A 72,089-nucleotide genomic window follows, 5' to 3' on the forward strand; every position below is an offset into this window, starting at 1 on the left:
CATGCAGCAGTTTAACAGGACAGATTCCACTCAGAACAGGCCTCGCCATTGTCAGCCAAAAGACGCTGAGTGCACATGCTCAGTGTCATATCCAGAGGTTGTCTTTGGGAAATAGACGTATGAGTGCTGCCAGCATTGCTGCAGAGGTTGAAGGAGTGGGGGTCAGTCTGTCAGTGCTCAGACCATACACCACACACAGCATCAAATTGGTCTACGTGGCTGTTGCCCCAGAAGGAAGCCTCTTCTAAAGGTGATGCACAAGAAAGCCCGCAAACAGTTTGCTGAAGACAAGCAGACTAAGGACATGGATCAATGGTCCTGTGGTCTGATGAGTAGGGATGAGCCAAACACCCCCCCGTTCGGTTTGCACCAGAACCTTCGAACGGACCGTCCGTTCGCTCAAACATTTAGAACCCCATTGACGTCTATGGGACTTGACCGTTCAAATTCAAAAGTGCTCATTTTAAAGCCTAATGTGCAAGTTATTGTCGTAAAACGTCTTTGAGAACCCGGGTCTTGCCCCAGGGAACATGTATCAATGGAAAAAAACGTTTTAAAAACGGTCGTTTTTTCAGGAGCAGTGATTTTAATGATGCTTAAATAAATAAATAAAATTCCTTTAAATATCATACCTGCTGGGTGCCTATAGTATGCCTGTGAAGTGGCAGATGTTTAGAACTGTCCCTGCACAAAATCAGATTACTATAAGAAAAAAGTAATTTAAAACTGCTTGCGGCTTTAATGTAATGTCTGGTCCCTGCAATATGGATGAAAATCATTGAGAAAAATAGCACAGACACAGACAGTACACACACCACTTAGCTTTAGGTGCAAACTGCAGAGAACACAGGCAGTACACACCACATAGCTTTATGGTGCACACTGCAGAGGACACAGGAAATACACCACGTGAGAATACTGCAGCTAGCACAATCACCTGCCTGACAGTAAATTAGGAACAGCTGATCTACCTAAACTATACAGTGTATAAATATATATACAACACCTGGGATGCATATATATCCTCTACACACTGAAACTTTAACTGACTAGCCTGTCTGCCTGCCTGCTCTATCTACCTACTAAAAATGACACACTCTCTCTCTCTGTCTTCTCTCTTTTAACCACCGCAACACACTACACAAGGCCGACCTGCAGGCGGCCTTTTATAGTGTGGGGCGTGTACTAAACCCCCTGAGCCATAATTGGCCAAAGCCACCCTCCCAATTTGGACATTTTCACTTAGGCCTCGTATACACGTTAGGATCACCAGAGGAGAATGGTCTGAAGGACCGTTTATATCAGTCCAAACCGATCTAATGTAGGCCCCATAGGTTATATAACCTTCGGTCAAAAAAATGAGAACTTGCTTTAAAATTTAATGGATGGACGCCTAACCGATAGGTCAAAACCGATCGTTAGTATGCAAAAGCATTGGTTAAAAACCCACGCATGCTCAGAATCAAGTCAACGCATGCTTGGAAGCATTGCACTTCGTTTTTTTCAGCACGTTGTTGTGTTTTACGTCACTGCATTCTGACTCGATCGGTTAATTAACCGATGGTGTGTAGGCCCGACGGACCATCAGTCAGCTTCATCGGTTACTCACTTTTTTTGCCAGCGGTTTAGACATTAATGGCTGTGCATTGAGTTATTTTGAGGGGACAACAAATTTACACTGTTATACAAGCTGTACACTCACTACTCTACATTGTAGCAAAGTGTCATTTCTTCCATGTTGTTACATGAAAAGATAGAATAAAATATTTACAAAAATGTGAGGTGTGTACTCACTTTTGTGAGAAACTGTAAGTGCCTAAATGGGAATATGTAAAATGCTGCATGTGGAGATTAATGTATATTTGTTACTTTCTAAAGCATCACCTCATTTTTCCTCTGTTACAATCTGCGATATCTGACTGCTAGACTGACCTTGCCTGTCACAAGAACAACAAGATCCCAGAAAAAAACGAAGAAAATAACCCCCCAAATAGATATTTTTCTAAATTGTTTGTGCTCTCGGAGGGTGGGGGGAGCACTGGGGGACATTGAAAACTTTAAAGCATTTGGCTATTTAAACAAATCAATATAAGTGAACAGTTATAAAAGTATAGGTGTTTCAATAAATGTAAAGATTTGCTAATTTTCCAGAAAAGGTGAAGTTGTAGAATAGCTTATATGGAAGGTCCATATTCCATCAAATATAATAGACTGTCATCAGCTTCACTTTTAGGTTGCTCACACCCAGAAAATAATGTGACATTCTTATTAGAATGACCAGAGATTCAAAATTAAATCCAAGAGAGAAATTGTGTCCATGCCAAATCCTCTTTTGTAATTGAATATTATTGACATATATTCCATTAATGCAGATGCTGGCAACTAGTGAGTAGTAAAGCAGTTGTAACCATGTAGGAGATCAAGACTGGTGCTCCATACTTCCTAAGAGTTTCCCAATTACTAAGTTTTATTTGTTCTTTTTTAGTGACAGTACAAAACCTGAAGCCAAGACCATTATATGGCAACAAGTACTTGATGTTTTTTTATTTGTAATTCAAGCAGGGCTCATGTGAATATTAATTTCCTTTCGCCCCTCATCTCACATTTTTGCAAAAATATAATAAGAATGCTAACTGAAGCAGCTTTCTGCCTCATCTGTATGTAAGATACAGTGGTAATACTTTAAAGTCAACCAAAATCAAAAAAGAGAGGTGACCTCATGTTGCCTGGACCTATATATCTTATGACTTCTCTCAATAAACCCCTTTCCACACAGTCATTTTGCTGGATTTACCTACAAATATCTAGAGTTGGTCAGACAAGGGAAAAATATTAAGACAAATTAATCATTCTAAAATTGTGTGGCCTCCTGCTACCTCCGGTGACTCTTCTGCCCTAGGCATATGCCTACAAATGCCTTATCTAAAATACAGACCTATCTTCAAGACCTAGATGTCTCCCAGTCTTAAAGGACGTTATTACTAATTGTATTTCCACTTTAGTGGTGTATGCATCCAAGGATGAATTAACCTCCGAAGAAAAGGCTGGAAAATCAATTGTGTCTAAGACCTGCAGCAATGAGGCTTAAGAAGTAGTCACCTTGGATATGTACGAAGATTTGTAGAAAGCAGCGAAGGATTCATTAGTAGTCTTGGAGGAAGACACCGAACTACAATCTATTGTGAGCATACAAGGAACACTATATTTTGTTTTCTGTTTCAATCTTTTTATTCATTTTTAAGAAAACCTTATATAATAATACAAAAGAGTTCAAAATGGCACTGTCAATATAAACAGTAAACAAGAAGTTATCAATGATGGCATGTTTAAAGGGTAAGGAGTTAAGACAGGAATCTATGGAAGTCCATCAATGGGTACAAGGGAACGGCATCAAAGTGATCAACTATCAGGAGACCTGTATTGTGAAACATGTTTGGTTAGAGTCCAAAAAGAGGTCAAACAAGCAATGGTCCTTACATCAGTCCAACATTGTATGTTCGGCGGAGGGGTCAGGCAGGACTACACCCACCCACCTGACCAGGGACCACCAAAGAAGGCTATAGACATTATAATGGAACTATAGAAAATATAGTGACCACTATGTCATCTAACACTAGACTTATTTATCCAACCCTAAAAAAATATATACTTAGAGAAATCAAATGTATCAGTAACATAACCTTTAAGATATATTGTTAGTGTCACATATAAAACCTAGACAGAAACCCTAAAGTCGAGTCAAAAGGTCCGACTAGAGAATCTATATTGCACCCAAGTAACGAGACAGAAAGGAGCGAGTTAGGAAAAGGAAAGGAAAAGATTCAGAATCAGAAAAAAGAGCAAAGGGGCAAAGCCACATCTGTCCATGAGTCCAACCTGGCACCGATCCAATGTCAATCCTGAGTGTTCTTCATCTGTAGGTAAAAAAGCCAAAGGGTCCACACCTTTTCAAACAGGGGTTTGTCTCATAGGGCACTGACCATTTTTCTGTGGCTAGTTTTTGCTTACATTTTGTTTTCAATAAAAAACAGAGATGCCCCCCTCCCCCCACAGCGGCAGGATGACAGGACCCAGTCGCAAGTGCAACTGCAGCGACCCCTATAGTTCCGCCACTGTCCTCACTGGGCCCCACTTGGCTGCGGGCCCCATAGCACCCATGTGGGTTGCTATGGCAGTAGTTCCACCCCTGGTTCTGCCATGGTGTTCTGTCTGAGCAATCTCCAATAACGTTTCTTGTGGAGGATACCAGCAGTATGCTTTCCCCTCCCTTCAGAGACTGGGCCGTAGGGCAGTATTTCAACATGATTACGACCCCAAACACACCTCCATTATGACCACTGCCTTCCTAAAGAAGCTGAGGGTAAAGGTGGACTGGCCAAGCATGTCTCCAGACCTAAATCCTATTGAGGATCTGTGGGGCAGGTGCGCCTGGATGTGCACCTGGGATTCCCCTCTGTCAGACTGGATGTCCCGACTGGCCGCGGAGGCCTAAATCGCTTTCTGAAAGCTCACCAATTGTCACGTACCTGATGGGAGACTGAAGTGACAAGGTCGGCCTCTCTTGTATCTCTGGCCCTGGTACCGCTGGGGGTGAAGCAGAGGACACTGAGGGACAGGAGGAATACTAGTGCCTGCAGATGTAGACCCAGACAGCAGTAGCGGAAGATGCGAGCCGGGATGAGTAGGACGACGATCAGATCACAGAGAATAGCAGTAAACCGAGGATCAGCCGGGGGTTAAAGAGGCACTTCGATGGAGCAGTGATACTGGGACGTCAGATGATGTGAAGTTCCTTGAAAACTTGCAGCAGGAAGTCGCAGAGAGTCGCAGGACCGAAGTCGCAGACACGCGGAGGTTGCCAAGGCGCAACACAGGAAGCAGATGCAGGGTCATACAGATAGCCGGGTCAAGTGGTAGGCGGGCATTGAGGTACCAGTCAGCAGGCGGAAGCAGCATCAGATGGATTGCCAGGATCAGAAACCGGTAATCAGAGTATAAGCAGAGTCCAGGAATAGGGTCAAGGCAAGCCGCCAGGTTCAGCAACAGAAGACCAGCAGGATCACAGCAGGGTACAGAGTATCAGGTAATAGCTGAAGACCAGTCAGCAAGGGTCTGGGGTCAGGGCACTTCCTTAAATAGGCCGTCTGGCGCCTTTGGCGCTAGGGGTGCGCACCTGCGAGTGCACGCCGCCCATTGCGCGCATGCGCATTGGCACACCAAAGTATCTCAGAGCGCCCGTGTGCCCACGCACATGCGCATTGGTGCGCCTAAGCATCTTAGGGCACCCGTGTGCGAGCGCATGCGCCAGAGAGCGCCTCGGACGGAAGGTAACAGTTCTCTTACACCAAACCTGCAGGTAAAAGCAGAAGTCTATGGCTCAGTACAGGTAAGACGCATGTACATTGCGCTACACCTAAGGAACAGTTTAAAAGCAGCCCAGTAACCACTAACCACTGCAGAGCAGATATGCCCATATATACACTGTGATTTGAGTAACAAACTTACCTTTAATAACAGTCTTACGTTCAGGTATCACCAGCTGAGTGCATTTGGTATCACTCCGCCTATGACAGGAGGCAGCGCTTTACAGGAAGCATCGGCTCTTCTCTGCAGCCATTTGCTTCCTCTACCGCTGGCTTCATTCACAACACTGATGCTCTGGGATGGCAGGTCGGCAATCTGCAATCTGGGCTTGCCAACCAGCCATCCCAGAGCAGGAGGTCGCGGGCCACATCAGAGTGCTTTGGGGGAAAAAGAAAAATTTAATCACCCACAGTTCAGTCAGCTGCAGCCAACTTTCTAAACATTTATAGAATGAAAATAATATTGTCATGCTTCATATTTTTAATCGTATAGGAAAAGTGATTGTCACCGGCGCAAAAATAAGTTCTAAATAATACTATATTGACCTGCTGCAGTGCTGTATAAACCTTCTATGAGGTTTAGGTGAAAAAATTAAAAAGGTGTTGGTACTGCGCTGGTATAATAATGTGATTCCTGGCTCCTGCTGTACCTGTGGTCTCACTGGTTAAAATTACACTCCCCCTTGCGCTGTCCACATAGCCAGGAACGCACCCGTACGATAAGCTGGTCAGCGGCTGTCTAAAAGACTGACACTGCCAAAGACACCAGGTGCTGGTTTTAAAGCACCTCTCTTGTGAGTAGTTTTTTATTATGAATTTTAAATAAATATATTTTTAAACGTATTTCACCATGATGAGCCCCTTGGTTTCTTTGAGGCATTGAGGAACATCCTGAGAGGACTCACCAACTTTAACGGAATAAGTTTTTGAGGCACATTACCAGCTGGGGTCTGGTGAGTTTGCATTTCAGCAGTTGGTGGTGGTAGCACTTATCTTTGTCGGGTGGAAGAAGTGACAGCACCCTGTATGCATGAAATATAGCACCAGGATTTAAACTCAGCAACACTTTCTGTTTGGACTGGAATTTGTGAACTGGCGCTTACCCATAATTGGGGACGTGTTGCAGCATGAATGCACATGAATTGTGAAAAACACATTTTTGGCACCAACGCACCTTATTATTATTTTTATATATTAATAATATTATTCATTATTTATATGTTCGCACACTTGTGCATGTATATTCATAATAGTTTATAGACTCACTTATAGCACTTTGGAATATTGTTTCACAAGCACATCATTTGGGGTAGCCATATTTATTTATTTATTTATTTATTTATTTTTGATGGCACAGCATATGCACATAGCATCACGCTAGTACATATGTTCACAAGAGCTGTTTCTATAGTGACCCATCACGTACATCACTGTACTGGATCTAGCACTATATCACTATAGGGGTCAAATAGAAAAACATTTTTTTTTGGGTAAACTAAAAAAATAAATAAAAAATTTCTAAAAAATAATAAAATTTTTTTTTTTTTTATATCACATTATTATACCAGCGCAGTACCAACACCTTTTTAATATTTTTAATCGTGCTTACTCTATATTAGCATTGTGCATGAGATCTGTAGTGTCAGGGCTGGGGAGGGCATTGATGATGTGTGCACAATCTGGAATTCTGTTGCCCTCTGCTGACTGCTAGGTTGAAGGTCAAGGGTGGTAAACTATACTTGCCCACCATTAGAACATAAACTGCAATTAAACCTAAGGCATTTAATTAATTCTCTCAAGGATAATTAATATTATAATCTCAGTAGAATGAAGACGATCTGAACTTAAATCAAAAATGGATGGTAATTAGAGAGAAAGTATGTTACTTAAGAATAATTAAGTAATGTTTACTTTTTTGGGGTGTATTTAAAATTGTGGAAAATCTATTCTAATTGTGTAGGGGAATATTTGTTTATAATCAAATGTAATTAGTACATTATTAAAATTGTAATTATTTAAAGCATCACTGACTTGATTGTCTTACAAAACACATTTTTTGATATAGTAAAGTATCAAAAATGTGTTTTTGTTTTTTGTAGCTAGGACTGCATTCAAATCATTAAAATCTTTCACTTTTGTGACTGTTACTAGATAGATGTGGCCTATAAAATACTGATTTATATTTATTAGGCAGCACTGCCTTACTGTAGAAATTAGTGCCTCTTTCCATTCCAAGTATCAGTGCTGTGGCCCAGAGTTTACATCCACTGACCAGGCCCCTGTTCATACCTGGGCGATTTTTTGCTTGAAGTTTGTAGCTCTAAAAGCTCAACAAGCCAAATCCCATTCATTCAATGGCCACTGTTCACATCTGAGCCTTCTGTTACCTGAAGCAAAATGTACAAAAAATAAATTATGCAACCAAAAGACTTTCTGCATATATAAAAATACATCACCTGTGTGTAGTCACTCCACATCCAAATTAAACTTTTTTAACAAAAGAAAAAGAAAAAGAGGACTTTAAGGTGCCAAAGATAACTGCACAGCCTCAGTAAAATGACAATTGTTTATTCACATCATTATTGATTAAAAAAGAGGGGGCCAAATTCTCAAAAACCTGTGTAAATTTAGGATTATCTAACTTATGTCATTTAAGTTACGGCGCCCTAAGTTGGTGTCGTAAGTACCGTATTCTCAGCGCATTTGCGCACAAAATTGCGCCATCCTTAACCTAAGTTTCAATGCGTAAGGCGTGGTTATGGCAAGTGGGAATGAAGTGGGCGTGCCTCATTGTAATGAGCCGTGACCCCATGCAAATGAAGTGCCGGCCGTACTGCGCATGCGCGCACGAATCTGGACCTCACTGCGCATGTGCAGAACTTTGGTCATCGCAATCAGTGAGATAGGTAAAAGGCCAAGCGTACTTAGTTTGAAGATCGCCCTGTGTCTAAATAGCCCCAGTCAAACAGACTTCTATTGCAAAAGTATTTCCTTGTGTTCCCTTCCTAAAGCAAGTTGCTTCTGCTTTGAACGTTTGTCAGTGTTTGTTGGTAAGATTTGTTTGTGAGAAAAGTGTTTGTGGAGTTGGAGGGTATAGTTGGTGTTTGTTTTTGCTAATTTGTTCTTTGTTTTGATTGTTTGCCTGTTTGTTTTTGATAAGTGTTTCTTTTTTGGTGTGTGATTGTTTTTTGTTTTCCTTTTTTGCCTGTTTGTTTTTGAATTTATAGTAGCTGTCTGTATATATTTTTTTTTGCTTGTTTTTATTTTCTTTGTTGTGTGTGTGTATTGTTGTTTGTTTTTTGGGTGAGCTCCCTGTTGCTGGGTGTTGTCTGTCATGGCTCCCAAGCGCAGGAAGCTTAATTTTACCCTGGCAGAGAAGCATATACTTGCTCAGGGCGTCATTAAATATGGGCGATTTCTCCATGGCCCTGAGAGCCACAACACCACCCCGGCCAGGAGGAAGGAGATCCTTAAAACTATTACCGATCGGATCAATGCGGCGGGGGGGGGGGAGACCAGGACCATCGCTGGAGTAAAAAAAAAAAAAATTACTTGAGGAGCGTGTCCCGGAACAAGCTGGCAACGCTGCATGCCCATACCAGGGGCACTGGAGGAGGGGGACCCTGCCCAGTCAGGATGAGTGAGGAGGAATGGGCAGTGGCCCAGTGTTTCCACCCACAGCAGGTGGTGGGCCTGCCTGGCTTTGACAATGATCCTCTTATGAGGACAGGTAATTTTTTGGAATTTCTATCTGGTGATTAGCATGTGTGGGTGGGGGAAGGGAAGATGTGCCAAGTGTGTGGATCCAACAACCTGTGATTGTTTTGTGTCCTCCCCAGATGGCCAGGAGGTTGCAGCCCCATCAGCCCAGGAGGTGGCAGCCCCATCAGGGCAGGAGGTTGCTGGCCCATCAGGGCAGGAGGTGGCAGCCCCATCAGGGCAGGAGGTGGCAGCCCCATCAGGGCAGGAGGTGGCAGCCCCATCAGGGCAGGAGGTGGCAGCCCCATCAGGTCAGGAGGTTGCTGGCCCATCAGGGCAGGCTGCTGCACCACCCCCAAGACAGGCTGATGCAGAGTCCCAAGAAGGGCAGGATTCGCCATGGGAGGGGAGTGCCCACAACTCCCCTAATTTGGATGTTGAGTGGGAGGAGGATGAGGGGGAGGAAGATGACAATATTGTGATTGGGCAGCAAATCATGATGGGCCAAGATATGACCTTTGAGTCATCCCCTGAGGGAACCCCACAGGCGCCCAGCAGTCAGGCCACCATCATGGGTCGCCCCTTCCAACCCTCCTCCAACATGCAGCAGCACCCATGGCTCACTCCAACTCCTCCTCCAAGGCCACAAGCCTCAGGGGGAAGTAGGAGGCCGACCCCGGAAAACAGGGGGGGGGGTTGGTGCGTCTGCCGGTCAGTCTGTTGAGGGACAATGTCCGGCAGACCCGCAGTCTGTCTGCAATCCAAAAAACGATGACCAAGGTGGAGCGCAGCCTGGGTGCAATGAGGGAGTCACTGGGTGAGGTGGCCACCAACTCAGTGGGGGTCATCACGTGTTTGTGGGACCTGAAAAACGCAACAACAGGCGTGGCCCAGGAGGTGACTGCCCTCACCCAGGCTGTGCAGGCCAATACCCGGGCTGTGCAGGCCAATACGGCTGACATTACTTCCTGTCTGACAAGGATAGCCGTTGCCTTGGAGGGTAGGCCAGCAGGAGGACAGACACCAGGGGAGGCTCCTTCTTCCCCTGCACAGACCCCCCCCCCCCTGAAAATACTCCCTCCCCTGCACAGACCCCCCCCTGAAAATACTCCCTCCCCTGCACAGACCCCCCCCGTGAAGATCCCCCAGTCGGCCATGGCCGTCCCCGTGCCCGTGGCCGTGGGCAGCCCAGAAGGAGCACTCGGCAACATCCTTAATTTGCAGGGGTACTTTTGAATTTTTTTTTTTTTTTTTTTTTGCTACTGTACTTATGATTTGGTTTATGTGTGTGAATGATGTGTGAATGTGGGGAGGTGGCATTCCTGAAAACATAAGGGTGTCACCCTCAGTTTTGGTGGAGTATGGATCCCCAGGACCAGGGAGAAGTCATCCTAGGTTCCTGAATGGTGTATGAATGCACAGTGACATAATTGGAGCCGTGGCGGGGCGTTACTGCTCCCAAGTACCAAAGGGGGGGGGGGGTACTTGGATCTAATCCAATTCGATGTGCATGTGATGTGTCTGTGCTAGGGACCACAGTGACGTGCATTCATGCATTCTCATTGTGAGATAATTAATGTGCGTTTTGTAACAAAAAAAAAACCATTCTCATTGGCATATAAGTAATGTGCATTTTATGTGCAAAGAAAATATTTAAAGGTCACATAATCTCTGTGATTTATTCTGGGCAAAGCAAAAAAATAAAGATAATTAGGGTCCATTTACTGGGCAAAGATGCCTTCAGCCAGTTGTCTCCTTATTACCTGGCCCTCAGCAGTCCGGTTAGAGGGGTTTGGGGGGGGGGATTGCCTGGGTGGGGGGTTAGGTCAGGACATATATCAACATGCAGGCCCCTTCTCAAAGCAAAATTATGGAGGATGCAACATGCCCCAATAATTTGGCAGACAAAGTCTGGGGAATACAAGAGTGTACCCCCAGTCTTGTCAAGGCATCTAAATCTGGACTTGAGAAGGCCAAATGTCCGCTCTACTATTGCCCGGGTCTGGATGTGCACCTCGTTGAATTTCCGTTCTCCGGGTGTTTGGGGGTTCCTAAAGGGGGTCATCAGGTGGGGTCCCAACGCATATCCTGAGTCACCTGTAAGGGAAAAGACAGGAGGATATTAGTCATGCATGTGCCCCTTGTGATGTCTGCATCATGGGGGGGGCATACCTGACACCAATGTCACTCACCAATCAGCCAGCTGTCTCCATACACATTCTGCTCCAAGTCTTGGTAGATCTTGGTCTGCCGTAGGATGTAACTGTCGTGGCACGACCCTGGAAACTTGGCACAAACGTGCCAGATGAGGCCATGGGCATCTACGATCACCTGGACATTGATCGAATGCCAGCCTTTCCTGTTTCTGAACAGGTGTTCTGTTTCATGGGGGGCCTGTAGTGCCACATGGGTGCAGTCTATCGCCCCGATGGTCCTTGGGAAGCCAGCAATGTTATAGAAGTCTGTCATGGCTTGCACACGCTGCTCCTCCTGGGTGGGCATCACAAACTGGTTGCTCATGCGCCGCAGTATGGCAGGGACCACCTGATGGACACATTTGCTCATTGTTGACTGCACCATCCCAGCCACACCTCCAGATGCACGCTGGAATGAGCCACTGGCTAAAAAATGGAGGGTTGCCATCACTTTTTGTAGAGGTGTCAGGGCATGGGAGCGTCTGGTTGGGGTGATAAGATCCTACTGAAGAAGTTGGGTGATCTCCAGGATGGCCTCCCTATCAAACCGGTAGTTGCCAATCACCTCATAATCTGGCATTTGCCAAAGATCACGCCGTGGACGATAAACTTGCGCCTGTGCCCTCATCCTCCTCCTCTGTGCCCTCCTCCTCCTTTGTGCCTGTAAGGCAGCAAGTGCCGTCAGAATCATAGCTGGTCCTGGCATTTTTACACAAAGATCCTTCTCAACTATAGCTCTAAGCTCTAGTCACTACCTACAGCAAACCCTTCCACAGCATGTGTAAAATTAGGGCTGGTTTTATAATGTGGAAATTTAGTCAGAAAAACTAACAGGTGCGCACAGGGCGGAAAATACGGCACACACACTTAATTCTGAGAATCGCCCTAACTCCCTCATTTGCATCTTTGCCTATCAAAAACAGCGGCGAGCCTAGCGTAATTTGCGCCCGGGGATGCGCAGGTGTAACTAATTTAAGTACGGCTGAAAATACGGAAATGTTTGCTTAACTCGTTTTGAAGATCGTGCGCAAATATACGCGCCGTGTAAATTTAGAAAACTTGAGTTAAGTCTGCGTATCTCTTTTGAGAATTTGGCCCAGGATATCATAAAATCACATGTAGCACTACCCCCGAAGGAGCTGCTGGTTTAGATTTGGGCCTGCACTCTGCCTGTCAACCCCCCTAAATTTGGCTCTACCCCCCCTTGGCACAAATGGATAATAATGTGATTGTGAACCCTGAATGGTTATAAGGGTCCACAATGATATCACACAACCATGAATGTAATCAAATATTGTTACCTTGATGTTGTTCACCTGCCACACAGCTGCTACAGACAGAGTCCCACGCAAGGTATGGTTTAACTAGTGATTAAGGCCCAGATTCTTAAAGGGCTTACGACGGCGCAACGCCATGTATGCCTTCGTAAGTCCTAATCTGGGCCGTCATATCTATGCGACTGATTCTTAGAATCAGTTACGCATAGATAAGCATTAGATCCAACAGGCGTAAGGCTCTTACGCCGTCGGATCTCAAATGCATTTTTTTTTGGGCCGCTAGGTGTCGGCTCTGTTGTTTTCCCCGTCGAGTATGCAAATTAGCTAGATACGCGAATTCCCGAACGTACGCGCGGCCGACAGCAGTGAAGTTACGACGTTTACGTTAGGCTTGTCCCGGCATAAAGTTGCCCCTGGGTATATTAGGTGCAGCCAATGTTAAGTATGGCCGTCGTTCCCGCGTTGAAATTTGGAAATTTACGTTGTTTGCGTAAGTCGTCCGTGAATGGGGTTGGATACCATTTACGTTCACATCGAAACCAATGACGTCCTTGCGACGTCATTTGCAGCAATGCACCCTGGGATATTCTTCGGACGCGCATGCCCAGTACGTTCGGCGCGGGAACGCGCTTAATTTAACCACTTCCAGCCCAAGGACGTCATATGACGTCCTGGACTTTCAGTGGGGATATCTGAAAGATGTCTGCAGCCACAGGCATCATTCAGATATCCATCTCTTCAGCTGAATCCCTGCACCATAAGAATGATCATAGCGGTGGCGCGTGATCGTTCTTAGAGGCGGCGGGAGGGGACGCCCCCCCCTCCCACCACCATCCGGTGCTTCTCCGGGCTCTCCTTTGCCATCGGAGACCCGGAGAAACGATCCGCCGGCGTCTGATGGAAACCATAGAGTAGACTGGTGACCAGATGGTCACCAGTCATCTCTATGATCGTCGGAGGCCCAGGTGCGATGTTATGACGTCACGCCCGGGTCCTGGAATGTAAACACAGCCGCAACCGCGGCTGAAAGCATTCGATCTGTGAATTTTTTTTCACAATCTAATGCTTTCCAGCCTGGAGGAGAGATGTGGGGTCTTATTGACCCTGCATCTCTCCATAAAGAGTACCTGTCACAAACCATTCCTATTACAAGGGATGTTTACATTACTTGTAATAGGAATAAAAGTGATCAAAAAAAAAAAAATGTCAAAAAAAGTGTAAAAATAAATAAATTGAGTAAAAAAAAAAAGAAAATAATAAAAAAAAAAATTTAAACGCCCCTATCCCCGGTAGCTCGCGCCCAGAAGCGAACACACACGTAAGTCCCGCCCACATATGTAAACGCCGTTCAAATCACATATGTGAGGTATCGCCGCATGCGTTAGAGCGCCAGCAACAATTCTAGCACTAGACCTCCTCTGTAACTCTAAAGTTGTAACTTATAAAAAAAAAATAAGCAACGCCTATAGAGATTTTTAAGTACTGACATTTGGCGCCATTCCATGAGTGTGCGCAATTTTAAAGCGTGACATTTTAGGTATCTATTTACTTGGCGTAACTTCATCTTTCACATTATATAAAAAAATTGGGCTAACTTTACTTTTCTGCCCACAACAATAGGGTCCCTGTCTTTGGTACCACCATGCCCATAATGCTTTGTTCATGAATAGCCGGACCAAGCAAACTTTAATAATCTTAGCATGTAACAAACACCAGAGGGAGCCAACTTTTATTAAACACAAATTGTAGTCCGTTAATTTGCTTGCAATGGTAATACCTTGCTACACACAATATTGTCATATCAGTAATCCCTGAAAGAGCACTATTTCTGCTTGGCCCTAGCTATCAAGTATAGGTAATACATAAGTATGCATAAGATTACAACATCATATAACATATGGCCAAAATGCAGGATGATGATCATGGGTCTTAACCCCAGTGTAAAGACATAACCTTTGCTCTCCTAGCTTTTACCTTTAACTGGTATTGCAAAAGGAGAAACTCGGCACACTGTAAATTTGTCTAATGTTCAATATTGGCATGGCAAGGGAATTATTTTAACAACTGTGCATTATTCAAATGTAGTGCTACCCCCGCAGGAGCCACTTGTGGATATTTGGTTCTGTACTCTGTCGCTCAACCCCAAGATACATACAGGGGCGCCGGACTATGGATTCCAATGGCTGGGTTTGAAGCATGTGATTACAGCCAAAGGCTCTACTAGACTTCAAAAAAGGGTGGGCTCGGGGCACAGTTCCCTGCACCCCGATCCCACCCAGTTGCAGAGGTCTACTGATATGGGTTTTTCTCTGGCCGTTGCCGATATTTAGAAATTGCAGCGGCCGATGTCCGATATATGTTGCCAATATATTTATTTTTTTGGGCCGATATGTTAGGCCAATTTTTTTCCCCCTTCATCTCATAAAATCTATCAGTTGGACCCCTTCCACACTGGGGTGTTTTTCAGGCACTTTTGGGATAAAAATAGCACCTGTAAAGTGCCTGCAAAAAGGCTCCCCTGCAGTTTCAGTGTTAACGCCCGAATGGATCTTGCAGAATTTGCAGCGTCTATATTTTTCCTAGAACAAGAAATGTTGGATGACTTGCCGAGGGTATTTGCTGTACCAAAGACCAGTCTTTGTCTACTGGTGCCTACCCCTGTATAAAAACAAATATATCTAAGCTGCCTGAATATAAAAGCATCATTAAAATGAAAACTGCACTGTTTTCTCTAATATCCATCCAGCAGCAGCCTCCGGCACTGGGTATTATGGCTATTTGGATTTCTTTAAAGTGTATTATGTTGTGCACTTGTTCTTCTGTTCTGTAGCTTCCACAAGTCATTTCACTTAATTAAATAGACTAGCATGATGAAAAATACTTTGTTCTGCAAGGTTAGTATCTTCTCTTGTCGAGCATCTGGACGGTTCACGGCCTAGCTTTCTTACCAGACCTCGAATGACTTTCAAAAGCTTTTTATTTCACACTGCTATTATTTCTACCTGAAGACTTATAACTATATTTTTATGCCAATTAATCTCAGGCCTCTTGTTTTTATTATGAAGCTGTATATAATGAATGCATGCACATTGGTGGTTTAATAGATTCTATAAATTAGTTTCTGTTTATCGTCATGTCGACGGAACTGGGAGTTGTGAATATTAGTTATATGATACAGAAGAAAACTTCATTTTTTTGGTTGTTATTCTTTTTATACAGAGTATTACATAAGTGATGCCAAAGAATTCAAATCTTATTAAAAAAAATGGAAGTAGTTCTTAACATTGAGACCAATCACTAAATACAACCAATTAACATTTTTGTTAGTTTTGCTTGTAACAGAATAGCCAAAGGGCAACTTCACAGCATTCCATTCCTGAATTAAAAATGGTATTATATACTGTATGTCTTTTTTTTTCTTTTGCAGTCTTCTGGCCACTAGTCCACTGATGTCAGGGTCCTTACACTACATTCTTAGGGGCTTGAACTGTGCATTAATCCTGCCCTGTGATCGTAAGCCGCATAATGACGTACCTCTGTGTCCAATACAGCCTGTACATAACAATCTGGACTCACAAGAAGGATGTAATTCAACCGAGAAGACAGATCTGCTTTTTTTTTTTTTGCTGGGCTACAGTTTATAAAAAAAAAAGTGGACCCGGGCTTTAAAATATTTATTTTCAATGTTTGTCATATTGGTTGCTTATATTTACCAAGGACTCTGATCCCGCGTACACACGATCGGACATTCCGTCTTTTACTAACACGGAATCAACTAAAGCAGCCCCAAGGGTGGCGTCATCCGTATGGAACTTCCCCTTTATAGTGCCGTCGTATGCGTTGTACATCACCGCGCTTTGCTAGAGCATTTTTTAAAAACTATGGTGTGTGGGCAACATCGTTTTAATGATGAAGTTGGAAAAACGTTGTGACTGTTAGAATCATTAGGAGCAAAAAAAAAAAAAAAAGGAAAGAGTTTTCATACCGGGATGATTGTGGTTTCTCTGAGATTGCTGTGGGATTTTGTTAAGGTGAGAGTTGAGATTTGCACCTTTCTTCTTATGCCGTGTACACTTTCTTCTTATGCCGTGTTCTTATTTTTTACACTGAAAAAATGTAAACATCCCTTGTAATAGAAAAAAGCATGACAGGTCCTCTTAAATATGAGATCTGGGGGCCAAAAAGACCTCAGATCTCATATTTAGACTTAAATGCAAAAAAAAATAAAAAATATTGGAAATGTTGTCATTTGAAAAAATGACAACAAAAAAATGTGCCTTTAAGACGCATGGGCGGGACTGACGTTTTGACATCACTTCCACCCTGCTATGCTATGGGGACAGGTGGGGGCCATCTTGCCCTCACACGCATCCCCACACAGCAGGCTGAAGGACCCGATCGCCTCCGCCGCTACCGACGGCTCTGGTATGCGGTGGAGGGCGCCACTCCCGACCACGATAACGGTGATCTTGCGGCGAATCTTCCCCGGAGACCACCGTTATCTTTTACAGGACCGCTCACACTAAAGATGGATATCTCAGTTGTGGCAGCAGCTGCTGCCGTTACCGAGATATCCATCTTTAAAGTACCGACGTAAATGTACATGAGCGGGTCGTTAAGTGGTTAATCAGTAATAGTGCTAGGGTTGAGTTTACAGTCTAATTCCTAGGGAACAGTACAAACATTAAAGAATAAGTAAACTCATGTGCATAATTTGGACCTATAGGTAAGCCTATAGTAAGACTTACCTATAGGTACTGCAAATATCTCCTAAACAAACACAGTTTAGGAGATATTTATATTACATGCAGTTGATTACGTCAACGGCGCATGCGCTCCAAAGAAACAGCCACCCATGCTGGCCCTTCAGACATGTGTGCCTTGAATGACGGCTCCCTTGCGCATGCGCAGGAGTGACGTCATCGCAGCTCTAGCCTGTAATAGAGCCGGAGCCACAGACCTGGAAGCTGGATGGTTTCGTTTTCAGGTAAGTTTCACATAATGTGCTAGTATGTGATGCATACTAATACAATATGCCTTTACCTTGCATGTCCTAGAAAAAACAAAAAAACAAAACAACCAGCAGTTTACAATTGCTTTACAGTTGAGTTCAGGCAGTACAAAAGGAACCACAAAGCTCAGTCTCTGCTGCATATGTATAAGTAGCTTTTAAGGGGTAACTAAATGAGTATAATTAGGACACTCACAGGTCACTTTTTTAGGTACACCTTGCTATTCTCGGGTTGGACCCCCTTTTGCCTATAGAACTGCCTTAATTCTTCATGGCATATATTCAACAAGGTGTTGGAAACATTCCTCAGAGATTGTGGTCCATATTGACATGATGACATCACACATTTGCTACAGATTTGTCGGCTGCACATTTATGATGCAAATCTCCTACCCCACCGCAAAGGTTCTCTATTGGATGAGATCTGGTGACTGTGGAGGCCATTGGAGTGCAGTGACCTCATTGTCATGTTCAAGAAACCAGTGGTGAGATGATTTGAGCTTTGTGACATGGTGCAAAATCCTGCTGGAAGTAGTTATCAGAAGATGGGGACACTGTAGTCATAAAGGGATGGACATGATCAGCAACAATACTCAGGTGGGCCGTGGCATTTCAACAATGCTCAATTAGTTCTAAGGGGTCCAAAGTGTGCCATACAAATATCCCCCACACATGGTATCCACAAAACAAGATACGACGGCATCTGTGTTAGATCCGATAGGCATACGTCTTCGTACGCCGTCAGATCTTAGATGCATTTTTTCGGCGTCCGCTGGGTGGCGTTCCCGTCGTAATCCGCGTTAAGTATGCAAATTAGCTATTTCCGACGATCCGCGAACGTACGACCGGCCGGCGCATTTTTTTACGTCGTTTCCGTTCAGCTTTTTCCAGCGTATAGTTAAAGCTGCTATATGGTGGCGTACTCAATGTTAATTATGGCCGTCGTTCCCGCGTCAAATTTTGAAAATTTTACATCGTTTGCGTAAGTCGTCCGTGAATGGGGCTGGACGCCATTTACGTTCACGTTGAAAACAATGACGTCCTTGCGACATCATTTGGAGCAATGCACCCATGCGCAGTTCGTTCGGCGTGGGGACGCGCTTCATTTAAATGAAACACGCCCCCTACCTGCCCAATTTGAATTCCGCGCCCTTACGCCGCGAGATATACACTACGCCGCCGTAACTTACGACGCAAATTCGTTGAGGCTTCAAACCAAAGCCAAGTAAGTTACAGCGGCGCAGCATATCTTACATCTGCGCCGGGCGCAGTGTATGTATGTGGATCTGCCCCTAAGGCCTTGTACAGATGACTGGATCTATCCGCTGGGATTGATACGCGGATCAGTTCCAGCAGATAGATCCGGTCGTGTGTACGGCCTATCGGACATTTCCCGGCGGATAAAAATCCAGTCGACGGATTCCCAGCGGATAAAAATTTCTTAGCATGCTAAGAAATCTATCCGCTTGAATCCAGTCCAGCGGACTGATCCGTTCATCTGTACAGACTCACCGGATCAGTCCGTCCGCTCGCCTCCCTTGCATGCGTCGTAATGATTCGACGCATGCGTGGAAGTATTTACTTTCCAGCCGCGCAACACGTCACCGCGGATGTATTCCGCGCGGATTTCGATCTGATGGTGTGTACAGCCATCAGATCCAAATCCGCCAGAGGATTTATCCGCTGGAAACGGATATCCTCTCGTGTGTACGGGGCCTTAGACTACTCACCATAACCTGCCAAAGCATAAACTCCACTAGACCTCTGAAGGAATGCTGTGGTATGTGGCACTAAGCCATCTGTAGTGAATCCTTTAACCAGTTGGTAACCGCCCTATAGCCAAAATACGGCTACAGAGCGGTTCCTGTACTCTAGGAGGGCGTCAATGTACGTCCTCCCAGAGACTGCGTTGTGCGCGCCCGAGCGGGCGCGCACACGCGATCGCCGGTGCTCGCCGGGTCTACGGGACCCGCAGCAACAGCACTCGCGGTAAGGAGCCAATGGAAGCGGCTCCTTACCACGTGATCGCGCCGTCCAATGACGGCGCGATCACTTGTAAACAAACCGGCGTCATGTAATGACGCCGGTTCCTCCCTCTCCTCTCTGTACCGTTCGGTACAGTGTGAGAGGAGAGGGAGGGGGGGGGATCGGGCGGCAGCAGCAGCCGCCGCACTGTGGGCTGGATCTGTGACAATTGCAGTCACAGATCCAGCCATCCCTGCGCAATACTCTGCAGTAAAAAAAAAATAATGATGAGTGCAATACCCCACCCCATACTCTGCAATACCCCACCCCATACTCTGCAATACCCCACCCCATACTCTGCAATACCCACCCTGGGGGGGTGGGTATTGCAGAGTATGGGGTGGGGTATTGCAGAGTATGGGGTGGGGTATTGCAGAGTATGGGGTGGGGTATTGCAGAGTATGGGGTGGGGTATTGCAGAGTATTGCACTCATCATTTTTTTTATTTTACTCTGCAATACCCACCCACCCATACTCTGCAATACCCACCCACCCATACTCTGCAATACCCACCCCCCCATACTCTGCAATACCCCCCCCCCATACTCTGCAATCCCCCCCCCCATACTCTGCAATACCCCCCCCCCATACTCTGCAATACCCCCCCCCATACTCTGCAATACCCCCCCCATACTCTGCAATACCCCCCCATACTCTGCAATACCCCCCCCCATACTCTGCAATACCCCCCCCCATAATCTGCAATACCCCCCCATACTCTGCAATACCCCCCCAATACTCCGCAATACCCTCAATACTCCAATACCTTGCAATACGTCGCCTATGGGGATTTTTAAGTAGCAACGTTTGGCGCAATTTCACGAGCGTGTGCAATTTTGAAGGGTGACATGTTGGGTATCTATTTACTCGGCGTAACTTCATCTTTCATATTATGCAAAAACATTGGGCTAACTTTACTGGTTTTTTTTTTTTTTTAAGCACAAAACTGTTTTTTTTTTAAAAACACGCGTTCAAAAAATTGCTGCGAAAATACCGTGCAAGATAAAAAGTTGCAACAACCGCCATTGTATTCTCTAGGGTCTTTGAAAAAAAAGCATATATAATGTTTTGGGTTTCTATGTAATTTTTTTAGCAAATAAATGATGATTTTTACATGTAGGAGAGAAATGTCAGAATTGGCCTGGGTGCTCCAGAACGCCTGATGGTGCTCCCTGCATGTTGGGCCTCTCTATGTGGCCACGCTGTGTAAAAGTCGCAAACATGTGGTATCGCTATACTCGGGAGGAATAGCAGAATGTGTTTTGGGGTGTAATTTGTAGTATGCATATGCTGTGTGTGAGAAATAACCTGCTAATATGACAGAAACTAGATTTTTTTTTTTTTTTTTACAGAATTTTCAGTCTTTTTTCTTTTATAGCGCAAAAAATAAAAACCGCAGAGGTGATCAAATACCACCAAAAGAAAGCTCTATTTGTGGGAAAAAAAGGACAAAAATTTCAGATGGGTACAATGTTGTATGACTGAGTAATTGTCATTCAAATTGTGAGAGCACCGAAAGCTGAAAATTGGTCTGGTGATTAAGGGGGTTTTCGTGCCCAGTGGTCAAGTGGTTAAGACCTGTAATTTGCGAGGTGGGGCCTGCATTGATTGGATTTGTTTTTTCCGTACTTTCCACAGATGCTCGATTGGATTGAGATCTGGAGAATTTGGGGGCCAAATCAACACCTCAAACTCGTTGTGTTCCTCAAAACATTCTGAAATTTATCAGACCAGGTCACCTTGCTGATGCTCAAGGGCCTATTGTAGGCGCTTTTTATTGTTGACAAAGGTCAGCATGTGCCTCCATATACAACAAACTGTGATGCACTGTGTGTTCTGACACATTTCTGTCTGCACCAGCATATACTTTTTCAGTAATTTGAGCTACAGTATTTATTTTATTGGATCGGCCCACACAGGCCCAGTCTTTGCTCCCAGAGTGCATGAATGAGCCTTGGCCACTCACGAACCTGTTGCTGGTTTTCTTCCCTTGGACCACTTTTGGTAAGTCCTGACCACTGGAGACCTGGAACATCCCACAAGAGCTGAAGCTTATGTGATTAATCTAGCAGAGGGGTCTACAAACTGCAGCCCAGGGGCCAGATGTGGCCATTTGTGTGCCTTTATCTGGCCCCTGGGGCACTCTTCCTTCCTCTGACACCAAAGACAGAGTATTATTCATCTCACTGACAACAATATTGGGGTACTATTCCTTTCACTGACACCAACAATGTCACACTATTCCTCCCACTAATACCAACAATGGTTCACTCATCCTCCTACTGACACCAACAATGGGGCACTATTCCTTCCACTGACACCTACAGTGCCTTGAAAAAGTACCGTATTTATCTGCGTATAACACGCGCCGGTGTATAACACGCACCCCAATTTTAAGAGGGAATTTTTTGGAAAAACAATTTTTTTAAATAAACAACTTTGAAGAAATCTAAGGGTCAGTGCCCATGAATGTCCATCAAGCAGCCTGATCAATGTCCATCTGCAGCCTGATTAATGCATGAATGAAGCCTGATTATTGCCGTTTTATTTTATTATGCCGTTTTCATTTTCATTTGCATCCTCACCATCATCAGCCTGAACATTCACACATACCTCGGAGGGGAAGGAGGGGGACGAGTGCCCGCCAGAAATCACGAGCCGGCATCTCCTCTCCACTCGGCTCTCACACACATACCTCGGAGGGGAAGGTAGGGGATGAGCGCCCACCAGAAATCACTGAGCCATCATCTCCTCTCCACTCGGCTCTCACTCGGCTGTCACATCACACACGCACAGTCCTGCCTCCACCATCGACATTGGACCGTCTCTTGTGATAGACAGAACACTGGTCCAATGCTGGTGGTGGAGGCGGGACTGTGCGTGTGTGACGTGACAGCCGAGTGAGAGCAGAGAGGAGAGGAGATGACGGCTCAGTGATTTCCGGCGGGCGCTCGTCCCCCTCCTTCCCCTTCGAGGTATGCTATCGGCATATAACATGCACCCACGATTTCCCCCTGATTTTATGGGGAAAAAAGTGCGTGTTATACGCCGATAAATAAGGTATGTACAAAAGTGGCACATAATAGTGAAGTGGAAGGAAAATTATTAATGGTTTTCAATTTTTTTTACAAGTAAATATCTGTATGGTGTGCATTTTTATTCAGCCCCCTTTACTCTGATAACTAAACTAACTAAAATCGAATAAAACTAATTGCCTTCAGAAGACACCTAATTAGTAAGTAGAGTCCACCTGTGTGCAATTTCATCTTGGTAACAATACAGCTGTTCTGTGAAGACCTCAGAAGTTGTGGAGAATTTCAAAGCAGGGTTAGATTATGAAGAAATACCCCAAGCTTTAAACATCTCACAGAGCACTGTTCAATACCTTCATCCGAAAATGGAAAGAGTATGGCACAACTGGAAACCTACCAAGACATGGCCGTCCACCTAAACTGACAGGCCGGAAAAGAAGAGCATTAAAGCGGAGGTTCACCCTAAAACAATTATATACCATCCCATCCAGCATACTTGCGTCAGCAAGTTTTTTTGCTGTACTTACCGTTTAATCGTTCATTTTCTTTTCATCCTGCCGCGGGGAATAGGCGTTCCTATGAAGAGGCGTAGATGATTGACGTGCGGAAAAGGCGCGTCACGCGTTCCAAAAATAGCCGATCTGGGACACGGCGCTATACGGCGCCTGCGCACAGACTAGTTGCTGACTGCGCAGGCGCCGTATATAGCCAAGTCTCAAATCGGCTATTTTCGGAACGCGCCTTTTCCGCACGTCAATCATCTACACCTCTTCATAGGAACGCCTATTCCCCACGGGAGGATGAAAAGAAAATGAACGATTAAACAGTAAGTACAGCAACAAAAAAAAACGGCATACTGTAGTTGACGCAAGTATGCTGGATGGGATGGTATATAATTGTTTTAGGGTGAACCTCCGCTTTAATCAGAGAAGCAGCCAAGAGGCCCATGGTAACTCTGGAAGAGCTGCAGAGATCCACAGCTCAGGTGGGAGAATCTGTCCACAGGACAGCTATTAGTCGTGCTCTCCACATCTGGCCTTTATGGAAGAGGGGCAAGAAGAAAGTCATTGTTGAAAGAAAGCCATCAAAAGCCCTGTTTGCAGTTTGCGAGAAGCCATGTTGGGTACACAGCAAACATGTGGAAGAAGGTGTTCTGGTCAGATGAGAACAAAATTGAACTTTTTGGCCTAAAAGCAAAATGCATCATATTGTGGGGATGCTTTTCTTCAGCAGGGACAGGGAAGCTGGTCAGAGTTGATGGGAAGATGGATGGAGCCAAATACAGGGCAATCTTAGAAGAAAACCTGTTAGAGTCTGCAAAAGACTTGAGACTGGGGTGGAGGTTCACCTTCCATCAGGACAACAACCCTAAACATACAGCCAGAGCTACAATGGAATGGTTTAGATCAAAGCATGTTCATGTAATAGAATGGCCCAGTCAAAGTCCAGATCTAAATCCAATTGAGAATCTGTGCAAGACTTGAAAATTGCTGTTCACAGACACTCTGCATCCAATCTGACAGAATTTGAGATATTTTGCAAAGAAGAATGGGCAAAAATGTCCGTCTCTAGATGTGCAAAGCTGGTAGAGACACCCCCAAAAAGACTTGCAGCTGTAATTGCAGTGAAAGGAGGTTCTACAAAGTATTGACTCAGGGGGGCTGAATACACGCCACACTTTTCACATATTTGTAATACATTTTAAAAACCATTTATCATTTTCCTTCCACTTCACAATTATGTGCCAATTATGTGATATATACATACAGGGCTCAAGTCCTGCGGGAACACACTTTTTTCACAGCAGGAACTCGGTTCCCTTTGCAGGACTAGAGCAGCTGAGAGCAGCCGAGCCACCCGAGCCAATCCTTCACTAAGCGGCGATGCCCAGCTCGAGTCACTGTTGGGCAGGCGAACCTTAGTAATCCTTTATGTTACTGGCCTGTAAATGGATTCATCGGGTAGTGTGCAGGTATTCTGTCACTTCCTCGATGCCGCAATGTCTCCTGGGAGCTTTTGTCATTGTTCCCACAAGACATTGCGGAGGTCTGCTGCGAGTTATCGCGGGATTTAGAAAGAACTTGCTTAAAGATCGAAAAAAAAAACATGCGGTTTAGTAATTATGCATATGAGCGTATAATTTTTTTTTTGGTGGGGGAGTGGATCTTGGGTGGGAGTTCCCACACTTTTTTACCCAAGACTTGACCCCTGTATATATATATATATACACACACACACACACACACACACACACACACAGACACACACACACACACACACACACACAAATAGATATTAATCTGATGGAAAAATACATAAGTCCAGTGGTAGGACACATTTATTTTTGCTTAGAATAAGGTTGGTGGGGTCAGTAAGGTTTTTCTTGCAAAAAGTAGAGAAGGAAGGTGTATGGTGCTGCATCTCTTATAACAGTTAGTATTTTCAGTCAGGTCTTAAGAAGTGTAGAAGAAATGAGTAACCTTTGGTAGCTCTCTCAGGAGTGGTGGCTGAAGGTCAGCTCTCAAAGTGAAGTTCCACCCAAAAATGGAACTTCCACTTTTTGGAATCCTCCCCCCCTCCGGTGTCACATTTAGCACCTTTCAGGGGGGAGGAGGGAGCAGATACCTGTCTAATACAGGTATTTGCTCCCACTTCCTAGCATAGATCACCTAGATGATCAAGGTGACCTACGCCACTTCCAGCACCTATTCTGTCCTCCCCCGCTGTCTTCTGGGAGACACACATGTCCCAGAAGACAGCAGGGACCAGTGAGGAGGCACAGGGCGACTCGCGCATTTGCAGTAGGGAACCAGGAAGTGAAGCCGCAAGGCTTCACTTCCTGATTCCCTTATCGAAGATGGCGGCGGAAACAGCCGTTCCTCGAGCGTCAGATCGGGTTTGGCTGCCGACATCGCGGGCACCCTGGACAGGTGAGTATCCATATATTAAAAGTCAGCAGTTGCTGTATTTGTAGCTACTAGCTTTTAATAAAAAAAAAATTGTGGGACCTCCGCTTTAACTTGAGTAGGAGCTAGGTGCCCAAGGAGAAAAGTGTCAGAAGCTGAATATATAAAGTCTAGAGTGTACTTATTTAGAATCTTGTATCATAAAATATGAATACATTTTGGGTTTCAGAGGGTTCATCGGGGCTTCATAATGTTGAACAAAGTGTGTTTTGGACGTGAGCTTTTTTTCAGTGGATCTATTGTTGCTGGGGGAGGATATAATATTGCTGGTTGTATCTATTGTTGCTGGGGGGGTATCTACTGTTGAGGGAGGGGTCTATTTTTTCCTGCTGCTGGAGGGTCTATTATTGTTGGCTGCTAGGAGATCTATTGTTGCTGGAAGGGGTCTATTATTGCTGTAAGGATCTTTTCTTGCTGGCTGTAGGGATTCTATTTTACTGCTTTTCTTGTTATCATTAACAAATTCCATACAAATTACTTAGCACTACAAAATGATACTTGGTTCTGTATTCTCTCAACTGGGAGCTGGGTAGGGGTGGAAACAAGGGATGGCATTAGTAGGTGGGTAGGGGGCGGAGACAAGAGGTGACCTAGAATGGGGGCGTCCCTGCACGTATTCTCTCAGAAGAAAAAGCCTGTATGATTACTACAGATGCTAGCTGAGTAACTACACTCAATCTGAAGTGGCAAAGAAAAACCGAGGAGGGTCATATGATGGCAGAATCAGGTAAGTTACACTATTAGTTAAAGGGTTTGTAAAGGATAGCTTCCTTTACCTTAATGCAGTGCTGTTTTCATGTCCTCATTGTTCGTTTTTGCTCTCAAGTTGCTGTAATTCTTCTCTGATCTCCACACTTCCTGGTTGTCTGTTTCCTGATAACCAGGAGCTTTCTCTGTGGGCCAGATCCACATACATTTACACCTGCGCCGCGTATCAGAGATACGCTACGCCGCTGTACCTTACCTGGCATACTTTCAAATCCACAAAGAGTTACGGCGGCGTAGTGTATTTCTGGCGGCGGAATTCAAATCGGCGATCAGGGGGGCGGGTTTCATTTAAATGAAGCGCGTCCCCGCACCGAATGAACTGCGCATGCGTCATCCAGAAATTTCCCGCCGTGCTTTGCGCGAAATGACGTCGCAACAACGTCATTTTTTGAACTTAGACGTGAGTTACGTTCATCCCTATTCACGGACGACTTACGAAAAAAAAAAAAAAATTTTGACGCGGGAACGACGGCCAAACTTAACATGGCAAGTCTATCTATACGCCGCAAAATACCAGCTTTAACTATACGCCGGAAAAAGCCGACTACAGACGACGTTAGAAAATGCCATTACTAGTAAAAAAAAATATTAATAAAAATGCCATAAAACTACCCCCTATTTTGTAAACGCTTTAACTTTTGCGCAAACCAATCAATAAACGCTTATTGCGATTTTTTTAATGAAAAATATGTAGAAAAATACGTATCGGCCTAAACTGAAGAAAAAAAAATGTTTTTTTATATATTTTTGGGGGATATTTATTATAGCAAAAAGTAAAAAATATTCATTTTTTTTCAAAATTGTCGCTCTATTTTTGTTTATAGCGCAAAAACTAAAAACCGCAGAGGTGATCAAATACCACCAAAAGAAAGCTCTATCTGTGAGAAAAAAAGGACACCAATTTTATTTGGGAGCCACGTTGCACGACCGCGCAATTGTCAGTTAAAGGGACGCAGTGCCGAATCGCAAAAAGTGCTCTGGTCTTTTTTTGAGGGAATAGGTAGGAGGGGGTTGAAAGTAAGTACAAGGAGGTTAATGTAATAATGTTGTTCACATTTCTAATTTCTCTGAGAGCAGAATATAAAATAGTGGCTTCTATGTAATAGGGCCTGTAGGGCAATGGAATAAAACTACTATACCTATGGTGGGGTGGGCAAAGAACCACAAATTCCTTCTCTAGGAAAATGTTGGAGTTTGACTCTTAAAAAAACTCATCATTCCTTTATGGACAGCATACAGATTTCTCTTTATGCAAATAAGAACTCATAAACTCAGTTACAAAGATAGCTGAATAAAGTATCCTATAAAGTAAAACTTACAAAAAAATATATCGTATAATACTGAGAAATCAGCAGAGACTTGTAACATTCAGTCAGGCTGGTATTGGAAATGCCATTCAAGCATGAATCTGCTCCAATATTCTGCAACGTTTGTGCAGAATTTACACAAACACAATTTAAATTGTAATTTGATGGAAGTAAATTTTTTCTGAACTATAGAAACAAATGAAAGATTAGTTTCAATGGAATTAAATATTTAATGTTCCTGTGTTGCTGATACATTTTAATGGAAGATAGACATTTTGGTATTCAGCATGACAAACGAGCACATATGCACTGTTGGAAATGTATTAGAATTTTTAATTATTTAAATGTTGCACCAAACTTCTCAAATAGTGGAAATATGAATATTTAACTCATTAGTATATTAGGGGAAAACAGAATGCAGCAGGGAACACAGCAAAAGTCATCAGAATTCACAGCCCCACAGTCTGTTGTCTTGTGCAAGTATTTAGCATTAAAGGATAACTAAAGGAAAACTGCAAGAAGACCTTTTTGTAGTCTAAATCAGATGAGCAGCCTAGGGTGACAACCATACAGTGGAGGAGTGAACGTGGCCACCCAGGGACAGGAAGTGTAATTTGCAGTATCACCATGGGGGGAAAAATGAAAAAAAAAATAATAAAAAATCTACTAATGCAGCCAACTCATCTAATGACTGGTAAGCTGCAATATATTATATTTTGGGCTTTGGGTTTAGTTTTTCTGAATGTGGCTATATAACAAGGAATCTCAGGCATGGCCAGCACTTAAAGGATCACTAAAGGAATTTTTTTTTTAGCTAAATAGCTTCCTTTACCTTACTGCAGTACTGGTTTCATGTCCTCATTGTTCGTTTTTGCTTTGAAGTTGCTGTAATTCTGCTGTGATCTCCACACTTCCTGCTTGTCTGGCTCCTTATGAAAAAACTCATGGGAGCTTCTCACTGTGGTCTAAGCTGTGTGTCTAAAACTCCTCAGAACCAATCAGATTCATTTTAAAAACAAAACACTGCCCTGGATTTGTTTGTTTTTGTTCTGTGGGTCTCTTTACTTCACATAAACATGAAACCAGTTTAAAACCAAAAGTGAAACTAGAGGCACATTATATGATAGAATTTAATCTATTTTTAATCATTTTTAAAATGAATCAGTTAACTTTTATGTCTCTCTACCCTGTAAACAGTCATATCAGCAAAAAAATGTTTTTCCTTTAGTGACCCTTTAAGATAGTTTTTTTATACACAGCACTGTGCTTTTGCAATGTCATGTATCCCAATACACAGGGCCGATCTACCCTATAGGCTCACTATGCAAGCCGCTTAGGGCCCCGCAAAGCTGCAGGGGGCCCCCCAAATTACTAGAGGCCCCGCCTGGTGAGAAGTTATTTTTGGCCCCTCACCCTGCTTCTAAACTCGCTGGCTGCATGGGAGAAGAGGTAAGAATTCAGCACCACCACCTTCTCACTTTAATGTAAGATGTCAGTTCCGATAGCAGAATACCCCCTCCCCCTGCTTCTCAACTTTAATATTTAATGTGACATGTCACTGTCGGCAGTGTCCCCCCCCACTTCTCAACTTTAATGTGACATGTCATTTTGCTTAGGGCCCCAGGGAGGACAATACATATGGACAATAGCTGGGAAACCATGCCTGTTCCCGTGTTCCCCTCTGTAATCTAACCACGCTTATCATTACTTAAAGCGACCAAAGTACAATGACGGCGAATCAACCCAGGGGAGCCATCCTGCCGCAGTACAACTGCGGCAGCTGGTCCTTAAGTGGTTAAATAAAGTGTCTGAGTTTTTTTTTTCTTTATAAAGCTAAATACCCTCTTTGCCCAGCTCTGCTGTGTCGTCACATGTCCTCCCTCTGCTAGCCTGAATATATCACAGGATATATTCACAGGGGAATCTCAGCCCCCCCCACCAGGTTTATACATTTTTTAAAACACACACTGTACTTTATATCTTCCTAAAACAGAGAGGATACAAGTAATTTATATATTTGACTATACACCACTTTTATTTACAGCATTTTTTATTTCACCTGCCTAAAACTTTTCCCCAGTAGTGTACATCAAATAGAACACAAAAGTTACAGCCTCCAACTGTCTGTCTGTTTGCTTGGGAGAGCAAAGCATTCAGCAGATGTCTGTGAAGTATTTTTTGGTGTTGGATACAGTGTGCTGTAAACTGCCCTTTGCTGGGACTCTGCTTGGCTCTTTGACCTTGTTTTGGGACCCTTAGATCAGATGGGAATGGTAACCCTGTTGTGAAACAGGATTCTACTGGCGGTGAATCAAATCTTTGTTTGCACCAGAATGTTATGGACGGTTTTGTTTGCTTTATGCTGAAGAAAAGCAAGGACTGTTTTACTTTTACAAAGGGCTAAGGGCTAATTGATGATCCCCTAATTTTACAATAGGTAAACATGAAACTTTACCTACTGGCTTTACCTACTGGCTTTTTAATTTGACAAAAGGTAAACATGAAACTTTACCTACTGGCATGGGGTGTTCAGGACGGGGTAACACCTCTGGTGTATGGGCATGTCGTGCCTTTCTTAGGGAAGCTTGTTCACCTTTGGTCCCCACTTGTACTCAGCTCTCACCTGTGGCTCCTAGTAGCTGTAGCATGCACAGTGGCCACACCCTGGCAACAGCTTTGGCAGGCTGGCCAAATCAGGCTTAGAATAATTGTCCTGCCAGTGAAAGACAGAATTGCATTCAAAGCACTCTGCCTGACACATAAGTGCATCCATGGGAAGGCTCCAAGATATCTATGCGACAAGATCAAACCGCACAATTGCAACCGCATTCTGCGATCCACCGACCAAAATCTGGTCAAGGTTCCAAAAACCAAATACAAGTCCAAAGGAGAAAGAAGGTTTGCTTTCCAGGGCCCCAGGCTTTGGAATGCTTTACCAACCAGCATTCGGTTGGAGCAAAACCACCTGTCTTTCAGAAGGCAGATCAAAACCCTGCTTTTCTGATGGCATGAGACACAAACAACCAGCGCCCAGAGGCGATTCAGTTCGCATGTGCCGCGCTATATAAGTTTTTCATTCATTCATTCATTCATTCATTCATTCATTCATTCATTGACTTTTGGTGAGAAAGGGACTTGTCTGTCCCATGCATGTGAAGACAGACTCTGGCTTGAGTGAATGAGACCTACTAAATAGGACCAACCGTCCTGAAGGTGGTTACTGCAAGTAATGTGGTACGCTAAGAGCACTGAAAAAAAAAAAAAAAACAGGGCCATCGTCCATTCAACATTCAACTGACGCACCAAGCTTCAATAAAGTCACACATTGCAGAGAATGCGTTAATACAAGTGTGCTAAAAATGACACTGGTAGCAAGTTTTCTCACATAATTTGCCTTTCTGAAAGAACAGGCAGCCGTTGGCCGACTCATTACAGATGTGTTCTTTTCAGAAGTCCTGTGTGTCCTCCCTGTCTCTGGAGCCACGAGCTGCTGTCTCATTTCACACGTTTAATTCATGGTGATATTGCAGCCTCACGGCTCTTCATTTCAGTATCTTTATATTTCTGCCTGGGAAGGTTGATTCTTCTCAGCAATCTGAATATAGATACTCAGAACTAGACTTACATTTAAGTGGCATAGTTTTATAACCTTTGAAATAAGTTTGCATCAGAAAAGCACCCTAGAGCTTCCAGAGCTGCAATTTGATGATAGGTTACAAAACAAAAATAATAAGGTGGTTATACTGTATACATAAATAAGTCCAGACGAGGTTGGAGAATGCTTTACTTTCATAATAAACATCTTGTCGTAAAGGGGGAAACTTGTAGGGGTGCTCATAATTTCCATTTTTCAAGGTTGAAGGTTTTAGTGTCATTTGATGTCCATTTTTAAAAGATCAATTTACTAAACAGTAAATATTTCAGTAAGGAATCAGTTACACTTGCATTTTGTGGGTTGGGGTGTGAGGCAAGTGGTTGAGTTGTGTTTTTACCATTCCACTCCTTCTCCAGGGGTGTACACATGCCACAGCCGTGATGCTCCAAGGCAAAAACTATTCCCTCTGTCGGGTTTAGAAAGCAGTACTACCACCTAACATATTCAAGTGAATTGGGCCATACTGCAACTACCCCGCAACTGCAGTTGCAGCATGGTGATGTAGCATTTACAAGGTTAAAACAGGAGACATATTGCCTCGGAGAAGCAATCCACTGCAAAACAAGAATTGGTGCCGCATGTGTATATCTAGCTTTAGAGCTGGAGTCTGCTTCCTATGTGCCTCGAGATACCTTCTTTGCATACTTGCTGTTTTTCTGCCCAGTCATGAGTCTTCCTATTAGGACAGAGCTATTCACAGATGTCCTCATTACTGTTAACATTGAACAGGGTGATGCCTTGTTGGTCTCTGATTGTTTGGTTAGTAGGGATGCAGTAACTGAAAAGGGGACGGTAAACCTAAAAGACAGTCGGTGATGGCTTAGGCTTATACATGTAATAAGATGGTACATTTCTTAATAGTCACAGTAGATATGAATAGTACAATGCAATTAGGCCCCTACAGGTTCAAATGGCTGGTTTGGGAAAATACTTTTAGCAGTTGAGGGTGGATATAGGGACAGAAAGTGTAGTGAGAATAGGCACCCTACAGATAGTAGTTTAGGCAGAGGTTTCCTGAAATCAAGGACACACCAGGAAAGTTAAAGAAACCCAAAGCAAAAGAAAAGTTGAACAGGTTGATAAAGTGATCAGTGGGACCCCAATGGGGTTCAGGAAGAAGCGCTTGTTGAAGCATACCAGGAAAAAGATTTGGGATTGTCTAAGTAGAGCCCATAGCATAATGACAATGGGGTACAGTGTTTTCACATATGTAGGTTGAGTGGCTCTGGGGTGTCTGTTCTAAGCGGAGAAAAGGGGTTTTGCAGGTCTCTCCAGGATTGGGTCTTACTGGATTGGACTTTACTGGAAACCAGCATACTGGTTGTGTAGGTGTGCACAGTCCTTATAGTGAAGGAACTGTCTATGGTTCATGGATCCTTCTCTACATGCACACCATGTAAGAGCTGACACTGGGAGAGGACTGATCTGACCAGGCCATCGCCTGAGAAAGGTATTAAGGGATTGTGTGTAATTAGGTAGGAAACTGTGAAGCCCTAAGTTGAGCAGTTTGTTTGTCATAAGACTGAATGAGATAATGTGGTGAATCTGTACTCAGATATGCTCAGAGACTAAGGCCTTGTACACACGGTCGGACAAAACCGATGAGAATGGTCCGACGGACCGTTTTCATCGGTTCACCTCTGAAGTGGCTGTACGGCCTGATATGTGTACACACCGTCAGTCCAAAATCCGATCGGGTCAGAACACGGTGACGTCAAACACACGACATGCTGAATAAAACGAAGTTCAGTGCTTCCAAGCATGCGTCGACTTGATTCTGAGCATGTGTGGGTTTTGAACCAATGCTTTTCTGTACTAACCATCGGTTTGGTCCGATCGGGCAGCGGTCCATCGGTTCGGTTTTGAAGCATGTTTTAAAATTTTGGACTGAAGGAAAACAGACCGATAGCCTATATACACGGTCGGTTTGGTCCGATGAAAATGAACTTCGGTTCATTCTCATCGGACCAAACTGACCGTGTGTACGGGGCCTAAGGAGTCCGGATAACTAGGAGGCTTAAAAATGTATATTTTTACACTGTGGCGCTGAAAACACCTGCGAGCAGGCCCGGACTGGCCATAGGGCATACCGGGCATATGCCCGGTGGGCCGCGACGGCCCGCGGGCCGGTAGTGGCCCGCGAATGGCCCTTGGCGGCCCGCGAATGGCCCTCGGCGGCCCGCATGTCACTTCTACCCAGAGGTGTACCAAGGCCCTTGGGGCGGACTGGGCTGGGTTGCAAGAATGCATTTGCCCCCTGGGCTGCTCTAATGTCCTGCAAAAAGGCCACTGAGCTGGCCGAGTGCGCCACCTGCCACAAGTTGTGGATTGTCCACTGGCCACGTCACCTGCCATGTCACCTGGCCACGTCACCTGCCACAAGTTGTGGATTGTCCACTTGCCATGTCACCTGGCCACGTCACCTGCCACGTCACCTGGCCACATCACCTGCCACGTCACCTGGCCACATCACCTGCCACAAGTTGTGGATTGTCCACTGGCCACGTCACCTGCCACGTCAACTGGCCACGTCACCTGCCACAAGTTGTGGATTGTCCACTTGCCACGTCACCTGACCACGACACCTGCCACAAGTTGTGGATTGTCCATTTGCCACGTCACCTGCCACAAGTGGATTATGCACTTGCCAAATCACCTGGCCACGTCACCTGCCACAAGTTGTGGATTGTCCACTGGCCACGTCACCTGCCATGTCACCTGGCCACGTTACCTGCCACAAGTTGTGGATTGTCCACTTGCCATGTCACCTGGCCACGTCACCTGCCACGTCACCTGGCCACATCACCTGCCACATCACCTGGCCACGTCACCTGCCACAAGTTGTGGATTATCCACTGGCCACATCACCTGCCACGTCAACTGGCCACATCAATTTTCCACAAGTTGTGGATTGTCCACTGGCCACGTGACCTGGCCACGTCACCTGCCACATCACCTGGCCACGTCACCTACCACAAGTTGTGGATTTTCCACTTGCCACGTCACCTGCTTCAAGTTGTGTATTGTCCACTTGCCATGTCATCTGCCATGTCACCTGGCCATGCCACCTGCCACAAGTTGTGGGTTGTCCACTGGCCACGTCACCTGCCACAAGTTGTGGATTGTCCACTTGCCATGTCACCTGCCACGTCACCTGGCCACGTCACCTGCCACATCACCTGGCCACGTCACCTGCCACAAGTTGTGGAATGTCCACTGGCCACGTCACCTGCCACGTCAACTGGCCACGTCACCTGCCACAAGTTGTGGATTGTCCACTTGAAACATCACCTGCCTCAAGTTGTGTATTGTCCACTTGCCACGTCATCTGCCATGTCACCTGGCCACGCCACCTGCCACAAGTTGTGGATTGTCCACTGGCCACGTCACCTGCCACAAGTTGTGGATTGTCCACTTGCCACATCACCTGCCACGTCAACTGGCCACGTCACCTGCCACAAGTTGTGGATTGTCCACTTGAAACGTCACCTGCCTCAAGTTGTGTATTGTCCACTTGCCACGTCATCTGCCATGTCACCTGGCCACGCCACCTGCCACAAGTTGTGGATTGTCCACTGGCCACGTCACCTGGCCACGTCACCTGCCACAAGTTGTGGATTGTCCACTTGCCACGTCACCTGGCCACGTCACCTGCCACAAGTTGTGGATTGTCCACTTGTCACGTCACCTGCCACAAGTGGATTATGCACTTGCCAAATCACCTGGCCACGTCACCTGCCACAAGTTGTGGATTGTCCACTGGCCACGTCACCTGGCCACGTCACCTGCCATGTCACCTGGCCACGTTACCTGCCACAAGTTGTGGATTGTCCACTTGCCATGTCACCTGGCCACGTCACCTGCCACGTCACCTGGCCACATCACCTGCCACGTCACCTGGCCACATCACCTGCCACAAGTTGTGGATTATCCACTGGCCACGTCACCTGCCACGTCAACTGGCCACGTCAATTGCCACAAGTTGTGGATTGTCCACTGGCCACGTGACCTGGCCACGTCACCTGCCACATCACCTGGCCACGTCACCTACCACAAGTTGTGGATTTTCCACTTGCCACGTCACCTGCTTCAAGTTGTGTATTGTCCACTTGCCATGTCATCTGCCATGTCACCTGGCCACGCCACCTGCCACAAGTTGTGGGTTGTCCACTGGCCACGTCACCTGGCCACGTCACCTGCCACAAGTTGTGGATTGTCCACTTGCCATGTCACCTGGCCACGTCACCTGCCACGTCACCTGGCCACATCACCTGCCACATCACCTGGCCACGTCACCTGCCACAAGTTGTGGATTGTCCACTTGCCACGTCACCTGCCTCAAGTTGTGTATTGTCCACTTGCCATGTCACCTGGCCACGTCACCTGGCCATGTCACCTGCCACATCACCTGGCCACGTCACCTGCCACAAGTTGTGGAATGTCCACTGGCCACGTCACCTGCCACGTCAACTGGCCACGTCACCTGCCACAAGTTGTGGATTGTCCACTTGCCACGTCACCTGCCTCAAGTTGTGTATTGTCCACTTGCCACGTCATCTGCCACATCAACTGGTCATGTCACCTGCCACAAGTTGTGGATTGTCCACTTGCCACGTCACCTGACCACGACACCTGCCACAAGTTGTGGATTGTCCACTTGTCACGTCACCTGCCACAAGTGGATTATCCACTTGCCAAATCACCTGGCCACGTCACCTGCCACAAGTTGTGGATTGTCCACTGGCCACGTCCCCCTCTCTGCATATTAAGTGTTATATTACAGCAGCCTGTGACAGTTTCTTGCCCTCCTAGATGTTATGATGTGGGTTCACACTGGCAAGCTGCAGTTTAGCTGCAGTTCTGGCATGTTACCCTCCAGTCCCATAGACTTCTATTAGGTTGTACATTTTTGCTGCATGTCCTGAAAGTGCACAAAAAGTCCTGCATCTGTGGTGCAATTCCAAAAAATGCAGCAAAAACGCACAATTTCTAATTAGAAGTCTGAGGGACTGGGGCTATGGAAAACCTCCACAGTGGCGGCCTGTCCATTAAGGGCACACAGGCACTGCCCCCTCCATTATGCCACCCCCATATGTAAAATGGATAGATTCATGCCTGACCGGCCACTAAGATGGGGTAAGTGTCGGTCAGACAGCGAGTGGGTGGAGGGTGTGTCACAGTGGCTGCATTTGATGGGACAAAGTGGCTGCATTTGATGGGACAAAGTGGCTGCATTTGATGGGGCACAGTGGCTGCATTTGATGGGGCACAGTGGCTGCATTTGATGGGACAAAGTGGCTGCATTTGATGGACAAAGTGGCTGCATTTGATGGGGCACAGTGGCTGCATTTGATGGGGCACAGTGGCTGCATTTGATGGGACACAGTGGCTGCATTTGATGGGACACAGTGGCTGCATTTGATGGGGCACAGTGGCTGCATTTGATGGGGCACAGTGGCTGCATTTGATGGGGCACAGTGGCTGCATTTGATGGGACAAAGTGGCTGCATTTGATGGGGCACAGTGGCTGCATTTGATGGGACAAAGTGGCTGCATTTGATGGGACAAAGTGGCTGCATTTGATGGGGCACAGTGGCTGCATTTGATGGGGCACAGTGGCTGCATTTGATGGGGCACAGTGGCTGCATTTGATGGGGCACAGTGGCTGCATTTGATGGGGCACAGTGGCTGCATTTGATGGGACAAAGTGGCTGCATTTGATGGGGCACAGTGGCTGCATTTGATGGGACAAAGTGGCTGCATTTGATGGGACACAGTGACTGCATTTGATGGGGCACAGTGGCCGCATTTGATGGGACAAAGTGGCTGCATTTGATGGGGCACAGTGGCTGCATTTGATGGGACACAGTGGCTGCATTTGATGGGGCACAGTGGCTGCATTTGATGGGGCACAGTGGCTGCATTTGATGGGGCACAGTGGCTGCATTTGATGGGGCACAGTGGCTGCATTTGATGGGGCACAGTGGCTGCATTTGATGGGGCACAGTGGCTGCATTTGATGGGACAAAGTGGCTGCATTTGATGGGACAAAGTGACTGCATTTGATGGGGCACAGTGGCTGCATTTGATGGGACAAAGTGGCTACATTTGATGGGGCACAGTGGCTACATTTGATGGGGCACAGTGGCTGCATTTGATGGGGCACAGTGGCTGCATTTGATGGGACAAAGTGGCTGCATTTGATGGGGCACAGTGGCTGCATTTGATGGGGCACAGTGGCTGCATTTGATGGGGCACAGTGGCTGCATTTGATGTAGCACAGTGGCTGCATTTGATGGGGCACAGTGGCTGCATTTGATGGGGCACAACAGCTGCATTTGATGGGCACAGTGGCTGCATTTAATGGGGCACAGTGGCTGCATATAATGGGGCACAGTGGCTGCATTTGATGGGGCACAATGGCTGCATTTGATGGGGCACAGTGGCTGCATATAATGGGGCACAGTGGCTGCATTTGATGTTTTTGTTCAGTTTGATTGCTTCCCCCCAAAAAAATGTTGAGCACCAGTGTGAGCCAAAAGGCTTGCACTCACAGATACTCCACTGAAAAGTTATCAATTCTCATGTCACTTTTCAGAGGCATTTGACAGACAGTAAGGAGGTGATGCCTAATTTCCTCCCTGCCTGTTTTAACCTCAGCCAGTCCCTCCAGATATTTCACTTTGTACTCCACCTTATTTTCATTACTCTTTATAGGTATTAGATGTTCTCTCACCTTATTCTTTGCACATCTAATACATAATGAGAGTTCTGGAAATAAGGTGGAGTTCAAAGTGAATTTCTAAACCTAAGTTGAGAACCCCTTTCAGAAGATTTGAGGATATTATTAAACTCAGAGACTGGTGGACTTAGGCCATCATAGATTGAAAATCTGCCAGTTCAGCAGAAATTTCAACCTTTCAATGTGCAGACTGGTTATACAGACTCCGATCTATCAACTGACTTCAGTACAACAATGGGAAATGTCCAACGATTTCTCTCTATTCCAGCAATGTGGAGTGATTTCTCTCTCTGTGCCACAAATGTGGAGCAGTCTCTCTCTCTGTGCGGGCATCCCATCATTAACCCCCGCCGCGTATACCCCCCCCCCCCCCCCCCCGGGCTGCTCAGTCTAAAATGCCCGGGCCTATTTTTTGTCCCAGTCCGGGCCTGCCTGCGAGAGTAACTTTTTGGGTGTCTTTGAACCTTACCTTTGAACAAAAGTGGGCAGAAAGCCCTGACATGTACTTTACTGGCAGGACTGAAGGTCATGAAAGGTTCTACACTCAAGTGAACCTCCACAATTAATATAATGCAAAGATTTATAATTGTATCATGGGGAGGCTTCTACATTTGCCTAGACTAGGAATGTGGATACACTGGCAGTTTCCAAGTAGGCTGTACTGAATTGGAGTTCTTCATTTGAGCAGTGCAGACTCCATTTTAGACATTATCAAACTTGGAGCCAATGCATAAATAAATATTACTATTGACGGGGTATGCACGCGCGTTCTACATCGGGATTAAGTTCTGAAGTGCTTTATATGCCAAATATAATGCCTAGTCCCAGTGTGGACCTTGCAGACATTCAGTTAAACAGCAAAACATCTCTCATTCTTTTAAACAGATACATCTTCAGATGACAGTTTGTGTGTCTGAGAGGGGCGATGGACTCCAAAAGAGATAGTCTGTATTTCTGGACATTTGTACTGGAAATTTGCAGGTGTTGAGAGAAACTATCATTTGACAGCAGGAGAGGCCAAACTACAGATTGGAAAAATTGCATTTTTTTAATCAAAGCCTTAGTGGCTGACTGTCTTATTTTTAGGCCAGATGTCAAATGTTCCTCATTTATGTTCATGTTGAGGTAATTACTGATATGATTCCAAGAATAAGTAGATTGCGATAGCATTTCAGTATAGCAAAGCCATTTTTTTTAATTAAGGACACTGCAGTTATCATTTGTAAATGGAAATTCAATAACATACAGGGAAATGTACATTCTGAGAAGGTGTGACTTTTACAATTATGAATAGCCTTGATTATGTAGATATGGTATATCTGAAACTCTAAAAAGCCCAACAAATTATATTCATTTTATGGCTTATATAATATAGTTTAAAGTGAACCTAACCTAGCATAAAAAACTGCCTACAGTAACAACAACAATAAAGTGCAGGTACCTTGCAGTGTCTAAATGCCCCTTGGATTCTAAGCACAGGCTTACCTCTAAGGCCCCGTACACACGACCAAACATGTATGCTGAAACTGGTCCGCTGACCAGTTTCAGCATACATGTTCGGTCGTGTGTAGGCGCGAGCGGGCAGAATTCCAGCAAACATTTGCCCGCCGGGCCTTTTCCCAGCGGACAAATATTCCTGGACTTGTTTAAAATCCGCTGGAATCCTGCCCGCTCGGACATGTTCGGTCGTCTGTACAGACCTACCGTACATGTCCGAGCGCCCGCCATCCCTCGCATGCGTCGAATGACTTTGACGCATGCGTGGAAGCATTTAAAAGGCAGGCCCGCCCACGTCGCCGCGTCATCGTCGCGGCGACGGTGCGGACACGCCCTGCGTATTGTTTATGCGCGGACTTCTGTACGATGGTTAGTACAGCCATCGTACAGAAGTCCCCGGGCAGACATGTACAGTGAAAACAGTCCGACGGACCGGTTTCATCGTACATGTTTGCCCGTGTGTACCCGGCCTTAGACAGAGGCTGAATTTTATTTTGCTTACCGTATATACTCGAGTATAGGCCGACCCGAATATAAGCAGAGGCACCTAATTTTACCACAAAAAAATGGGAAAACTTATTGACTCTAGTATAAGCATAGGGTGTCCATCTGCATGCCTCTCTGTGCCTCACTTCGCCTCACTGTGCCCATGCCTCACTGTGCCCATGACTAGACTGACGTTTAATATGGGAGTCTATAGAAGGGGTGCCTGGCTTTGCCAATTCAGGCAACAAACTTTGCACACTTGTAGAGGAAGATGTGTGCCAAGTTTGGGGTTCAGGGGACCTACAGCCGGCCGGTACCGGGTCCCCAAAGTCCGGGAGATCAGGCGCAAAAAGGTGACTCGAGTATAAGCCAAGGGGGGCATTTTCAGCACAAAAAAAATATGTGCTGAAAAACTTGGCTTATACGGTATATTTTATTTATTACAGGTACTTTTATAGCACCGTAAATTTACACAGGGCTTTACACATATTGTGTACATTCACATCAGATGCTGCCCTTTAAGGGGCTTACAGTCTAAGGTCCCTAATTCATATTCATACCAGGCCAATTAACCTACCAGAATGTCTTTGGCGTGTGGGAGGAAACAAGAGTACACAGAGGAAACATACGCAAGCACAGGGAAAACCTGCAAACTCTGGCAAGATAGTGTCAGGGTTAGGATTCGAACCAGCGACCTGAGTGCCGCTAGGCAGAAATGCTAACCGCTCAGCCACTGTGCTGCACTTGCTTGAAATGTTTAAAAAAAACTTTTTTATTTTTAATATCTACCTTATTTTAGACATTGGGGCTCTGTGCTTCTGTATGCAATGCAGGTAGATGGTGGCTTTTCGGCGGGACCGGCAGTGTGAAAACAACACAGCCTCTGCCTCAGTACTGCCCAGTCCTGATGCAAGTAGTGGGCTGTCTTTTGGGCGGAATTTTGCAAAACTCAAATTGCCTTGATATGTGGATTTCAGTCTGGAGGAGGAGTGGACATTCCCAGGCAGGCTGTATTTTCATGCAATATAGCAAGTAGATTATGCGCAAAAAAGTTTATCAGAGCATTGTTATAGAAGGCAGCATAGTCAATCTGTAAAGTTGAAATCAGTAAAAAATTCCAGCTGTTTGGGGTGGTGATGGGGAATGTGCGGATATATTAGGATGGGAGTATGCACACAGGGCTGCCGTCAATAAGGAACAGAAACCATGTTCCAATCTAGCAAGCAAACAAGGAGAGAGGCGCCTCTGGGTGCAGTACTTAAAACAGTTTAAAAAATGAATTTAAAATTAAAATTAAAATTAAAAAAAGCAGCTTGAGAAAGGAATGCGGCAGCCCTGTCATTCGCGGCCAGCATTCAGAAACGCGTCGCTTTCCTGGTGACGTCATCCCTGCTCGTCCATCGGCACACACGGCTCACAGCGCCAGCAGAGGAATTCCCCTGCCCACCGCCGAAAATCACTGATTCCACCAGCGGCAGAAGGACAGATCCCCTGCATCCCAGAGCGCTGTACCCGGGACAAAGGGAAAAGACACCGCCAGATGATACCTACCTACCCTCCTAGAAAATTGACTCCACACGTTTTCGATTGACCACCAAAATGTGAGTGGCTTCTTTTTACTTGTGGTTTTTTTAATTTTAATTTTAATTTTAAATTCATTTTTTAAACTGTTTTAAGTACTGCACCCAGAGGCGCCTCTCTCCTTGTTTGTGTGTATTTTCATGCAGACCACCCTATGTAACACCCATATGTAATGCTGAGCTTCCATGATTGAAAGAATGGAAAGCCAATGAATGAAAGGGGTGGGCAGGGACAGCAAGGCTTGGGAGGAAAGGACTTGATTGTGGGTGGGGCTTAGGTGCCCTAGTGGGGACAAATGGAACTGCACTCACTAATACCTGGACTCCAGGCTGAGAGTTACGGTCATGTGACAACTTTGCAGTGAGCTACAACTACACCGGTTAACTCTTTGTAATTAGTGGATGACTTCATTACACTGATGACACTGCTCTTCCTTAGAGCACACCACTCCCAGTTGTGCAGCATTTAGAGACCGCTGAGCCTGTACTGGACCCCACCAATCCTGCAGTTCATGTCACCTCTCTCCCAGTGGTTGCTATGGGATACAGGAAATGTTCTCTCTCCAACCTCCACACTCGCTCTCTCTCCCGAGGCTCCTCTGCATTTATGTTCTCCCATGTTTTTAGACTGGGTCCCTAGGCACTCTGTGTCACAGGTTCAGTCCTAAAGAGTGGGAAACTGACCGCTAGTGGAGATGCCAAGCACTTCACTCCCTCCACTACCAGAGTGACGGTCACCTCTGCCATGTCACCCATATCCTGGCTGATTGCATGTGACAGATAGAAATAACACATTAACTTCCTTTGGGTAGTACTCTGTGTGTTAGACCCATGCTCTGTATCTTCCTCTAACTCAGTCCCCTTGCTGTGGGCAAGTCCTGTTCTTTTGATACGCTGTGCATGCATCCCTTAAAGTGGTCGTAAACCCTTTACAACCACTTTAACCTACAGGTAAGCCTAGATTAAGGCTTACCTGTAGGTGCTTGAAATATCTCCTAAACCTCCAAGTTTTAGGAGATATTTCCAAAAATCATGGGCGCCGATGTCTATGGCACATGCACCGTAGACAACAGCGCAGGTGCACTTTAGCAACGGTGATCGTGACGTTCCTAATGGAGGCCGTGCCATGACTGACGTCTCCTGTGCGCATTGCGGCTCCAGGCCAATCACAGCCGGGAGAGATGTCGGCGACCGAGCGGTGAACGTGGACAGCTGCGGGGGCTTCGATCTGAGGTGAGTATTACATAATAAGCTAGTATGCTATGCATACTAGCTCATTATGCCTTTGTCTTGCAGGTTTTTAAAAGTGGGTTTTACAAGTGGGTTAACTTCCTCTTTAAGAGATTTCAGACCAAACAAAGCAAGTAAACAAACAATATCCTTTACTGAGGTAGTTGCTGATAACAGTAAAGTTCTCAATAAACATTCTTAAAGGGGTTGTAAAGGTTCATGTTTTTTCACCTTAATGCGTTCTAGCATTAAGCGGAGGTTCACTCTCCAGCAGGACAACGACCCTAAACATACAGCCAGAGCTACAATGGAATGATCTAGAACAAAGCATATTCATGTGTTATAATGGTCCTGTCAAAGTCCAGACCTGAATCCAATTGAGAAGGGAAGTGGAGTGTTCGGCCTATCACAGAACAGCAGAAAGAGGGGCGCGGCTTTTGAAAAATGGACGGACGCGGTCTGCATGTCACGGATAAGGTAAGCAGTGACACACTGAGGCATGTTATTGGGCACAGTGAGGCATGTTGTGGCACACAGTGAGGCATGTAGTGGGGCACAGTTAAGCATGTAATTGGGCACAGTGAGGCATGTAGTGGCGCACAGTGAGGCATGTAATTGGCTACAGTGAGGCATGAAATTGGGCACAGTGAGGCATGTAATTGGCTACAGTGAGGCATGTAATTGGGCACAGTGATGCATGTAATTGGGCACAGTGATGCATGTAATGGTGCACAGTCTGGCATGTAATGGCACAGTGAGGTGAGGCGAGGCATGACTAGTAGGAAGGGGGTCGTCTTATACAGTGAGTATATCCCAAAACCAAAATTTTAGCTGGAAAATTAGGGGGTCGTCTTATACGCCCAGTCGTCTTATACGCCGGCAAATACGGTATGTTTTTGGTTGTAACATGACAAAATGTGGAAAATTTGAAGGGGTGTGAATACTTTTTCAAGGCACTGTACCTTTAGGTAAAAGCAAAAGATGGAAGTATACTTCCACTTTAACCACAGCCCAAAATGGGTCCATCCAAGAACACTCCAACACCAGGGAAGATGCTTAACATTATAATATTAGAAAAAGGTATATAATAACCACTTATTCCGTACTTAGTTGTCATAATGTACAGTGCATTTTACTAGACATATAGCAGTAACTATCACCAGATCGAACAGTTTAGATGGAATTTAGGTATACCCACTATATACAACATCCCTGATTGCTTTTTGGTTATTGTGAGATCCTTGTTAGATAGTTCTTGTTATATGACTAGCAGAGCACACAAGCTAAGGTGGAGGATGTCAGAACATTTCACAGATAAGAAATATCTGACATTTCTTTTAAGTTAATTGTAAGAAAAGTTAATTGAATCAAGTTATCAGCGATAAGGCTTTTTTTTTTTTTTTGTTTTTGTTTTTTTTTTTTTTTTTTTAAAGCAGCCCCTACAGGTGAGATGGGGTGCAGACTGCAGGAACCCTTCTGGAACGTGACAGGCACTTACTTGAACACTTTAAAGCCTAAATTTAGCTAAAATCAAAAACATATAAATCAGCACAAGGGTCATATCTAACAGACAGAATGATATGTCTTTTGTGCTGATTCTTCTTTTTTGAAAAAAACGTCCTTTGTCCTATCCCCACCCCTACTGCTGTAAACTTCCAGCAGGGGTTAAATCAACTAAAGAGACGCCAGGAGCTTTCATTAGGAGGGATCAACTATGGACACCCTTTCCTGCCTGATCTTCCATTCATAGAAGGTATACTACAGCTTCTTTGTATGACACAGGATCTATAAAAAAAAAGGGGGCAGAGCTTTTACTCATCCACCCATCGTCCCTTCAAAGATCTCTGTACTTTTTGTGATTTTTGTGATTGGATGAGGGGGAGATTGTGATGTCCTTTGACATTCCTTTCCACCTCATACGCTCAAAAAACATATTTTATTAATTGGAAAACAAATCAAGATATTCCCTGAATGGCAGCAGGTACAAGTGACCCCCTAAATTCAGTGTGCAGAGGTGAAGCAGCTTGAGCAGCACTTGGAAGATTGGGGCTATCAATGTATGAAGCGTGGTCTACTACAGTGATGTTCAGCCTCCCCAGTGGTCCTTTGGATATCAGATATGGATACTTACATTTAGGGCCAGTACGGGGGGGGGGGGGGAAGGGTCAGCTGTCCTGGGTGCAGTGGTCTCATGTGAAGAGGGGAGGGGCCTGCATGGTGAGTTCCCACCCCTACAGGCTGACAGGAGCAGCAACAGCAGTATCACTACTTGTGTCAGTTCAGGACTGAAAGTGGTAAGGAGAGAAGGCCACAGCAGTTTGACGCAAAACCCCACAGTCTCTCCTCTGGCCTTGCACCCAGCATCTCTGGCATGCCTCTTCCAGATATCCACTGTGCCTCACTCACCAAACTTCTTCTGCCCTGAGTCCTTGATGAAGAATTTACCTGGACATGCGTACCAACTGATTCTCCAGCTCCTCTGTTCCAGGACACCTCTCCATGGCCATGTAAGGAGATCCAGGACACCTCTCCATGACCGTGTAAGGACACCTCCCAGCTACCGATCTCTTTCGCCACGGCGCCCACCCCCCCAGATGGGGGTGGGCCTCCTGCTGCAGTTTAACACTTCATTCGTCACTTCACCCAGCTGACAACTCCCCCCCCCAGTGGGCTGGACCTGAGTTTATATAGGAGGCCTGCCCCCTGCCAATTCCAGTTGGGGATTGGTCAGGACTCCTCACATTAACTCTCTGTCACTCAAGTCCCCAGCCCTACCACTCTTCCAGAACATTCTCCCTGCAAGCAGGGGAGGCGCCCAAGAACTAAAGGACAGGTGGTCACACCCACTGCTACACTAACCATTCCCTGCCCCCCAGACCAAAACAAACAGGCCTAGCATGCAGTATAGGTCTGCCTAAATTTACCTGCCTGGCAGCTATCACCCAAAACCTTACCTCTAACACCTACCTAGTAGAGGGCGCTACATTAATAAGAGTGATTTCATAATATCTATCAGCTGCTTCTTTCCCTGAATTTAAGTATATATATAGAGGGATGTGGTCACTGAGAGGGGCACTGTTAATAATTTTTGCAGGGCGCATAAAGGCCTAAGGGTGGCCCTGGGAAGGGCCATACATGTAGTATAATATAGAGAGACATATTGAAGCTGACTGTGTGGGGTGAAAGAGAAAGTAAAATCAGAATAACTTGATTTTTCTTTACATAATTCAACCCCACAGATACATAAAACCTCCAATGATGGGCCAAGTCAAGCCAGTGCACCACCACAGCAAATATTTCATCAGTTATTTAAATCTAGGAATGAATGAAGCAAAACATTTTCTTTCATTTTCTGTGCAATTGTGGCAAGGTTGTGGTAGCTAGTGTTCTGTTTAAGGTCCTTAAAGGAGTTGTAAATAAAAAAAAAATCAAATCAATCATATAATGTGCCTGTAGTTTCTAGTTTCGTTTTTGTATGTTGTTTCCTGCATCTCTGCTGTACAGAGCCACAGAGCCATAGAGCAGTGATGGTTTGGAAAACGAAACTGATCCAAAGAGGAGGTGCTGTGGGGTTTTAGACACACAGTAATCACATCTCCTTGAAGTTAGTGACCACAGAGAGAAAGCTCCCAGCACTGTGGTTATCAGGAAACAGACAACCAGGAAGTGTGGAGATCAGAGAAGAATTACAGCAACTTGAGAGCAAAAACGAACAATCAGGGCATGAAAACAGCACTGCATTAAGGTAAAGGAAGCTATTAAGATAAAAAAAAATTCATTTACAAACTCTTTAAGGTGGCCGAGTATATCAAAGTGGGCAGGAACATGGGCAAGGTGTCACTCTGGAGGGTTTTAGTATGTTCCTATTTGCAAAAGACAGCAGTAGGTCATGCAATGATGTGAGCTTTTTCCATTTAACTAGGGAGCAAGCTGTCCCATCCCATGTTATATGCGATTTGGCAGACCGACTTTTTCAGTTTGAGGAGTCTTTCGATTATGTTGAATGTACTAGTAGTATTACTTGACCAGCGTGTGGGGCAGTCTTTTAAAAGAGTAAGGCCACACTGCTCCAATATCTTCAGTGTTGCAATGGAAGCCTTGAAGACGTTGGTCTTGCTTTATCAAAGATTCTCTTAACACTTGCCCCCTTCTGCTGCATCATGTGGACCACGGTATGCATCAGACAAGACCACACACACTGTCCGGTCCAGCATCTGATGGGAATAGTTTTACATGAGATACAAATAAATTGCAAAAATAACAAAGATACACCAGTAGAACAGACAGTCCTAAGATCAGTCATCTCTTATCCATTTGATAATTGACTGTCATCATGTAAAAGAATAATAAAAATGGCTCAACGCAGATCCTCAATTTTGAACTCGGAGTAGGATAGGAGTCTTTCTCACTAGAGTTGGGTGGTTCTTCTGCTGCTGCTGTACTTTGTTTAAATGCTGTCACCATATTACTCCTATTGTCTGTTATAACTCTAATGCCGCATTCACACGATCGGAAATTCCGACAGTAAAGTCCGATGTGAGCTTTTGAATGGAAATTCCAACCATGTGTATGCTCCATCAGACTTTTGCTGTCTGAATTTCCACCAACAAAAGTTTGAGAGTTGGTTCTCAAATTTTCTGACGGAAAAAACTCCTGTCGTAAAATCCAATCGTCTGTAGCAAAATTCCGACGCATGCTCGGAAGCATTGAACGTAATTTTCTCGGCTCGTCGTAGTGTTGTACGTCACTGCATTCTTCATGCTCGAAAGTTCAGAGAACTTTTGTATGACCGTGTGTATGCAAGCCAAGCTGTGTGTATGCAAGCCAATTCCATCGCAAAAAACATCCATAGGATCTTTCTCTTTGGTATGTCAAACTCGTGCAAGCATTTGTCCACAGTGATTTAATTGATGGGCTACTTGTTCAAGGGCCAACAATATATATGTGTTCAGGCTTATTTTGTTTAATCAACAGTAACTGGCATGCACCTATAGCAAGGAATGAAGCTTTGACTCAAAAAAGCGATATTTTTGTAACAAAACATAGTTTTACAGAGTAAAGATATTATATAATGGCTAAATCTGTGTCTGTGTAGTTTGTTCAAACTTTACCATAAATAATACCATGATATTAGGTGTTTTGTTTTTTACTTCAGGAATGAATAACACATTTTTAAATTCTAGAGAAATGCTTAACCACTTCAGCCTGCATTTTTTTTTCCGATACGGCACTGCCTTATTTTAACTGACAATTGCGCGGTCGTGCGACTCCGTACCCAAATACATTTGATGCCCCTTTTCCCCCCACAAATAGAGCTTTCTTTTGGTGGTATTTGATCATCTCTGTGATTTTTTATTTTTTTTGCGCTATAAACAAAAAAATCAACAATTTTGAAAAAGAAAACAATATTTTTTACTTGTGTAGCGCCCTGCTCCTGTTGAGTAGGCGCTATTTTGTAAATTTTGTTACCTGAGCTGTAGTTTAGCTCAGAGGATTATACCAAATTGTGGGTTTCTGTTCCAGTCCAGCTGTGTTGCACGTGTTCCCCTTGTCTGCAGGTTTCACTGTCACCGGGAGTCAAGGTTGGAAATGCAATAGGCTGGGTTCATTGGGTGCCTTCTTCTGGTGCGATCCCAGTGGACGTAGTTAACCCGCTGTGCATTCTGGGGGAGGGTACTTAAGGAATAGACACTGTTCTGCGGGGTCTTCGATCCTGACCTGATGGCCCTCCTGGCCCCAGGGATGTGCTGACAGTGTTTTTCTGGTCTCGGGCCTACTGGCCCGAGGCTTCGCAACTGAGAGTAGGCCCAGGAGTTTCTGGTGCCTACTGGTCCAGGGATGGTCCTGTGCTGTCTTGCCTGCGGGAAGTAGCCGAGCAATTGGGGACTCAATTGAAGGACGCATCCGGACCAACTTGCTTCATTGTGCTCCCGGCCTGGCTGAAAGATCCTGGCACCTTGAGCTGTATACTTTCTTTGAAATTTTGCTAAGTGTGTGTGTGGTTACACGATCCTGTGGCAGACGGCTGTGTAACGACTCAACGACACTCATCAAGTCTGTGGCAGAGACTTTGAATGAGCTTCACACTGGCTGCTAGGTCAGTGAGAGTGGGCCTATCCAGTGGTTGCTAAATTCAGCGTATAACCGATTTGTCCTCTGGATCTAAGACTGTACCCGTGATCCGCAAAGCAAGGTACCTGAATCTTCCCTATACCTCTATCCCTCTGTTGGAGAACCTGTTTAATAAAAATCTTGAAGAAAAAGAAACCAAAGGTGCGGACATTCTTTTTCAATAACTCTTCAGGAGGGACCCCTAGATCGAGAGTCGTGAACAGTAATTAAACCAGCAGCTCCTTCGGGGTAGTGCTACACTTTCTTTTATAAAACATATCCAATAAAAAAGGTGTAAAAAACAAATTTATTTTCTCAATTTAGGCGAATATGTTCCGCTACATATTTTTGGTAAAAAAAATCCCAATAAGCATATATTGATTGGTTTGCGTAAAAGTTATAGCGGATAGAAACTATGGGATATTTTTATGGCATTTTAATTTTATTTTTTATCAGCAAATTTTTTGTGGGACTATGATATTGCGGCGGACATATAGGTCACCTATCAGACACTTTTGAATTATTTTTTTAACCAGTGACATTATTACAGTGATCAGTGCTAAAAATATGCACTGTTATTGTACTAATGACACTGGCAGGGAAGGGGTTAACACCAGGGGCGATCAAAGGGTTAAGTGTGTCCTTAGGATGTGCTTGCTAACTGTGTGGGGGATGGGCTGACTGGGGGAAGACAGTGATCCGTGTTCCAGAAGATCTCTGTGTCCTCCCCTGACAGAACAGCAATCTGCCTTGTTAACATAGCAGTTTTCCATTCTGCCTCTCTAGGGAACAATCGTGGGTGGCTGACGGACATCAGGTTTGCTGGACCCGCTGATTGGCTCCCCCTCTGTCCAATGGGTGCACGAACCCCCCCCCCTCAGTATCTATTGCACAAAATGACGTACAGGTTGGTGATCTCGTGCAATAGAGCCACCCTGCCGCAGGATATATACGGCAGGCGGTCTTTAAGTGGTTAAATAATGCATTACAATTTGACTAAACACATTACATTTTAGTTGACTAAAATGATTTTAGTCAACTAAATATGGCTAGAACAATTGCAGGTGACTAAAATTGGATTAAAACTAAATTAAAAGCCTAAGGCCCCGTACAGACGACCGAACATGTCTGCTGAAACTGGTCCGCGGACCAGTTTCAGCAGACATGTTCGGTCGTGTGTAGGCCCGAGCGGGCAGGATTCCAGCAAACATTTGCCCGCCGGGCCTTTTCCCAGCGGGCAAATATTTCCGGACTTGTTTTAAAACAGCCCGCTGGAATCCTGTCCCCTCGGACATGTTCGGTCGTCTGTACAGACCTACCGTACATGTCCGAGCGCCCGCCATCCCTCGCATGCGTCGAATGACTTCGACGCATGCGTGGAAGCATTTAACTGGCAGGGCCGCCCACGTCGCCGCGTCATCGTCGCGGGGACGGCGCGGACACGCCCCGCGTATTGTTTACGCGCGGATTTCTGTATGATGGTGAGTACAGCCACCATACAGAAATCCCCGGGCATACATGTACGGTAAAAAACAGTCCGGCAGACCGGTTTCATCGTACATGTATGCTCGTCTGTACGCGGCCTAAGACTAAAACTAGATAAACATTTGCTGCCAAAATGAACACTGGTCATAATTACACATGAGGGTTGGAGTGCTTTTCCATCAACCAATTGATTTTTCTAGTTTCAGTTTGTTGTCCTTACTGTCCTATGATTTGATGTTTCATTTGCATCTTAAGACAAAGAAGTAATCAGAAAACAGAACTAAACAGAAGAGTTTTGTCAAGCAATCGCTTTTATCATCTTTCGGACAACTTGACCCAAAGCTAGAGAGTAGTCTGCAAATGGGCAGTAGGAAGTTTTAAATGTTAAACAGTGTGCCTTGCTTGCAGTAAAGCATCGCTCAGAAGATTTTTTTTCCCCTTTTTTAACATTCCACACTTGTAAAGTAGACAGACAGGAAAGACCAATCTGATTTTTTCTCACAATTTTCTCTTAGGAAATACTTGACACATTTCTGGGCGACTTGACAGACATTATCATGGCAGCAACCAGTCAGCAAAAGCAAAGATTGTGGAACTGATATCAATCAGTATAAAATACCCATTTATCACTTTCACCCTGAAGACAATTTATAACTTTCACGTAGGAAAATATATGCTTCCAATACAATGGCCTTTATAATATGCGTCTATATGATTTTTACCTCGGGAGGCTGTACCACTGTTAATGAATTTATGTATTTATCATTTGTTGTTATTCTTGTCTTTCTTTTTTAATACATTTTCAAATTGTATGTCAAACATACATCTAAATACAGAGATGCAATACATATATAGGTGCTGTGTTACCTGCCAAAGGGCTTGTATTTCTGTCCATCCAGTCCTAAGATTTAGACAATCCTACAGTACTTTCCAGAACAACTAGCTTGGTGACCTGACTTTCCTCTGCTGCAGTTAGGTAACACAACCTGGTCATCTCCCTGCCCCAGCCTGTGACTGGACATTGAAGGAACAGAAGAAGACTGTTGGTTTACAGAACGTCTCTAAAAATTTCGACTTGGATTCCCGTCCGATGCACCCGCGCACCCGTCATTGCAGAGAGGAGCCGGCGACGTGTCAACATCGGGAGAAGGAGGGAAGTGAAGAACATGACGTCACAGCACGGAAGAAGAACTCATCACAGCACGGAAGGAGAAGACGTACAGCACGGAAGAAGACACCGAACAGCGAGACGAAGAACCGGGGTGCGCCGAGTCAAGAGCGGAGAGCGGCGAAGACAGAAGGAGACCCCCGGAGAGTTGAGAAGACCCCCCGGATAGCGGAGAAGATCCGTCGGGATAGCGGAAGAAGAAGCCCCCCCGCCGAAGACGCCGGAGGAAACCCGCCGGGGGGTGGGGGCTTTTTTAAAAGCGACCCCCCCCCCCCGGCGGTGGAAGAGAACCAGACGGCGGCCCCCACCCACCCGAAGACGTCAAAGAAGAAGCTTCCCCTGGTAAAAGAGCTAATAAAGAAGACAGGGGAGGCCTCCGGAGCAGAAAAATAAAATATTTTAATACCCTGTGTGGTTTATTTGTGTTTTTACCACTTTTCTTGCAGGTGAATGGGTAGGGGTACGATGTACCCCATACTCATTCACTTAGGGTGGGGGGGCCGGTATCTGGGGGCCCCCTTATTAAAGGGGGCTCCCAGATTCCGATAAGCCTCCCGCCCGCATACCCCGACAACCAACGGTCAGGGTTGTCGGGAAGGGGCCCTGTCCTCATCAACATGGGGACAGGGTGCTCTGAGGTGGGGGGGCCGCAGTGCGCCCCCCTGCCCCAGAGCACCCAACCCCCCCATGTTGAGAGCATGCAGCCTGGTACGGCTCAGGGGGGGGGGGGGGCGCTCGCTCGTCCCCACTCCCTTCCTGGCTGGCCGGGTAGCGTGCTTTGGATACGGGTCTGGTATGGATTGTAGGGGGACCCCCTACGCCGTTTTTTTCGGCGTAGGGGGGGCTCTCCTTACAACCCATAACAGACCTAAGGGCCTGGTATGCTCCTGAGGGGGGAACCCATGCCGGATTTTTATTTAAAATCCGGCGGGGACTTCCCCCTCAGGATTCATAACAAACGCCGCACACGTGTAGAATTGGCAGGAATCCAAGTCGGATCTCCCGTCGCTTCTATGACGCGCTTGCTGGGATGTGCTGTCACTATTCCAGTGAGTGTGAGATGTCGGCGAGATCTCGGCACCATGTCGCCGAGAATCAGCGCGATGCTGTCGTGCTAAAAACACAATATCACAAACACCTACTGTACACTGATCCCCCCGAAACATACACTCATCCCCCCGACACGTACAAAGGCCCCCCTGTGACAGTCTTGACACTCCTGCAGCTCAGCTCAGCCTTACCTGCGTAGTGTAGCCCAGCTTATTCCGACCACTTCACAGCAGGCTGCACATATCAGGGAGAGAGAGCTAGGGATAGAGAGCCAGGATGTGAGAGCCACTGCCCAGCCATTTAAACACTCGCGAGCGGGAAACACCCAGTGCCCAGCGCTGCACCTATAAAGGACGTCACACGTCCCACGTTTTCGGCATTGGACCAGTGGGAGGTCCAACATAGGAGCTGGGTCCCGGAGGCAAGACTATTTGTACGTCAGTAGCGTCACTCACATAAGCGGGAGATGGTTCCCCGTTGCCCGTGGAAACGGCTCGGGGATAATAATGCTATTAGGGATTGTCAAGACTCGGGGCTTTTTGGGGGCACACTCGGGGGCTCCAGCCCCCCCAGCCACCCCATCCCCGACGTCCCTGCCCCACAGGAACAGAAATTACATTTTTACTGAATGACTTCCTTAAGCTGGATACACACATACAATTTTCTTTAGATTTTTTTCCTTTAGATTTACCAAAACCTTATAATATGAGATCAAACCTAAACACTTTCAATTTGTATGCAAGACTTAAGGCCTGTACACACGATCTGATTTTCTGACAACAATTGTGTGATGGCAGGCTTTTTGTACACTCCATCAGACAATTGTTGTCGGAAATTCCGACAACAAATGTGGGATAGCAACAAATGTGTGCCGTCAGATTATCCGATCGTGTGTACACAAGTCCGTTGGACTAAAATCCAAGTACAAACACGCACGCTCCGAACCAATGCTAGCTATAAAGGCCCATACACACGATTGGACTTTCCGACAGCAATGGTCCGACGGACGTGTTTTATCGGACAATCCGACCGTCTGTATGCTCCATCAGACAATCATTGTCAGAATTTCCATGGACAAATGTTCGCTGTGCATGTTCTCAAACTTTCCGACAACAAATGTGTTACGTCGTATCATCCGATCGTGTGTACACAAGTCCATCGGACTCAAATCCAAAGTACAAACACGCATGCTCAGTACCAAAGCTAAACATCAGACAACAATAGCAGAAGTTGCCCAAAGGGTGGCGGTAAAGAGCTGAAAAACCACGTGATTTGGTGCATGTTGGCTGAAAATGTGTATACATACCAAGTTCACCGCCAACGCCCTTTGCACAAAATTCCACGGATTTGTCCGATGGAAATCCAATCGTGTGTACGAGGCTATAGGCTGACGAAAAGGTTGTTGGGTAGTGTTTGAGATACGTCTTTTCTGGTCAGCTGGAACTCAGGTGGAGCGCTAACCGGCGATTCCTATGCAATACATGCTGATCTTTGTCTTCTTTGATGTAAGTACAGTACAACCTTTTTTTAAATAAATGACTTGAATTACTATAATCTGGCCAATTGTGTTTCCCCTTTAGCAAATATACAGATACACAAAATTATTCTTTAAAAAAATATATATATTTTGGTTGTATATTATGTATATATTTTTCATACATTTGTGTCTTTTATGCTTTTCAAATTCAATGTGAGAACATACAGTAACTAAGTCCTTATTCACAACAATAACATGGCACAAGCCATATTTACATTGTACAGCTCCACTGCACAAAGGCCTTCATGGAATATGAATACTCAGGAAGAAGAAATAAGATGGAAATGGCTTGAATCCAAAACCATCATAGTGAGGATGACACAGATGAGTGAGATAAGAGTAACTTCTGTAAGACCCCAGACAATGGTGACTTTTTTCCGCTGTACTCCAGGGATGGGGAGCTGTGAGCCACCTGCATCCCTGTGACATCACTAATAAAAAGGACAATGTGTGATTGCTTGATGGGTGCCATTTATCAAATATCAGACATCACCGGTGATTAGAGCATCCCGGCAAGAGATAAAATTCATCTGTCATCTGCCAAACTATTTCCTTTTTAGTTCACCCCATAGATTTTCTCAGGGAAAAAAAAAAAACTATTTCAATCTTTATAAAAACATGCAAAATTTAAAGACAAATGTTATCTGAACCAAAATATTAGCTAGGAAATAAAATATTAATTACATTTCTCTTGTACCCCCCCCCCCCCCCCACACACACACACAAAAATAACACAGTCGTGCTCAAAAGTTTGCATACCCTGGCAGAAATTGTGACATTTTGGCATTGATATTGAGAATATGACTGATCATGCCAAAAAACTGTCTTTTATTTAAGGATAGCGATCACATGAAGCCATTTATTATCACATAGTTTTTTTAATCCTTTTTAAATCATAATGATAACAGAAATCACCCAAATAGCCCTGTTAAAAAGTTTACATACCCTGGAATGTTTGGCCTTGGTACAGACACAGAAGGTGGCACACACAAGTTAAAATGGCAATTAAAGGTTAATTTCCCACATTTGTGGCTTTTTAAATCCCAATTAGTGTCTGTGTATAAATAGTCAATGAGTTTGTTAGCTCTCACATGGATGCACTAAGCAGGCTAGATACTGAGCCATGAGGAGATAAAAAGACCTGCGTAACAAGGTAATGAAACTTTACAAAGATGGTAAAGGATATAAAAAGATATCCAAAGCCTTGAATATGCCAGTCAGTACGGTTCAATCAGTTAATAAGAAGTGGAAAATTAGGGTCTCTTTTGATACCAAGCCAAGGCCAGGTAGATCAAGAAAGATTGCAGCCACAACTGGTGGAAGAATTGCTCAGGATACAAAGAAAAACCCACAGGCAACCACAGGAGAAATACAGGCTGCTCTCCAAAAAGACGGTGTGGTTGTTTTTAAGGAGCACAATTCAATGATACTTGAACAAAAAAGAGCTGCATGGTTGAGCTGCCAGAAGGAAGCCTTTACTGCGCCAATGCCACAAAAAAGCCAATGAGGCATGTCAAAGCGTTGTTGGGCTTATTGTAAACAGGCTTTTTTGTGGAACTTTTACAGTAAAGACTTCTTTCTGGCAATTTAACCATGCAGCTCTTTTTTGTTCAAGTATCATCGTATTGTGCTCCTTAAAAACAACCACACCATCTTTTTCCAGAGCAGCCTCTATTTCTCCGGAGGTTACCTGTGGGTTTTTACATGGCCTCTCTGAGTAAAAGACGAATTAGCGGGAAGAGCCATCCCCGCCGGTCTGGAGAATGTAATTTCCTTGTGTAACCAGATCGACATTCATTTTTAGGTCCCTAGAAAGAAGACGCTAGCACACCCTGGGTCCTAGCGAGTCTGAGCTCCCCTCCCTTCTGCCTGATGAGGAACCTATACAGCTGGATCAGACCAGGATAACCCCCAAAGAACGTGCAAGGTGCAGAACTTTAGGCTTGTGTCTCTATTGTGGGGGTAAGGGTAATTTTCATGCAGGGCTACCATCAGGGGGCTACAGGCATTACACCTGTAAGGGGCCTGGATGACCCCTCCCCCCCCCCCCAGTTATTTTTTTTGTCGGACCCCCCCCACCTTTAGCCACTCACGACACTTTTGTTACCACAACCCCCCCGCTTCTCATCTCACAACAGGAGAGAGGAGGGCCCCCCGGTTCTCTGCTCCAGGGGGTCCCTACCTAAAGCTGTGTAAGGGGCCCCAAAATTTGTGATGGCTGCCCGGTTTTCGTGTCTCCTGCTCGCTGCGTCTGGGAAATGCTCGGGTCTAATACATCTGGAAGGTGGAGTATTGGACCCAGAAACATCACCTTCTCGTATTCTTCTTCCGATGTTCCTTCATCGCATTCCGGTTTCGAACGACCCGCCTGGTCATTTTGATATGTATGTCTTTTGTGGCCCCCAATCTCTGAATCCCCAACTCTGGGGGGGACAAAAGAAATACATGCTGGCTGCCTTGGAGGAGGTTGGATGAGCGCCGTGCATACAGGAGCATTTCCTGTTTACACGGCGACAGGAAGTCCCGTCTCCTGCGCTGCCATTGGACAACTTTTCTGTCCATCACAGGAGGCGGGACTTTCGATTAAAGAGGCAGCCGATAAAACAGGAAATTCTCCTGTATGTTTGATGCCGCTCGTCCCGTCTCCTCCCTGTCTCCTCCAAGGCTGTAGATGAATCAGGCTGCAATGGTGAGTCTGTATTCATGGCAAGGGGGGTGCTGTATTAATGGCAAGGGGGTTCTGTATTCATGGCAAGGGGGTGCTGCATTCATGGCAAGGTGGTGCTGTATTCATAGCAAGGTGGTGCTGTATTCATGGCAAGGGGGCTGCTTTATTCATGGCAAGGGGCTGCTGTATTCATGGAAAGAGGGGTGCTGTATTCATGGCAAGGGGGGTGTTGTATTCATGGCAAGGGGGCTGCTGTATTCACGGCAAGGTGGTGCTGTATTCATGGCAAGGGGGGTGCTGTATTCATGGCAAGGGGGCTGCTGTATTCATGGCAAGGGGGTGCTGTATTCAGGTCAAGGGGGGTGCTGTATTCATGGCAAGGGGGCTGCTTTATTCATGGCAAGGGGCTGCTGTATTCATGGAAAGAGGGGTGCTGTATTCATGGCAAGGGGGGTGTTGTATTCATGGCAAGGGGGCTGCTGTATTCATGGCAAGGGGGTGCTGTATTCATGGCAAGGGGGTGCTGCATTCATGGCAAGGGGGTGCTGCATTCAGGGCAATGGGGGTGCTGCATTTATGGCACTTGTGAGGCTGCATTGATGGGCAGTGACCCTTATTTTGATTCACAGTTCTTTATTTAAAATGTAAGAATTTTTTTTAAAGTGAAGGTGCATGTTATACACTGATAAATACGGTATATCCAAATTACATGCTTGAGCTCATCACTTTACTCACACACAGCCACAAAGGCAAGAGAATTCTTGTTGGGCAGTGTATTAGTGTTCGAACGAACACACTTAGACCGAATTTTAATGGTTCACAGCATGTCAGGCAAAATGGTCGGACCTCACGCATGTTCACTTCATTAAATCTGGCCCTCTTTGAAAAAAGTTTGGACACCCCTGATGTAGGCGCTTCTCCTCAATTGATCTTTGCATATCTGTATTCCATGAAGCTTACCCTTTTGCCCCTCACTACACCACTGGTAGTCTCGGCAATAGATGGCACTGTTCTCCCAGGGAGCCCTATCCGCTTCCAGATTCTACCTAGTAAGATGTCTGTAGTATACTTGCCGCAGTAGAATGATGGCGGCTGGTCGGCAAGCTCTTAATATAAAGCTTTATACTGTATATATATTTTTTTATTGGAATACAGCCCTAGCTATGACAGAAGACAGCAGTCATTCAGCACACAAAGGATCAATTTAGAAATAAAGATAAAGCAACTTAATTGCAAAGTCCTAATTTTAGAACTCAAAATATATGTTAGATTATAAATAGCTAATATGAGTTCTAAAGAACAAATTCATATTTCTTCCAAGGATTGTTTTTTTCCCAGAAATATCCTTGTGTAATAAATAAGTGTTGCATAGGCAACACCAGTGGCAGAGATACATTTCCATGCAGAATGCCAGCTCCGGAGATCCAGGGCCGATAAGAGGCACACTGTCCGCCTTCATAGAAATACAAGATTCCTCCAATATCTGGGAAGCGTGGTCACAATAATTATATTTCTCTTTACAATTGGCTGTTCCCTCTCCTCACTTTATTCAGCGCCTAATCCCCGTCGCCTGTCCAAACCATGCAGCTGTCTTTGCCAGTGCAGCTTGTCTTGTGTGATTGGTTTCAGAGCATGCACATGTGTGTGATATGCAAATGTTGTATGCAAATAAGGCTAAGTAAGAGAATTAGACATTCATGGCCTATTCACTAGACTGCACATTTTTACACACTTTTTTTCTCTCTCTCACTCTCCTTCTATTCAACTGTCTCTCCCATTCCCATATTTTTCATCACTCGTTTTCCCCTTCCTCTCTTTCTCTCAGGATTTCGATCTTTCCATGGGGAATAAACAGACTCTTGTGTAATTGTTTTTCCATCTGACATACACATCTGCTGGAATCTGTCAGACAGGCAAGTTCTTCTTTTGATATTATGTAGATATTGCTTGCTGCCAGAAAGATGTTAGAAATTAGTAGGCAATGCCTATCCTGTGATATTAAAGTAGACCCATTCAGTTTAACTTCTTCATTCCTAAGCCTTTTCTGACACTTGTTGCTTACAAGTTAAAATCTGTATTTTTTGCTAGAAAATTACTTAGAACACCCCAAACATAGATTTTATTTAGTGGAGAACCTAGAGAATAAAATGGAGATTGTTGCAATATTTTATGTCACACTGTATTTGCGCAGCAGTCTTTCAAATGCAATTTATTTGAAAAAAACACACTTTCACGAATGAAAAAAAACTGTAAAGTTAGCCCAATTTGTTTGTATGATGTAAAAGATGATGTTACGCAGAGTAAATAAATACCTAACCTGTCATGCTTTAACCACTTGGAGCCCGGGCCATTGTACTATGTTGGCCACAAGGTGGCTCTACAATGCCAGGAGGACGTCTATTGACGTCCTCGGCTCCTCCGGCCACTGCTAGTAAAAAAAATAATAAAAACAATTTCATAATTCTGTCCTCTATTTTTGTAGGTGCTATAACTTTTGCGCAAACCAATCACTATATGCTTATTGCGTTTTTTTTTTTTTTTACCAAAAATATGCAGAAGAATATGTATCGGCCTAAACTGAGAAAAAAATAATAATACAAAAAAAACGGGATATTTATTATAGCAAAAAGTAAAGAATAATGGGCCAGATTCACAGCCAGGCGGCGCAGCGTAACGTAACCGATTTAGGTTACACTGCCGCAAATTTTATGGCTAAGTGCCCGATCCACAAAGCACTTACCTGGAAATTTGCGGTGGTGTATCCTAAATCCGTCCGGCGCAAGGCGGGCCCAATCGAATGGGGAGAGTCCCATTTAAATTAGGCGCGCTCCCGCGCCGGACGTACTGCGCATGCTCCCGTCGCAAATTTCCCGACGTGCTTTGCGCGAAGTTACAACGCGCCAACGTTTTGTGAATCGCGACGGGTAAAAAAGACTTGCGCCGGGAATTTTTTTTTTAAAAATCGAAAGCGACGCGGGAAAGACGGGTATACTTTTACATGGTGTACTAAGTTTACACTTTGTAAAAGGTACCCTATCTTTGCGACGGCAAACTAACACTTGCGGCGACGTAACGACGTGAAAAAATTTAGTGGATCGCCGTAACTGCTAATTTGCATACCCGACGCTGGTTTACGACGCAAAATCCCCCCAGCGGCGGCCGCGGTACTGCATCCTAAGATCCGACAGTGTAAAACTATCTATGAATCTATGAATCAGTCGCATAGATAGAAACAGGGATACGACAGCGTATCAGTAGATACGCCGTCGTATCCCTTTTGTGAATCTGGCCCATTGTGTTTTTTTTTCAAAATTGTCACTCTTTTTTTGTTTATAGTGCAAAAAATAAAAACCGCAGAGATGATCAAATACCACCAAGAGAAAGCTCTATTTGTGATAAAGAAAGTACGTCAGTTTTGTTTGGGAGCAATGTCGCACGACCGCGCAATTGTCAGTTAAAGCGACGAAGTGCCGAAAGCTGAAATTTCGCCTGGGCAGGGAGGGGGTATATGTGCCCAGTAAGCAAGTCATTAAAATTGCGCACACTCATGGAATGGCAACAAAGTACATTACTTAGAGTTACAGAGAAGGTCATGTACTAGAATTATTGCTCTCGCTCTAACAATCGGGACGATACCTCACGTGTGGTTTGAACACTGTTTACATTTGCGGGCGCGACTTACATATTCTGCATACCTTGGTTGTACTGAGTGGTTATTTGAGTTACTGTTGCCTTTCTATCATCTGGATCTGCCCATTCTCCTCTGACATCAACAAGGCATTTTCCTCCACACAAAAGCTGCTCACTGGATATTGTCTCTTTCTCAGACCATTCTCTTTATGCCCTAGAGATGGTTGTGTGTGAAAATCCCAGTAGATCAGCAGTTTTTGAAATACTCAGACCAGCTCGCCTGGCACCAATAACCATGAAACATTGAAAGTCACTTAAATCCTTTCTTCTAAAGCTCGGTTTGAAATTCAGGAAGTCGTTTTCACCATGTCTAGATGCCTAATTGCTTTGAGTTGCTGTCATGTGATTGGCTGATTAGCAGTTGAACAGATGCACCTAATAAAATAGGGTTTAGGTCTGGAGACATGCATGGCCAGTTCATCACCTTTACCCTCAGCTTCTTTAGCAAGGCAGTGGTTGTCTTGGAAGTGTGTTTGGGGTCGTTATCATGTTGGAATACTGCCCTGCGGCCCCGTCTCCGAAGGGAGGGGATCATGCTCTGCTTCAGTATGTCACAGTACATGTTGGCATTCATGGTTCCCTCAATGAACTGTAGCTCTCCAGTGCCGGCAGCACTCATGCAGCCCCAGACCATGACACTCCCACCACCATGCTTGACTGTAGGCAAGACACACTTGTCTTTGTACTCCTCACCTGGTTGCCGCCACACACGCTTCACACCATCTGAACCAATTAAGTTTTTCTTGGTCTCATCAGACAACAGGACATGGTTCCAGTAATCCATGTCCTTTGTCTGCTTTTCTTCAGCAAACTTTTTGCAGGCTTTCTTGTGCATCATCTTCAGAAGAGGCTTCCTTCTGGGATGACAGTCATGAAGACCAATTTGATGCAGTGTGCGGCATATGGTCTGAGCACTGACAGGCTGACCCCCCCCACCCCTTCAACCTCTGCAGCAATGCTGGCAGCACTCATACGTCTATTTCCCAAAGACAACCTCTGGATAGGACGCTGAGCATGTGCACTCAACTTCTTTGGTTGACCATGGCGAGGCCTGTTCTGAGTGGAACCTGTCCTGTTAAACCGCTGTATGGTCTTGACCATTGTGCTGCAGCTCAGTTTCAGGGTCTTGGCAATCTTCTTATAGCCTAGGCCATCTTTATGTAGAGCAGCAATTCTTTTCTTTAAATCCTCAGAGAGTTCTTTGCCATGAGGTGCCATGTTGAACTTCCACTGACCAGTATGAGAGAGTGAGAGTGATAACATCAAATTTAACTCACCTGCTCCCCATTCACACCTGAGACCTTGTACCACTAACGAGTCACATGACACCGGGGAGGAAAATGTCTAAATGAGCCCAATTTGGACATTTTCACTTAGGGGTGTACTCACTTTTGTTGCCAGCGGTTTAGACATTAATGGCTGTGTGTTGAGTTATTTTGGGGGGACAGCAAATTTACACTGTTATACAAGCTGTACACTCACTACTCATGTAGCAAAGTGTCATTTCTTCAGTGTTGTCACATGAAAAGATATAATAAAATATTTACAATAATGTAAGGGGTGTACTCACTTTTGATGCTGTATAACAAGCCTTGTGTGATTTAACATTGCAACGACCAGACAAAACTGAAATATACATTTTGGTTGGAGCTGGCCTTTAATATTGCAGCTTAAAAGGTCAGAAGTGGAATGCAGAATAAACTTGGTCACGCCTGTGCATTATATAAAAAACAAGCCTTTAATCATTCTCTTACCATTTCAAAAAAGCGCATGCCCAATGTGTTTGTCAGAAATGTAAATAACATGGTGCAGTATATGTTTGTTGTAAACTTGTAAACTAAAAAAATAATAAAATGTGTTTTTTAGTTACACTCCCATTTCTTTGATACAATATTGTATATTTTGAAAATGCTGAATAGCTCCTCGAATGTGCAGTCTTTTAAATACAATTTAATTATACTTTGTTTCCCTAGGGTTTCTGTTGCAGGATGTATTAATTTGCTCTATGCCTTAAGGAGAACATATTTCAATTATTACATATATCCCCCAGAAACAATAATATTTAAATGATTTACCACTGTATTTATTATGAGCTGTGGATGCAGCAACCACTTTTCAGTACATTAACACTTCACTGTACAAGAATAGTAAAAATAAAAATAAAAATTTCAGGGGAAAATAAAAATATCTGAATACATAAACTACAGCAACAAGTAAAGATAAAGGCCTCATTTAGACGAGTGCTGAGCCACTAGGACAAGCCACAAGACCACTGGCCACGAGAAATCACCAACATCCAGAAAACCGTGGCAAAATCGGTTTTGCCAATGTTGCGTTTTCCCGCAGCCGCAATAAATGACAGCAAAACGTACACAAAGCCTTAGCAAGCATACCACCAAATCTTCTCCTTCGCCCAGAATGGTTCTCCTGGGCGAAAATCCCATATATATATATATATATACAGCCTTGCCCAGGAAAAGCCACCAGAGGGCGTGCAAGCGCAGACGGAGGCACATGCCCTTACTGCACAGCAGGGGACTCGATGCGTGCGGCCGGCGGCGATCGCATGCACGTGAGCCAGCATGGGGATTTGTGTGTGTAAACACACAAATCCCTGTGCTGTCATGCCATGTACACACAACCGTTTTTAATGACGATAAATTATTATTATTTTTTTTAATTGGTCATATAAAACAATCGTGTGTAGGCTCCAGAGCATTTTTCTCAACTAAAACAATGGGCATTAAAAATTTAGAACCTGCTCTATTTCTTCTCCTCATCTTTCACGTTGTGAAAAACGGTTGTGTGTACGCTTTAACGACAGGGAAAAAAATGTGCATGCTCAGAAGTTATGAGAAGGAAAATTTGCATAATCAGCCCAAAGGGTGTCGCGATTCAAATGGAACTTCCCCTTTATAGTGCCGTCGTACGCGTTGTACGTCACCGCGCTTTGCTCAAGCATTTTTTTTTCACGATCGTGTGTATGCAAGGCTGGCTTGACAAGAATCACGTCCAGAAAAACGTTGTTTTTTTTCCATGACATGAAAAACGGTCGTGTGTACGCGGCATCAGAGTAGAGGAGACAGATCATGTGTTTCTACAAAGTAGGAACAACGATCTGTCATCTCTCCTAGTTAGTCACATCCCTACACAGTTAGAACACAGTGAGGGAACACACAATTAACCCCTTGATCGCCCCTAGTGTTAACCTCTTCCCTGCCAGTGACATTTATACTGTAATCAGTGCATACTTATAGCATTGATCGTTCTATAAATGTCAATGGTCCCAAAAATGGGTCAAAAGTGTCCAATCTGTCCGCCGCATTGTCGCAATACCGCTAAAAATTGCAGATCACCGCCATTACTAGTAAGAAAAATTAAAATCAAATAAAAATGCCATAAATCTTTCCCATAGTTTGTATTGCGAAAACCACTTATTGCGGGGTTTTTTTGTTTGTTTTTTACCAAAATTATGTAGAAGAATACATATCGGTCTAAACTGATGAAGATTTTTTTTTTTTATATATTTGGGGGATGTTTTTTTTTCAAAATTGTAATAAAAACCGCAGAGGTGATCAAATACCACCAAAAGAAAGCTCTATTTATGGAAAAAAATGACACCAATTAGTTTGGGTACAGCATTGCACGACCTTGCAATTGTCAGTTAAAGCGACGCAGTGCCAAATTGTAAAACGTGCTCTGGTCAGAAAGGGGGTAAATTCTTATTGTAGGTGTACAACACACATCACAACCAACTCCAACAAGAAAAAGGAAGGGGCCAGATAATACTGAGTAACATCCCATCAGGAGCTAGGCATCCAAACAATTAACAAAATTAAGTGTGCTTAGTGTAGCCCTCGCTCAAACAACAAATAATCATGCATGTCATAAAATATTAAACAAAAAAGAAGCGTCTCCAGGTCATACTCATCACCCCCATAGGCGTGCGCACAGGGTGTGCCAGGTGTGCCCAGGCACACCCTAATCACTCCCTGCAGTGCAGATTCCCCCTGCTGCCTGGTGTCTCCTCCCACAGCATGGCTAGCTTCCCTCCTTTCCCATTGGCTACTGCAGTGGGCACACATATATGATATTTCAGTATGAGTGGGCGAAGGAGCAATGTAATTTACCGGCCCCTTCCCTTTCTGAATGAACACAGTGAGAGAACTGTACCGTGTTTTTGAGCTTTCAGGTCCAAACCCTAATGCCACAGGCTGTGCACACCTATGATCACCCCAATTTACCACCAAATATTTTTATTTATTTTTTTCCTGTTCCTGCTTCTTCTTTATTCTTTATTAATTTTTCATCATCTTTAAAAACAACAGTTGGTTACAATCATATATCTTTTTACCATTTCTATTTCACATATTTCATACATGTCTTCTATATTCCCCCTTCTATTTTACCCTTTTCCCTCCCTCCCCTCCCCCCTCCCTACTCTAATCATCCGCTTTATTGGGTTTTCTTTCACACGGGGTATCTCATTTCTTCCAACCAAGGGTTCCACATTTTACAAAACTCCCTGATATTCCCTCTCCTTGTGTAGACCACCTTCTCCTTCCAGATTGTCTCTGTGACTACGTTGGTCCATTCCTTTACTGATGGAGGGTTCGCTGCTTGCCACCTCTGAGCTATTAGCTTTCTTGCCTGCAAACAACATCTCAACACTGCTTTTGATGTGCTGGTCATTCTACTTATTTCTTCCCCTAGACCCAAGATACATAATCTGGGGTTCATCTCCAACCCTATTTTATATATCTTGTTAATGATGTCCAGTATCCCCCTCCAATACCTGAACAGTTTCGGGCACTTCCATATCATATGCAATAAATCTCCTGTTTCTTGGCACCTGGGGCATCCTGCATCCACTCTCAATCCGAATTTAAATAATATCTTTGGTGTGTAATATGTCCTATGTATCAGCATCAGGAAGGAAAATCTCTGTGCTGGCGAGACTGTAGCCGAATGTCCTCTTTCCAATACCTTCCTCCATTGATCCTCTGTTATGATCCCTAGGTCTTCCTTATAACCACCAAATAGTTTGATGGTGTTTTTATGTTCAGGGATTTTTACTGATACACAATTGGACTCCCTATTTAGGCCTCAATTTGAATTAACTGGAATAACTTCCTATGTTGCCAGTGCCTTTGATTTAAGAAGCTATGTTACAATGGATCACATATTGTACCCTAAATGGGACTATTCCAACACGAATTCAAACCCTGGCCCATGTCCTTTAATTTTTGTAACAAATATCTGGTGCTCTGCACTTAGCTGTGATGGGACTAGCATCTAGCTTATGTCCCGCATGAGAGTGATATCTGTTCATTTGCATAATCTACTTTGGCTATGTGTTTGGGACACCATGGATAAGCATAAGGAAGGAACATCTGATTTACTTGCCCTTAAAGGAATGAAGGTTCTTCAGACCTGCCTTTAACGGTGTCATTCCTGATACTACTGGTGGTCACATTGTGTGCCTGCATAAATGCAAGAGGTCTCTGCATAGGAAGGAGGAACCCCAACCTTCATGTACCAGTGTAGTAGTACCTCGACAGTGAACAAAGTATCTAGCCCACTCAAGCTGCAGATATCCAAGCCAGAAGCTCTCTGTCTTACCTGTTTAGCCTTTTGCATGAAGGTCAGCTCCAACGTTTGCAAGGAACTTAGGGCCAGATCCACAAAAGGGATACGCAGGCGTATCTGCTGATAAGCCGTCGTATCCCTGTTTCTATCTATGCGGCTGATTCATAGAATCAGTTACGCATAGATATCCCTAAGATCCGACATGTGTAATGGACTTACACTGTCGGATCTTAGGATGCAGTACCGCGGCCGCCGCTGGGGGCATTTCTCGTCGAAATCCAGCGTCGGGTATGCAAATTAGCACTTACGGAGATCCACGAAGCTTTTTCCCTTCGTTATTTCTCCGTAAGTGTTAGTTTGCCGTCGCAAAATTAGGGCTGCTTTTACAAAGTGTAAACTTAGTACACCATGTAAAAGTATACCCTTCTTTCCCGCGTCGCTGTCAAATTTTTTTAAAATTGATTTTTTTCCCTCCGCATCTCTTTTTTACCCGTCGCGATTCACAAAACTCGGCGCAACGTAACGTAACACAAAGCACGTCGGGAAAATAGCGTCGGGAGCATGCGCAGTATGTCCGGCGCGGGAGCGCGCCTAATTTAAATGGGACTCGCCCCATTAGATTGGGCACGCCTTGCGCCGGACAGATTTAAGTTACACCGCTGCAAATTTCTAGGTAAGTGCTTTGTGGATCGAGCACTTAGGTAGAAATTTTGCGGCGGTGTAACTTAAATCGGAACATTTAAGTTGCGCCCGCTGGTTGTGGATCTGGCCCTTAGTTGTGTATCCTAGAGGGTGCCTTGGTAATTTATCTTTTTACAGCTTGGATGCTCAGGCTTTTCCCTATAGCTTACACTCTATACTTTTCAATCAGGCATCTCCTTCGTTTGCCCTTCCTCATGCTTCTGATATTACTGCACCCCATTGTGCTTCTTCCCAGGCATGTTTGGGTTCCCCACACCATGGGATCTCTAGTTCTTACTCTAGTAGAAGCCTTCCCTTGGAAATGATATCCCACTCATGTCTTCACTCCTTTCATCATGGATGATTCTCATTATCCACGAAGCCTGCCATAGATTGATAAAAACTATCATAACATTTGTTTGTTCTTTGAACTGTTTTGTTTGCTTAACCACTTAAGACCCGGACCATTATGCAGGTTAAGGACCTTGCCCCTTTTTGCGATTTGGCACTGCATCATTTTAACTGACAATTGCGCGGTCATGCGACGTGGCTCCCAACCAAGATTGGCGTCCTTTTTTCCCCCACAAATAGAGCTTTCTTTTGGTGGTATTTGATCACCTCTGCAGGTTTTTTTTGCGCTATAAACAATTTTATAGCGTTTACAAAATAGGGTATAGTTTTATGGCATTTTTATAAATAATTTATTTTTTTACTACTAATGGCGGCGATCAGCGATTTTTTTCGTGATTTCGACATTATGGCGGACACATCGGACAATTTTGACACATTTTTGGGACCATTGTAATTTTCACAGCGAAAAGTGCTATAAAAATGCACTGTTACTGTGAAAATGACAATGCAGTGAAGAAGTTAACCACTAGGGGGCACTTTTGGGGTTAAGTGTGACCTAATGTGTGTTTCTAACTGTAGGGGCTGGACGTGTGTCCCTATATCAGGGAACAGACGATCACTGACATTGCCACAGTGAAGAACGGGGAAGGTGTGTTTACACACACCTCTCCTCGTTCTTCAGCTCCTGTGACTGATCGCGGGACACCGGCGGCGATCAGGTCCACGCGATCATGGAGCTTCAGACCGGGTCGCGTATATCGTATATCGTCGTGCGGCGGTCCTTAAGTGGTTAACATCTGATTTTGGGGTGAATGGACTTTAGTGAATGAAAACCACATATACTATATTGCTCCATCAAATTTTCTCATTACTGTGGTCAAAAACGAATATCAATTTGACCCACTAATGATTAAACAAATGAATGAACTTTCTTAGAACCGTCTTTTCCTAAGAATATTCTTTCAAGTTTATACCCATCTATGGCCAACTTAAGAGGGACCCCATCAGTCCTTATTGTTTACTTTCTTAGTAAGCACATGAGTCTTCAGTGTCTTCTAGCCATTCTAGATGCTGCTTAGAACACTGACCCTTATGTCCACCCTAGTATCTTTTATTGGCATTCCTATTATGGAACACTCAAGACCTTCCCTGAACAGGGTCAGTTTCCCAGATATTTGCAGTTCTTGCAATGCTGAGGGTCCTATCAGCAAGGCATGTCTAGATATGAATTAACAACTACCTAGAGCTAGTATTTTTAGATCAAATTTGACACAAAGGCTTGCTTAAAAAGTCAACTCCCTGTGGGCTTTTCACCCTTTTGTGGTAGTAGCAAGTTTTTTCCTGTTCACCCTTTCGGGCTTGTGGGATTGTTGGATGATTCCCTTTAAAGGGTCACTAAAGGAAATTTTTTTTTTAGCTGAAATTACTGTTTACAGGGCATAGAGACATAATAGTTAACTGATTCCTTTTAAAAATGATTAAAAATAGATAAAAAAACAATCATATAATGTGCCTGCAGTGTAGTTTCGTTTTTGCTGTTGTTTGCTGGTTCTCTGATGTACAGAGAGCCACTAGAGGGCAGTCAGCCAATAGAGAGCAGTGATACTTTGTCTAAAACTCCTCAGCACCAATCCAGTTTCGTTTTACACACAGTAATCACACCTCCTTGATTAGTGACCACCGTGAGAAATCTCCCAGTACTGTGGTTATCAGGAAACAGGCAACCAGGAAGTGTCCAGAACAGAGAGGATTTACAGCAACATCAAAGCAAAAACGAACAATGAGCACATGAAACCAGGACTGCAGCAAGGTAAAGGAAGCTATTTAGCTAAAAAAAAAAATTCCTTTAGTGACCCTTTAAGTATAGTTCCCTCTTTTTTGTACAGTCTCTCAGCACCTTTTAATTTTCTATCTCTGAGGAGGGGAGTCTGTATTTGGACAAGGTTACAAATTGATCTCTTTAGAGTTTAGATCATAAGGTTTTGGATGTTATTTGTCACACTCTAGCCAGGGTGGGCATGGTCCTCCCCCATTCCCCAATGGAAGTATTCTTTTGCTAATTCCTTGACTCTTGTTTTTAGGGGGATCACTTTGTTGGTTAGTCTTTTAATTTCACCTCCACTGGACTTCTTCTGGGAGCTGTGTGTGTTGCGTATGTGTGTGTGTGTATATATATATATATATATATATATATATACACATACACACACACAATTTTAAAGAAGTGTAAACAAGAATTTTGAAATGTATTAAAACCTTTTTTAATGTTTCAATACATTTGACCTCTTAAGCAGTGTAAGAAAGAAGGGATAGAGGCATATATGAGAGCGAGAGAGAGAGAGAGAGAGAGAGAGAGAGAGAGAGAGAGGTGAGAGAGAGAAAGAGGGGTGAGGAAGGGAGAGGGAAGGGGTGTGAGAGGGGTGAGAGAGCAAAAGAGGGGAGAGAGAGAGGGGGAGAGGGTGTGTGAGAGAGAGAGGAAAGCAAGGGATGCTGCAGATGAAATACAATGGGTTGTATTGTACGTGCATAGTACGTGTTGAGGCAAAGTGGGTCCCCCTTCCCTCGTGTGCCCCAGACACTTCTGTACACTGAATGGTACTGGTGCCTGGGTGATTAGGGAGTGCCCAGCACCATACTCTGCGCACGCCTATGATGGGTGTACTTTTTTTCGGTGCAGTGCAATGCAAGGCAATCCACCTCCTTGCATCATACAATGGCCAATAGAATTGTGCGGGGCAGCAGCTGGTGCAAATGTATACTTATTGTCCTGGTGCTGATGGTTTCATCAGACAGAAAGGAAAAACTTGCAACAGAGAAGACAAATTCGAAAAAGGGGCTCATCACTGCCCATAACAATGTAGCTCCTCCCAGTTCTGCCCTGTGTGCTGTGTTCTTATTTGATGGACAGTAACAGTGTATCAGTAAAAAAGTGGCTGATAAAAGAGCAGTAGAGAGGAAAGGTAAGGTTGTAAATGGAACCTATCTGTTATATGCCCAGTTACATACATAGTTAGTCAGGTTTAAAAGACTCCATCTAGTTCAACCCCCCAAAAAAGAGAACCAAATATATAAATCCTTTATATACAGAACCCTATACCTACAGTTGATCCAGGTGAATGAAAAAAAAAAAAAAAAACATATATAAAGCGTAGTCCAAATATCAAAAATAAAATTCTTTCCTGAACCCCCCAGAAGGCAATTGGCTATTCCTTGGATCAACAATCCCTAATGTTGCCTATTAATATTAACCAGTAATATTTTGTGTATGAACGATCTACTGTAGCTGACTATTGAAATCATGCACTGGAAGATTCTTGTTTGCAGCAATAGCTTTGATTTTATGGAAGATTACAGGACATGTCTTATGCCGCGTACACACCATCACTTTATGTGATGAAAAAAAACGACATTTTCTGTGAAGTAAAAAATGACGTTTTTGAAACTTCAATTTTCAAAGACGAAGTTGCCTACACACCATCGTTTTTCTCACAATGTTCTAGCAAAGCGAGGTTACGTTCACCACGTTTTTCCATTGAAGCTTGCTTCATAAGTAGCTTCTGGGCATGCGCGGGTGAAAAAAACGTCGTTTTAAACGACGTTTTTGCTACACACGGTCAATTTCTGTGAAGTAAAAGTTGACGTTTTGAAAAACGACACATAAAATTGAAGCATGCTTCAATTTTTTTTGGTCGTTTTTTAGAAGACATAAAACGACGTTTTCCCCCACACACGGTCAATTAAAGTGACGTTTTTAAAAACGTCATTTTTTTTCATCACATAAAGTGATGGTGTGTACGGGGCATTACAGTTGAGAAACATGAAACAGGAACTCAACACAAACAAGTACACACAGATAAAAAAAAACTGTATTTCCTCCCATTACATCATATCATAGATACACAATCTAATAATGCAGCACCACCTGCTGGTATAGACAGGTTTAATGCATATATATATTGTTCACAATATATAAAGCTACTATGCTGTTGTTCTTGCAACACCCCTTCTCAACAGCATGTGCTTTGTCAAATTACATTCAGATTCGTTTGGATATATTTATGACATTCCTTCAATAAATGCTTGGTGAGTGCATCAGCAGTTATCTCCTATGATGGGTAGTATTGAATGTCAATAACGCCTTGCTCTTGATTGTTCCTCAAGTAGGTAATACTTGACATTGATGTGTTTGGTCCTAGGATTGACCCTTTCTGATTGCGTAAGCATTATACATCTTTGGTTGTCTTCAAAAATGGGAAATGTCTATCCTAATGTCCACAAAAAGTTGACACATCCATTTCACTTTTTGACATGCGTGTGCTGCTACAATGTACTGTACTCTGCTTCAGTTGAAGATAGAGCATCAGTTGCTTGCTTTCAACTAGACCAACTTATGGTTCCTTCCCCATATTGGAAGATGAATCCACTTGTGAATTTGTGGTCTGTGCAGTCCCCGCTTCGATCAGCATCCACATATCTGACCAGTTTTGTATTTTATGTTAATATAGAGAAATGTGGAAAATGGCGCCAATAAAAATGAAAATTATAAATAATCAATAAAAAATTACAACAAGTGCAGCTCCAAAAAATAGCAAGTGACTAATACAATTGTGAAAGAAAGGTACAAAAGGGCATAACAATTGTAAATAATGTCCATATAAACACTAATAAATTATAAAAAAAAGTTCAAATAATTGCAAATGTAGAACAGGTAGCGAGATTGCTGTGTTCCAGATTTAAGCTCCAATCACCGTGCTCTCAGAAAGTGCAATGTGCATATTAAAGTGCTTCACCCTAAGTGACAATCAAAATGCGCTCACCAGATTTAAGCGGCCATAATTGACCTTCAGGCAAATTTTTTTATTTTTTTATAATTTATTGGTGTTTATATGGACATTATTTACACTTGTTGCGCCTTTTTGTACCTTT

Source organism: Rana temporaria, chromosome 5, assembly GCF_905171775.1.
Source record: "Rana temporaria chromosome 5, aRanTem1.1, whole genome shotgun sequence".
Lineage (NCBI taxonomy): Eukaryota > Metazoa > Chordata > Amphibia > Anura > Ranidae > Rana > Rana temporaria.